Genomic DNA, 72,089 nt, shown 5'->3' with positions numbered 1-72,089 from the left:
ATTGGTTGGCTCCATTCTGGAGGATCTCATATTCTGCTTCCATGTGTTGGACCCTATATGAAACTTTTACACAATTGACTAGTAATTATGGCCATATGTAGCCCTTTCACTCACCAGGGGAGCCCCTCCCCAGAATTTCTTGCTGCCTTGTTTCTGTCTAAATGATGCCCATAGAGTCTTGAGGTTTCTTCTCTCTATTATAATTCATAAGATACTTATAATATTAATTGAAGACATGTATTATTAGTTGTATTAAATGCCAGCAGCATTCTAAAATATTCCAACTTATTGGAATACTCCAAAATGGCATGACGCTTGTTCAGTATGAAAAGCAGGCTATGTAAAATATAACTGAAATGGAAACAGAGTATTCCCCCAGATCACATTTTCTCTCAGCGAGATTAAATCAGCCAAGGCAATAAGGAGCTTACAAAGTCACTAAAGAGCCATAATAATTTCCCTCTTTCACTGCCAGGTCAAGGAAAGGCAATCCATGTTTCCAATCAGTTTTGAATTGAACTCAAATTGTAAGTTTTATTTCCCTTTAATCCGCATGTGAGTTCATGTTAATGGTAAGAGAAATCACAGGGCTGCAAACATGGGGCAGAGTTAATTAAATTCTGAAATTTGTTTGAAAGACACTCTGACTTTAACCTTTCACATAAACCCCTGCATAGCTGCTGGGAGGGCAGCATGAACTATGGCATGGCCGCATCAAGGGCCACGACCATCAGCAAAACACCATGGCCCTCTACTATTTGTTTATGTTTCCTTTCAGTAAGATATCCCCCGGAAAAGAAAAATCCACGTGGAACTGGAAACTGCATATCATTCAAAGGAAGGTGACAGGCTTTGTAGCCAGTTTTGAGCTAGTGTCTTCAATTTTGAGGTGCAATCTAGATTTCAGCAGTATCAAACTTCACTATTGAATCAAGTTCTCAGTCTTCTGGGCAATTTTCACAGGTGGAGGAATTGCTTGTGTTTCAGGGAGTGTCTTGTTTGTTGGCTTGCTTCGCACATCTCTTTAAGTTTGGCTACTGGATGCACAGGCATAAATGTTCATTTGGGGCTCCATCTAGCCATACATTTTCAAAATGCACCCTAGACCTTAAGGGGTAGACCATACATGAATTAATAATAATAAAAAATAATAATAATAATACCCCACCCATCTGGCTGGGTTTCCACTCTAGGCGGCTCCCAACAGAATATTAAAAACACGATAAAACATCAGACATTAAAAACTTCCCTAAACAGAGCTGCCTTCAGATGTCTTCTGAAGTCAGGTAGTTGTTTATTTCCTTGGTATCTGATGGGCGGGCGCCTTTACTGAGGAGGCCCTCTGCCTGGTTCCCTGTAACCTCACTTCTCACAGTGAGGGAACCACCAGAAGGCTCTCGGAGCTGGACCTCAGTGTCTGGGCTGAACGATGGGGGTGGAGACGCTCTTTCAACAATGACAGGTTGTAGTAGTAGTAGTTGTTGTTGTTAATATTTGTATACTGTCCTTAATCCATAGATTTCAGGGCAGTTCACAACCTAAAATTACAATATAAAAAACACAAAAGACATAGTAAGAATAAGAACAAAAACAAACCAATAATCCCCCCTCCCACAACATATTTTAAAGGGCATTGGATGTCAATCAGCCAGAGATCTGGTTGAAGAGGAACGTTTTTGCCTAGCACTTCAACAGTTATTGTTATTGGCTGTCGAGATTGTAATTAATATGCTTTATCCTAGATGCTATATTTTTAAATTGTGTAGGTATGTTGATCTGGGAGTACTGATGGAATAAAAAATGGATAACACATATTTCAAACTAATAAATAACCTAGCAGCCACTTTTGGAATAATCCAGTGTTGTCTTCAAACAGTGTTGTCTTCAGTCATTTGTGCAAGTTTCAATACATTATTATTGGTTTTGGATGTGAATCCGCACCTTGCTACTTCAGTATATCAGCCTAAGAAAAAGCCTTCAGCTAACTCTCTAAAATCGAGCTATGTCCACAATCATGTCCTGAAAGGATTCGGTTCATGGCACTTTAGAACACAAAACTGTTCATGTATCCCATTCTCGATCCTGCTGTAACCAAGAACCTCAGCCCCACTGACCAATTTATATGTGAATCATTAACTAGATCCCTTCTGAGCTATGCAGCACCCCTTCAGTAGGTTCAAGTGAGCTGCACTCGTCTAACCTCTACTGATTCATGTCTGCAGCTAACTCATTAGAGCTAAAGAAGCAGGACTGACAAGTCACTAGGTATTTTAACTATTGGTTGCAGTGGAGATGAGGCTCGTTTCAATGAAATATAATCTGACTTGGTAGGCAATAAGACTATAAGGTTCATAGTTGCTGGCAGTAAATCTTGTACAAATGAGTACCTCATGAATGTGGATCATTGGTTCTTTATACAGGCTGCATTAACTTTTCACAAGCCAGCAAAGTCTTGTCTCCGCAATGCTTCTGATCCCAAGAGTAGCAGGGAGTGTTGCACTTGTGGAAGCTGGAAAAGGTAGCAACAGTGCACACACAAACACACACACACACACACCCCCACACACTCTCGGACAACTTCATCTATCCACACACACACATATCACTCAGGAGACCAGAGTTTGTGAGTAATTTCACTGTTTAGGATTAGAATTATTCTTCCTCTCTGCTATTTAAATAATGTGTTGGGCAGGGAGGGGAGTAGAGGTGGGTTTCCAAATTGGGTTGAAATAACCATGGTTTAATACAAATGCTTATTATTTGTTTGTTTGTACCCCACCCATCTGACTGAGTTGCCCCAGGCACTCTGGGGGGCTTCCAACACATAAAAACATAAATAAAACATCAAACATCCAAAACTTCCCGACATGGGGCTGCCTTCAGGTGTCTTCTAATAGTTGTGTAGCTATTTATCTCCTTGACATCTGATAGGAGGGTGATCCACAGGGAGGGCACCACTGCTGAGAAGGCCCTTTGGCCTGGTTCTCTGTAGCTTCACTGTTCGCAGTGAGGGAACCGCCAGAAGGCATCTCAATGCATCCCCCCCAGTGGGACGTGCCCCAGCCATTCTGTTGTCTGGGGCCCACTCCCAGACAGACCTGTCCCTCCCCCCTTAAAACAAAACAACTTAACTTCAGGGTTAATGCCAGGATTTCAGAGGTAGGGGGTCTCTTCCAGCCTTATGTAGGGATGCCAGGGTCATTGAACCTGAACCCTTCTCATGCATAGTATGTGTTGCTATACCATTAAGCCATGGCCCATTCTCCATGGTGTGGATCAGGATTGGACCCACATGTGAAAGAAAAGGGATGGCACAAGCCCACAGGACACCCCACAATCTGCAAATAATGATTAGCAGATCAGGGAGGATGGGGTTACTGTGCTGGCAGTTCTGCCAATGTGCTTTATCAAACTGGAACACTCAGCACAGATCTCAGCCCCAGGTGTGAGTTACATTCCCACACCAGGAGTTGCGACTTTGCCCAATTGCAGCTCTTTCCTTCTGAATCCCTCTCTCCACCTAAACCTCCCGGCTGAAAGCAAATGAAATAAGTAAATCCAGATACAATGTGTGTACTGCATGTTAAAATAGAGCAGGACATCTTTACACTTTTGTACTCTTCATCTAGCGGCCGTAACTTACCTTCCTTTAATACCTTCCTCTTCGTTCCCTTGCAGCAGTCATTAAAAACAAGCAATACTTTCCAGGAACATTGGAAACAGACATGAAGGACTTTAAGCATTTCCCCCCTTCCTTATTCCTTCCTTTGAAGGATGCCTATCTGGTTCACATTAATAACTTATGTATCATGGTTGTAGCTTCGGCCATTATACTCTCCAAATATTGGAGTAAATAACTCGGTTATATATTGCCAGAGGAGGATTCCTATTGAATTAGCACCTTTTTTCATAAGGCACAGGGGGGCCTGCGGCAGCTTAAGAATGTCATGTTTGGGCATGAGATTTAGAGCCTCTTAAGCCCTAGGTTCCTGTAAGTCGGGGGAAGCCAATGTGGTACCCTCTAGATGTTGCCAGACCACAACTCCCATCACCTCTGCCCATTGGCTGTGTTGGCTGGGACTGATGTCCCCTGCTCTGCACCAAGTTACCTCCCTTGCTCTAACCAAGGGTGGTGAATCTGTGGCCCTCCAGATATTGATGGGTTCCAGTTTCCACGTCATGTAACAACAATTGAAGAACCACAAGTTCCTACTCTTGCTGTAAGCAGGTGTGATGTGAAATGCATTCAGTGTGCCTGCTTCTTTCTTTCTTTCTTTCTTTCTTTCTTTCTTTCTTTCTTTCTTTCTTTCTACAAAAGCATTTATACCAAGTATAGGCAAACTTGGCCTCCAGATGTTTTGGGACTACAACTCCCATCATCCCTGACCACTGGTCCTGTTAGCTAGGGATGATGGGAGTTGTAGTCCCAAAACATCTGGAGGGCCGAGTTTGCCTATACCTGAGCTACACCAAGCAGGGGCCAAGTAGAATTCAGACTGTGTGACAGCTAAAGGTTAAAGCTTCTCTTCCTCCATGCTATAGGTCTGCTCTGGGTCCAACCAATCCATACCTCTGTGACTACTATTTACCTAATTCCAGGAATAACCTCAGTTTGGGTCTCAGGTAACAGGCCTGGTGCCTGAAACTTTGGAGAGTTACTACCAATCACAGCAGACAATACTGAGATAGATGAGCCAGAGGTCTGCATGAAGATCAGCTTATCAAAACAACTGAAATTGTTCTTTAGATGTTTTTAGATATCCTACTGCTTGTGCTTTTGCTGCCTCGGATTCCTTTGGGAGGAAGGGTGGAAAATACATTCAATAAATAAACTACATGATTACATCCACGCTGTTAGCGTTTGACACTTGCTTATTCCAGGGGATTAAAAGTGTCTAGCACACAGCTTAATACACATGGGTCTACCTTAACACACAGAGATTTGTCATCCGGTCTTAACACACCAAGCATTGATTAAATTCTAGCACCTACTGGACCCAGGAATTAAGGGTGCCTAGCACTCACAAACTCATAACAGTATAATAAGGAATGTAGCAAACTGTAGGTCAATCTGAGTGCAGCTTTACAATATTTCAGTTTCCTAGTTTTAAATACATCTTATAGCTAAATGAAGCAGTCTTTTGCTCTCAATTCTTCACCATCACCATTTGTTTTGAGTTAAACCTCAAACCAATATATATAACTTTTTTAAAGGTCTCCTATTTAAAAAAAAAAAAATGCCCTCATTTTAGATGAGAAGACTTTTGTGGCAATTACCGTTATGGATAAATAGGCAAATTAGTATATTAAAGTAGCTTTACCTGTATACATGTTTGAACATTAAAGGGAGTAGATCTAGCAAGTCATAAAGCAACCAAGGAGGTGAAAAAGAGAGCTAGGTGGCTGCTATATAACAGAGCCAGGAGGAGACTAGTCCCACCTGTGAGTGATTTTGTAGTTGCTCCAACTTGCAAGTCCAGAGTTTGATCTAACAAAATCTTTGCTGAATTCAGCAGGAACAAACAATAATACAGGTGCTCTCTCTCTCTTTTTCTGAAGAGACAAATTGGCTGCTCATATATCATCATGGTTAGAGGGCCAACTTACAGGCTCCACCATTCATCTTAATGGCAATTTGTAGCACATGGAACTTGATTTCTTACAGGCAGACACTGTGAAGTACAGACGGGCTCTTTTTGTGGGTAACAGTAAAGGATCAATCCATTTACTAATATCTCTCCATTCCAGCACCCATTTAACCTGCCCCATCTTCTTTAACTATGCATGGAAATTGCTGCACTGTAGTCCCGCGGTAAGTATTCCAAAATCCCCTAATATTTCTTACCATGGCAGGTATTTTAAAGACTAAATTAGGCACCCCCCATAATGTATGACAGCCATCACCTTTGTTGGTTAATGATGAAAGTATTTCCACATGGCTGGCAGAATCTGCTTATATGCACTCAAGTGCCTTGTCTATACATTCCCACATGGCACCGATGTTAAGTTATCCTCCTCATTAATTGGTTTTGCAGGCAGTTGCATTTTCGTTTCACAACTGCAGCCCTCAATGAAAACGATGGCACCTTTTGCTGTTTTTACTTTTATTTACACAATAATTTCTACCCAATCTTTCAGGGCAAAAATAACTCCTTTTGTGTTTTGTAACACTAGATCTGTGGCTATTGGAGGCCCATGGAAATTCAGATCTTCCACTCAGCTGGAATCCAAGCAGTACTTGAAGCCAGAAACAGTCCTCTGAAGACCTCCAACAAAATGGTAGCCTTAAAAGAGTTTTACTTCTTTTGATGATTCCTGAAAGAAATTCAAAGTATAGCCTTCAGAAGAATATAATGTATAGGTGCACATTTTTCTTTTGAAAGAACCTGTTCTATATCAGTAGTAGATAGGTAGCCGTGTTGGTCTGCCATAGTCAAAATAAAAAATTCCTTCCAGTAGCACCTTAAAGACCAACTAAGTTAGTTCTAGTTGGTCTTTAAGGTGCTACTGGAAGGAATTTTTTTATTTTGACTATGGCAGACCAACACGGCTACCTATCTACTACTGGAACCATGGAAGGCACCACATTGAGCCGCATGAAATGGAAGTCCATCAACCAGAACTAACTTAGTTGGTCTTTAAGGTGCTACTGTTCTATATCAGAATGCCTAGAGTCATTTTTTTTTCATTGAGTCACTCAACCAACCTCTGGAGCAGGAGTGGCTAACCTGTGGCTCGCCAGAAGTTGTTAAACTTCAACTCCCATCAGCCCCAGCCAGCAGAGCCCAGGGATGATGAGAGTTGTAGTTTAGCAACAACTAGTGCGGCACAGGCTAGTCGACCTTGCACTAGAACCTTTCCTGGGCTATGTATCACTTTAGTTTGCAGTTGTGGATGTTGCATGCGTGAACATTTTGAGACAGCTACACTGGGTTGCCCATTAACCATAAGGTGTAATACAGGAAGATTACATCCTAGTAAAATATAGCAGCAGGGAAGCTGAGAAAGGGTCTATTTTGGAAGACACAGCAAGTTTCTTTGCCCACTTCCCTCCTAAAACCTTAAGAATTCCGTGATTATTTCATTAGGAATATTTATACAAGGAATGGGGAACATGGCACCCAAAAATGTTTTAGGACTCCAGTTGTCACCAGACTTAGCTAGCGCAAATAATCGAAAGGTATGATGGACATTGCAGTCCGGCAATATCCAGAAGACAGGAGTGCTGCATTGACAATCATTCTCCCAACAGGGCATCCATGCGGCCCTGAATTCACCGCTGCCCTATCCAAGTAAGAAGTAGTGAGGCCTGTGTTAGGACACCATGATTTCCACACACACACCACTATTGATGCAGGAGGCTCTGGGCAGCAAAGCCTCTCTTCCAGTCCTTCAATCAACATGCAGCAATTTTCCACTGTATTTGTGTATGTGTTAAAATATGTCAAACAGGACAGTGTGTCTAACTTCTTCCTTGTAATGTCTTGAAACAACAGCAATTTATCCCATTTTATCATGACCATAGTATTCTGTAGCATTTGCATTTCCTATATGGCTCACGGCTGTCACGATCCCTTGTTTGATGCACAGTTTCCCTCAACCTCGTGCCCTCCAGATGTTGTTGCACTCCAGTTCCCATCAGCTCCAGCTAGCAGAGCTCAACAGTCAGGGCTGAAGGTAGTGATGGGTTCGGCAACATCTGCCGGGTATGATTTGTTCTGTTATCTTCCTTCTTGCCATTGAATTGACACTGATTTGAGCACCTTAAAAAGAGGAAGATGTTGAGTACGTTGTCATTCTCTTGGCTTGTTTCTTTAGGATCTCTGAGTGAAGAGAGAATTTAATATTGAGTCAAAGCACAGAAGCACCAGACTTTAGCAGAGAAACCCCCAACCCCAAGAGAATCCAATCCATCACTTGTTGACTGAGTTCAATGAGTGAGACAATGCAATAAAATGAGCTTTTCACCTTTTTCGTTGAGACTTTTGCCACAGAACAATGAAATGATCCATTTCCTCTACTCACTGCTCAGCCCTGCAGAACGTCTCTCATCCCTGCTTAGAAACAACTCAAATAGCTGCCAGAATGGCAGTTTGTGATACTAAGCAACAAGCAATCATTTAGATTCCCACCCCCAAGGAAAAAAAAAAAGAAACCTTGTGTCCCCTCTCTAGAGGAATTATTTCTTGGATAACCAGAAACACCTGGGTACAAGGAATTTCCTGCTGCAATTCAGCCTTAATTTCCTCAGATAGTAAAAACCAAAGGCTCACAAAGGTGAAAGAAAGCAGCAATCAATCAAATAAATCGCCACTGCACCACGGCAGTGATAGTACCTTCTAAATTAAATTTTAATTCCCACCTGATGGCTCACTATAAGTTACTTTTATTCAAACCATTCATCTGACCCACCTTTGTGTTTCAGACAATTTGTTGGAGTCCCATAATTATTAACACCATTCCCAGGTTCCCAGGCCACCATTTCTGTACTTGTGATCAAAAATGAAATGAGAACCAAAGGCTCCCTATATTTCAGCTGGCTGTACGGCTACCAAGAGGCTCTCTGGGTTGATTTGGCATCAAGGCTGCCAGCCATAATGTTCTCATCATCGGCATTAACGGAAACAATGGGGTACAAGAAAGAGGTCTCTATCACACTTGAGAATGTGGTGCAGGATTCACTAAAAGCCCAGGGCCAGCTGGTTCTGTTTTGAACTGCTCCAATCTGGGGTTTTTAAATCAAGACAATTGCTCCCACCTTTGTCATCCCTAGCACCAGGGCAGATATTGACCCAGGTCGCAACAAAAGATCAGGCACTAATTCCAGATTCTCTACACCAGGGTGACTGCTGGGTAAAGAACAGAACTGATCAGTTTGGCGGGGACACCAAAGGCCAACTAATGTCCAGTCCACCCATAATGCTAAACCAAATCATGTAATCAGCAGGATGCAGATGATGCCCAGTCTTATGTCTCTTGATCATCAAATATAGGCGAGGTGGTGGCTCCCCTGCAACCAGTGTTTATGTGTGCTTATGGACTGGATGTGGGTGAGCAAACTGAATCTCAGCCAAGACAAGAAGGAGGCCAATGGCTCAACCACCTGGATGAATGATGTTTAGATGATAAGGATGAGTAGTATTAGTACAGACAGCCCTTCCTTCCAAAGGAGCCCAGGGCAGCAAACAATGTGATAAAGCAATAAAAAAAATTGAAGCGATTCCAGTACACATGCAGACTGGGAAAGATGGGGGTCACATTCATTGGTCCAGTGCTAAATGCCGATGCTCAGGAGCGCTTCATGGGACTCCGCATAGCCATGACCTAAAAAATGCAGACAGCTGTGGGGATCTCTTATATACAGTCATACCTCGGATTGAATATGCTTCAGGTTGAGCATTTCCAGGTTACGCTCCGCGGTGACCCGGAAGTAACGGAACGCATTACTTCTGGGTTTTGTGGCTCGCGCATGCACAGGCACTCAAAATGACGTCACACGCATGCACGGAAGCGGCGAATCATGACCCACACATGTGCAGATGCGCAGACGCAGGTTGCGTTCGCTTCTGGATGTGAACGGGGCTCCGGAACGGATCCCGTTCGCATCCAGAGGTACCACTGTACACACAAACACACCAACTAGCAGCAGTGCATAGAAATCTGCCCAGTTTATTAGGATCAGCTGACATTTTCTGACATAAGGGCATAAGAAGAGCCTTCAGGGCCATCTATTCTAGCACTCTGTTCTCACAGGGGCTAACCAGATGCCCATGGGAATCCCACAAGCAGAATCTGAGACTTTGTCCATGCTCATCTGTCACATAAAATAGTATAACTTGAAAGCCTCGTTATCACATTTACTTACTAGACCTTGTTTTATCCTCCCAACGAGTGTGTGAGGTGGCTTAGGCTTAGAGAAGGTGGCTGATTCTGTGAATGTAAGGGCTACATTGCGATTTGTGCCTCGGTCTCCCCACTCGTAGTTATTTTTACACCACACTGGTTCTCATATTTATTACATACAATCTGGAAATCTACATAATAGGGCCTTTCCCCCTAATTACTGTGTTCCCAAGGAAACAAGTAGGTATCTTCAACAGAGAGAATCTTACTGAATATGCTTTAAGAAAGACTCTGAACTCAAAGAATATCTGGTTGGAAGGTCAAGTAAAATGGGCTGGAAATAATTAGTGCCGTTTTAAAGGTCAAGAGACCTTGTTTTCTTTATTCAAACTTTCCTTTATGCCTATTTACTCTAATTAGGATGGAGAGAGCTTTGCGAGAGAGAAAAAGAATTCTCCATGTGGAGTTTTATCAACTGTCCATTTGGAGTACATTAACTTGACTTCTAAATTGGTACTTGGTGAGAAATATTTCTCTCTCATTCATCTAAACAAATGTCAAAGCCTTCGTGAGTTGCCAAGCAACAAAAGAATACTTGCTGCTGGTTCTTCCTTAGCATTAGCAGAGAAACAAAAGGTTGTAATCGCTCTGTGTCACTCTCTTCACTAATAATTTGGTTAATTATCTCCAAGGAAATTCCTAACCCGAGAACTACTGTAATTGCTTTAACTTCCACCTGCAGGGCTCATGTCGCAGCCTCCTTTTGAAAAGGTGATGAATAAATCAGCCCATATTTCACACTCGGCATTGTCTGGTCATGAAAGCAGAAATATTTTAGGCTCTTCATTCATGCACAGATCAGTACGCTAGGCGAGTCATCGTGCGATGCTTCTTCGAGCCGTGAATGAATTCTGAAGAAACTCTGTGGGGTGCTAGCAAAAATTATGAATAGTCAGATAAACTGTCAGTGCAATCCTATTCATGACTATAGACATAAGTCCCATTGAGTCCCGTGGATGCTACCCTCAGGTATAGTGGAGGTAGGAGAGCCCAGAGGGAGAGGAGGAGGGGAAAACCATGGAAATGGAGGAACTGGGGGTGGGAGGCGGGACAGGGTACGTTTTTGCAAACAATCAGTTCAGACAGGGGGGAAACCAATATGTGCCTCTGCAGGCAGCCCACAGAGTTGGGGTGATGTGGGGAAGAGCAACAGGATTTTCTGGGCCCAGTATAGCTCCTTAAGGACCCCAGAAATTCCTACTGTCTTGTATCCAAACAACTCATTCATGATTGATGGCTATGACTTCATTCACTGTCTAAAAGTGCTAGAAGTGGGAAGCAGGCAGACTGGCTCATCTCGCAGAAACTACATTCGCATATTTTGCTTCATAACTTTCTTCCAAGGAGAGATATAGGCTTACTTAAAAAAATTAATAATCAGAGTCTGGCATTCCTGCTGGCAGTGTTTTTTTCCTGGGGATACTCAAGGATACGCAGTACCAGCACCCCCCAAATATTAAATGTGTGGCACCTACTGTAACAAGTTCATGGTAAGTACCGGTACCTCTTTTTTCTTTTTTAAAGAACTGCCTGCTGGCTGTAGACCTAGTACAACAATACCTTTTGGGGGAGAGGAACAACACTGCCCACCACTGACTTCCCCTTCCTTTCTGGAAGGAATATGGCCATGGACAGAAGATTGGTTTCTCACCCCTGCTGTGTAAGATTGCAGTCTGAAATAATATGGAAGGCGTAGGTTCCAATCCGCCACATTATTCTGTACAAACATAAGCGAACTAGAATTTTCACAAGCAATGCCTTTCTGGTCACCCGATAAGTGCAAAGTGTCCATTTGTCAAATCTCATTATACTCATCCTAAATTAATGAGCCTACAAGAACTAAAGGTACCCCCCATTATGTTCCCCCAAGAATGGCAATGTATTTCCTAGATTGTTTTCCTTTTCCTGGCTTTCTCTCCCTTGTACACAATCCAGGATGCCACCCAGGTTTGCCTTCAATTTAGCAGCATCCTGCACCAAACAATGGCATTATAGGATGCACCTACTGAAATCCCCTCTTCCAGAATAATTAAAGGAGCAAGAACCTTGTCCTCTTTTGTGCCGGGCCACCCTATTGTGAAGCCACCTGTCTTGACTCTAGAAAATGTACTTGGTGCAATATTGACTGTTACCAATGTATGTTATTGATGGCCTCCTTTCCTTTGCCTGACTACGCTTCCAAGGAATGCCTGCATCACTGGTAGAATGTTTTATTATCCGCTCACAGATAGGTAGCCATGTTGGTCTGCCATAGTCAAAATTAAAAAAAAAATCCTTCCAGTAGCACCTTAAAGAACTAACTTAGTTGGTCTTTAAGGTGCTACTGGAAGGATTTTTTTTTATTTTTATTATCCGCTGTTTATTATCATACTGGCTCGTTTAGGAGTGTTCAAGTTGCTGAAATGACTTGATTAAGTATCAGGTCATTCTAACATCCACTAGGTGGTGCAGGAAATCAAGACATTGAATTTACCAACTTCCAAAGCACAACTATATGTAGCCCTGCTTTTCCTTAGGATTGTAGAATCATAGAAGATGACCCTGAGGATCATCGTCCAACCCCGTGAAATGCAGGAATATGCAGCTGTCCCATAAGGGGATCGAACCTGCCACCTTGGTATCGTCAGTACCACGCTCTAATCAATTACCACTACCAATGCATTATGTTAAAAATAAATTCTACTCAAGATAATCAGAAATGACCCATGACATGTAAGAGAAAAGTATTTTCTTTAGATAAGGAAAGCATACTAAATGTTGTGTTGTTTTAGTGATGGTCCTTGGGGTGGGGGGACCCCAGTAATACCAGTTTGGTAGCATCTCCACACTGCCATTTGCAGATTTTGTTTCAACAGCATGATTAGATGATACATCATTTACGAAGGAATGATTTCATATTATTTAAATGCAATATGGTAGAATTATGTGTTTTCATGGAAGCTGCAAGCAAATGAACTACAGGTGACAAAAAAATCAACATATTTTTGCAACCTGATAGAAGACATCTTTTTGCAACCTGATACCCCGCAGTATTCACATCACTGCAGTTCACGCAGGTTTTGGAAAAACAATTCTGAAGTTCACACACACAGAATGTAAGCTGCAACTTTTACACTGATGTAAAAAACATGTCACTTGTGTAATGAAGTTGCACGTGTGTTCATTACAAAGCTTTTTGAGTTATATGGCAACCCTGGGCCACAATTTCAAGGCAAAAAATGATCTGGTTTGGCATGTTACTGTTTCTTTTCAACTAGGCAACACCATATTTTTAATTGACATTTTAGAAACATACCAGGAATCCTATACTATCTTATCTGGGAGTATGTCCTATTGAAGTCAGTGGGGTTTACTTCTGAGTTAAACATGTAGAGGATTACACTGTAAACAACTTGAAATAAGGGGAACTTGACAAAAATAAAATTATCCAATGAATGTACAGTACTGTATGTTTAAGTCTCCACAAGTGCCATCTCCTGGTGGAAACATTTAACTGCACAATTTCCACCCCAATAAAGTCTCATTCTCAACGAAATGCAGGCTCCCTTGTACGTCAAAGGATTTAGAGATATTGATTTATTTTGAAAATGTATATTATGCCCTTCCACTTAACTGTGAGGACAACCAGTTCTGGGTCACAGCTTGTCTCTCTTCCATCCCACATCTATTATGACATTCATAGGTTGAGCATCTGGAGCTGGGTAGTTTGCATGTGTAGTCCTTTATGGGTACTGGAACCATACATGATTGAGGTTCCAGCTCTCATTAAAGGCTATGCATATGGAGGTGCTTTGGAGATGGGCGATTGCTCAGTGTTGGAGCAGAAGGTCCCCAGCATCTTAATGTAGGGTTCGGAATGTCCTTAGTAGTCTGAAAAGTGATAAGACAGTGTAGACAATACTGAGCTTGATGGACCAGTATAAGACTCAGTATAAGACAGTTTTTGATGTTCCTCTGTTCCTCGCTGCAGATAGCGATGCTCAATGCACAGATGTTGGAGGTGGGTGCTAGAGGAGTCATGTGATGACTAACAGCCCTGTCCCTGTTTTTCAGCCATCTCCTACATCAATCAAAGCTCTGAATCCATAGGCTAAAAGGTAGGAAAAGCCTGGCTGGCTCATATCAGAGAAATTGCTAAGAAAGTTACTTGCAAGTTTTGCTTCACAACTTTCTAGGAGGGCTAGAAACTTGCTTTAAAAAAAGAAAAAGAAAGCTCAGAGTCTGGTGCCCTTGGTGTCTGTATGCACCCCCTGTTCCCACCTGTTGGTGAGCCCAGTCTAGTACAAGCTCCTTGTCCTTACCTTTAAAGCTCTCCAAGATCTTAAGCTGCTTTTTTTGTTATATACTGCCAATGGCCTTCTTGCACTATAAGGAATTCCTGTCTGGGGTGGGATCTCTCCTAAGGAACAAGGTCTTCCTGATTCTTTCTTACACATTCCTAGGTTCTTACTCTCAGGCCCAGCATAGACCCTTAGATCTGATTTCCTGGCTCTTGCCTCTGCCATGACAAGATAGAAAGTCTATGACTTGTACCACCTCAAACTGGAACTTGATGGAAGACTCGCTGCACATAGAAATTCTGCATGTTAAGGAAAGGGTCAGGCTAAAAACCTTTCTCCCTGACATCCACTTTTCTTTTTATAAGGTGATTTTTTCTATATGGAGGAGCAACCATGCAATGTGAACTGGTACCAACCAAACACAGGTTCATTGAGTCAGTTAGAACTCTGATTTTGATGCGAATGAAGAAGGAAGTTCCACTCAACGCGGTCAATAGCTGAGTATAAAGGACCAAAGCTACAAGCCAATATGATTTTAACAATTTAAAAAACCATGCAGTACTTTCTCCATTATTGTTCCCGGAGGCATGATGGACAGAAAATAACTGTACCATTTGAAAATTGGTTACTTTCAAAGAATTTGATACCTGTGTGGTGTGCCAGTGTGGTGTAGTGGTAAGAGTGTAGTGGTTAAGAGCGGTAGACTCGTAATCTGGTGAACCGGGTTCACGTTTCCGCTCCTCCACATGCAGCTGCTGGGTGACCTTGGGCCAGTCACACTTCTCTGAAGTCTCTCAGCCCCACTCACCTCGCAGAGTGTTTGTTGTGGGGGAGGAAGGGAAAGGAGAATGTTAGCCGCTTTGAGACTCCTTAAAAGGGAGTGAAAAGCGGGATATCAAATCCAAACTCTTCTTCTTCTTCTTCTGTCTCCTAAAAATCACCCACTAAAACAGTTAAGTCATAGTTTAGCAATGCTACTTGGTGGCAGGAATCATGCTACATTTCCCCTTCCAGGGAAGCACCTTTGTACACAGGATTACAATTCACACAGTGATCCATGTATAGAAACTGGTTTTCATGCGTGGATCATCTCTGATGGATTAGGGTGCAACACTACAGCAGAATTCTATTTTTGAGCAGGGAAGCGGAACCTCTTGACAGGTTTTGCCTCTTGAAAACTGCCACAGTGACACATTCCTGTGATAGAATGAGGTCTGTGAAATAGGCTTTAAGAGGTTACATTTATATGGCTTCGCTTGCATTAGAACACTAACCTCCAGTTTGTTTTGCGATTCCCCCCAATTAAATATACATAATTTCACACATTCCAAAGGTGTGGGTAGCCAGATGGTTTGGATAAAGGATTTTGTTATCCTTACAAGGTTCCAGTGACAGAGAGTAAAGATCCTAGACACATGCTCAAACTTTATTATCAAGTATTTTGATTAGAATCAGTTTTTCCATTCTTTGTAAAGAAACTTTCCAATTAAGGGTCTCGGCTACATTGAAGTTTGTGATTCACTTGATCACAGACTAAAAACACATCACCAGGATATTCAGAAATCACTGGGAACATTACCCCCAAACTGAGGAAGTCAACAATAGTCTAATATATGGCTGAAAAAATCCAAGATCTCTAGGTCATTGAAACAATAGTAGCCTAGTGGTCTAGGGGAGGAAACCACAATATTGTACAGACATTGACTGACTATATTTGTGCCTGGAAAAAAATACTGCATGATTCAACTTTTGCAACACAATAATCTTACAATGGGGAAATGCTAGTATGCCTGCATGTTTTTTATATATATTGGTAAGTATAGGAGCAGCAGATGGAGTCCAGATGTGTTCCTAAGGCACAGGGTCTTCTCAAATGCCCACTGGGTCAGCAAAGCTCTTACTACATTCAGTGTGAATCTGTGTCTAATAAATGCAATTTGGAGAGCAATCACTGTAACAAACAAGATCACAGCTCTGTACTATATTAATTCCATACTTCTTTCTCTTTCCAAAGAGAAATCTGACACTAAATTAAAATCAAGAACTGGCAAGGCAATCAGCAGAGGTAGATTTAGGGGAGCGCAACTGGTCTGCCCACACTGGGCGCTGAGCCGAGAGAGCGCTGCAACAGTGATGTAGAATGGAATGCAAAAATGCAGACTGGGAAGCCAAAGAGAGACCAAGAGATGTTCGATTTCTACTTGAATCCAAGGCTGCGGCTATGAGCGAAATAAGACCCTTTTGGGGTGATGATACTGCAAACCCCTCCATCATAGGCAAAGGGTGTAAATACAGTGGTACCTTGGATCTCGAACAGCTTGGCTCCCGAACAAATAGCTCCCGAATGCCGCAAACCCAGAAGTGAGTGTGCTAGTTTGCGAACGTTTTTTGGAAGCCGAACGTCCAACACGGCTTCCAATTGAGTGCAGGAAGCTCCTGCAGTCAATCAGAAGCCGTGCATTGGTTTTCGAATGGTTATTAATTCGAACCCCGGGTAAGCGTCTGGAACCCCTGGAATCTTGCACTGAACTGTGGTGGCTTACAACAATAAGTAAGACACTACAGACGGTTAATGCATGCCTAAACATAGATCTGAATGGGATTGGCACAGCCTGTGAAGATCCCTGCCTGCTGTTGCTCACTTTCTTTCAAACAGAGACATGAGGCAATGGCAGTCTGTTCCAGAGATTTATGTGGAACAGGAGTTTGTTTGTTTGTTTGTTTGTTTGTTTGTTTGTTTTGTTTTTTTAAAAAAATATTTTGGAGTTCTGGACATTTTTAGTTAAATTTTAAATGCCAAGTTTCTTTAAATTACAATAATTTACTATGAAAATACATGTTTTGTTGCATTTATTGATTTATTTACTTAGTTAAATGTGTGTTTAATTATTCACCATGAACATTAAAGAAGCCATTTTGCGTGATTTTCAAGTGTCCTCAAGTTCATCTCCATCCACGCCTACACCAGAATATTTCTCTAAAAAAGCTCTGAGTCAATCCATTATTTTTCAGTAACAGCTTGCATTTCTGGTGTTCTATTTTTGATTAGTAGCATTTGTGCCTGCAGGATGATGGGTTAATTACTAAGTTGAACACAATCCCCTTCTGTTTTCAATGGTACCATCCACTGTGATCATTTCAGTTTTCTGAAGAATTATATTACCATCCACTTTGTAGATCTGCTATTGCTTTAATTCTCTATAACAAAGCGATTGCAAATTTGTGACCTTAAGCTTATCCCCTGTTTTTAATTGCACATCCCTGTACAAAACATACAAAGGTTTACAGCAATACGCTTTCTCTCCCTCAAATGAATCACAACAAACTTCTCATGACTACAAAAAAAAATTACTATCAGGTTGTTCTGTCTAATGTCACATGAACAGTAGGCTGCTTATGCAATGGAGCTTTCCCACCTTCTTCTCCTGCCTTCATCCACCCACCCTGCACTTCTGAAAGAGTCCCCCTGAAGAGGAGGAGAACTTCAGGAAAGGCCTGCAATGTGATGCAGGGAGATGCTGCAGAATGGGTGGGGTATTGCAAAGAACTGGGTGCAGGATGCAAAATCAAGCAGAGCTGGTAGAAGAAGCAATTATGGTATGTTATGCCAGCTTTAAGGAGTCCTGGGCTGCTTACACTAAGGTTAGTCAGTTTTAATAAATCACTGATCCTTAACAGCCCAACCTCACCTCACACTAACCTACAAAGTCCACTTTGCAGAAGCATTGGAAGCTACCTCTGGTCCAAACTGAATACTGCGGGATTTAATTTGAATTGTAGGATGTACTGAATAATGTACTCACAGCAAAACAACAGGAAGCTATTGTGGGATGATCAGAAGCTATTGTGGGATGATGGTTTCAGATATGATTGGCTGAAAAGGAGAATTTCTATAAGCACTTCTACACCAAGTGCTTCCTGTGTTAATCTGGAGAGTCAATCAGTTTGTCCTTACTAGGGGCAGACTATTGACCAAATTCAAAGTGCTAATTTTGACCTATAAAGTCCATGTGGCTCAGACCCCAATACCCCAAGGATTGCCTATCCCCATATAAACTGACCAGGATTCTGCAATCATCATCTGAAGCCCATCTTCATGTGCTCCCTCCATGCAAGGTCTGGAAGGTGGCAACACAAAGCTGGGCCTTTTCAGTGGTGGCTTCCTGCTTGTGAAACATTCTTCCCAGGGAGGCTCCCCCAGTGCCATTGTTGCATAGCTTTAGGTACCAGGCAAAAGCATTCCTTTTCAACAGCCCTTTGGCTTTTAATTATCTGTATTTTTTGTGTGGGTGTCTTATTTTAATCTAGTTTTTTTTTTAAAAAAGAATTGTCCTTTAATATTTTTTTTTAAGTATATACTGAATGTGCTTGTTTTCTTTCTTAAAATATTGCTATTCGCTTTTATTACATTTTTATCCCACCTTTCCTCCAAGGACATAGGCGCCGACTCCATGGGGCCTGAGGGGGCCCGAGCCCCCTCAAAAAATCGTTTGGGGGGGCTCTGCCCCCCAATAATTGAAGAAAATTATTAGGCACCTTGCCAAAAACCGCGCAGGGGACTCCGGCGCGCGCCTCCCAAAGTGACCGGGAGCTCCTGAGAAGGGGCGGGCAGGTCGGTCAGTCAGAGGAAGACCCCCAGCGGCGGGACTTTAGAAAGGAATGGAGCCGCGGGGCTGAGGAACGGCGTATTCGTCGCCGGCGAGGGACCGGGGTGAGGGGAGAATGGAGGGGACGGGAGTTCCCGCCGCCGGAGCGGGGCTTTTTTCCTGGGTTCGGCTAAGGTGACGTTGGTAGGAGGGGGTGGCCGCCTCCCGGCGCGAAGCCTGGGGAGGGCAGGCCGGTTCTTGCATGCAAAAGCACCACTGCCATCCTGCCACCAGTATGGACCCCGGTATGGGCCCCCCAATATTTTTTATAAGTCGGCGCCCCTGTCCAAGGAGCTCTGGGTGAAGAACACAATTCTCCCTCTCATTTGATCCTCACAACAACCCTGTGAAGTAGGTTAGTCTGAGAGTGGGTGACTGGCCCAAGGTTACCCTGTGAGCTTCATGGCTGACTGAGAATTTGAACTCTGCTCTCCCTGGTCCTAGTCCAACACTCTAACCACTACACCACACCGGCTCTTGGATGAGTCCAACATTTGGAGGTCCTTATTCCTGCTCTGATAGTGCAGAAAGAAGCTGCCCTGCTATGCAGTGACAGTGTTTTCAATTGCTGAGCTGGCCAGAGATTGCAGGCAAGTGAGCAGTATGCCCCATTTCCTTACCTACCCTACTGGGAGACTGCAGGTAACGAGCAATTGAGGGGGAAAGCTGTGGCAGCTTTTGCACTCTCTCTGGGAAGGATGTTGGGGGTTTTTACCTGGAATTACCTGAGGTGGTAGTGTCCAGTACAGCATAGAGGGAGAGGGCAGGCCATGGCTGTTCCTTGCCATAGTCAGTCGTTTTCTCACTTCCTGGTAAGCAAGCATGAACAGTGCCAAGGATTAGCTGGGTCCTACTCTCACCAACGCCCAGTGGGAGATGGGAGGTGAGCAAGCAAAAGCGGCTATTCTTGGCCATAAACTGAAGTTAGGGGCGTCCAGGATTGTTGGTAGTTGTGAGTTCCAACAGGATCCCTGCAAAGTGAGGGAACTGGCATGTAAAGGGCGAAATATTATTTAAGTGCAAAGTGATGCACATTGGCTAATGGGATTGGAACTGACCAGGAAAAAAGACTTTTAGTTCTAGCGATAAAGGTCTTGACTTGGTGTCTGAAAGCTGGATTCCATGTTAGGGATTATTAGGACATGGAATGAAAATAAAAATGTGAATAATGCTGTTACAAAAATCTATAGTGTGATCACATTTGGAATACTGTGTAGTTCTGGTTGCCTCATCTCAGAAAGGATATTGTAGAGCTGGGGAAGGTTCAGAAAAGAGCAACCAAAACCACCAAGGCGCTGGAGCAACTGTCTTGTGAGCAAAGGTTTGGGGCTTTTATGTTTAGAAAAAAAGGCGAGTAAGCAGGGCATTTTAGGCGTATAAAATTAGAAGTTTTTCTCTCATGCCCATGATACTTGAACGTGGGGTGTCATCTGAATATTGGAAGATCCAGGGCGGACAAAAGAATTTCTCACAAACATGAAATTTGCTACCACAGGACGTAGCAGTGGCCACCAACATGGATACCTTGAGAAGATTAGACAAATTCACAGAGGCTGGCTAGCCACGATGGCTGTGTACTTTGCGTCAGAAGTGCTTATTACGCCCATGCTTGCAGGCTTTCTATAGCCACTATGAGAACAGGGTGTTGCACTAGATGGGCCTTGGGCCTAACCCAGCAAGTGTTTTATTATGGGTCCCAGCAGGGAAAACTATATTAAGTGATGTTTCTTGCGCACTTTGTTGGACCAGCGAGTGGCGACCCCGCTGCCTCTCTCCGGACAGGCGGGGAGCGAGGCGCAGGTGCTATTCCTGCACAGAGGGGAGGGCTGCGCGCACGTCTAGTTATCCGAAGGGGGAGGACTAAGCCGGGTCTAGACACCGGCCCTGATCCGCTGCTCTTCAGCGACCGCCTCTTAGGGACTAGCGCCTTGGGGCTCTCCCGAGGCGCCGCCGCAGCCGAGGGCGCCCACTGCGGGGAGTCGAAGCGGCGGAGGAAGAGAACGGCCGGATTCGCAGTGTCCCTCCCAACTCCACGCCATTGGCTTCTCCCTGCGAGGATGGGGCGGGGGTCTCAGGGGCGCGACTGCGGAGCAAGGCCCCGCCTGTGTCCTCCTCAGCTGGCGGCAGCGGCACCGCAGGAGGAGGAGGAGGCGCCGACGGCTCTCCTGCCGCGCTCCTTCCCTCACGCCGCGCGCCCCTCGGCGTGGCAGGCGGCAGGCCTGGGCGCCGATTTAAAGGAGGGGATGTGACGAGCGCTGCGCTGTGCATTGTGGGACTTCATGCACATTACAGTCGGCTTGTTCCAGTTTACACGGCGGCTGAGCGAAGTGGGGAGGGAGAGGCGCAGGGAGACATATTGCTGCTGCCGCCGCCGCTATTGCTGGGAGCTGCGCTGTAAGTGATTGACTGACGCCCCCTTCCTTTGCCAGGGACCCTGTCCTGCGCGAAACCTGCGCTCGTTGTTTGAGCACAATGCGATTTCCCTGCCAGCCGCTTGCCCTGTTCGCTTTGGAGAGGTGGGGTTGGGATCGAGCGGATCGTCCCCCTGTCTCCCTTTCTCTCTGTGTCGTATTGCAACACTTGCAGCAGCTGGAGGTGGTCCTTTGGGGCAGACACCTGCCTTGGGTGCGGGCGTATCTTGCAATCCTGTGAAGCTCCCGACAGGTTCCAGGAGGGCGTTACTGCTGGTGGTGTTATTGTTGTTTCTGGTATTGTTATTAACCGAGGCTCCTGTGATTCCATGATTCTTTGCAATCTGGGGGGACGTAGGCGAAAAGGGATTTCCTCCGATCCGAATCCGGAGCGGAACCGAGGGGGTTAAAGGAGAGCGGAGAGACTTCCCTGCGCCCTTAAGGAAATCAGGAAATAAAACTCTCCTCTGCGCGGTGTCGTGGGGGCTTTCTTGCTCCGATTTCATTCTGGGCTAGGGAATCCGGATTTCGGGAGTCGATTGTGGCCCTCTGATTCCAAGAATACGCGATCGTTTGCACAAGGGTGTTAGATCATGCGAGGCTGGACTCCTGCCCCAGCCACCCACCCACCTCCTTTTCTTTCCCCTCAATTTTTCTCCTTCCTCCTCCTCCTCGGGTCATTGAGCACGAGAAGATAATGCACAGAGACTGCAAGCTGAATAACTAGGAAGCTGCAGAGGACATATTTGGTACGTTTCACTTTCACATGACATGTCCTAAAGTTGCTTGTTTGCAAATGGGGAAGGGCTAAACCCAAAGACGCACACACACCCCAAAAGAGAAAGGCTGCTTAGAACAAAGTGGGAGAAAATAGTGGAAGGGGCACTGCGCAGGGTATTTTATCCAGAGCCTGTGACTGTTGTGCCTGCTGCAATGTGACCTGGTCCTGGAAGTGTGGCATGGGAGTGGTTGCTCCCTGCAGCAGAGGGCTGCCAGAAACATGGGTGATCAATCCACCCAGTTCAGTGTTGCCTACACTGACTGACAGCAGCTATCCAGGGTTCCATGCACAAGGCTTTTCACAATCTCCCTAGAGATGCTGGGGATTGAACCCGGGAACATTTGCCGGCCAAGCAGGTGCTCTACCACTGAACTACAGCCGCCTCCCATAGGTATTTTAAAGAGCAGAATACATGACGAAAAAAAGAACAAACCCAATGCACTTTGAGATACAACCTGCTTAAACTGACCTGATCCTGTGGACTTCATTCTGTTGCAAGGCCCTTGTTGCATACTCTTATTCGAGGACTGTTTTTGAGTAAATGTATGACGATGCAGGTTTGCAAGCTGTACCACTTCTCTTGTGTGCTAGCATTTAATTTGTGGATCTCACTGTGTTTCTTTCCCTGCAATGCAAATAAATATTTAAACTTTACTAGCTGGGTGGCATACGCTGCCATTTGACGCTTGTGGATGTGGGGGCCAAATTATGACCTTGGCTTATATCGGAAATGACTCCGTCTATCCCCTTGTCTATAGAGCTTTGAGTTTCAGAGCATATTCAAATTGTGTTGTCTGTCATGATTTCACATTTTCCTCATCTGACCCAAGTGTTCATGCTTGGATTATGCAATTGTCACTTAGCAACAGGTGTGTAGGGATTGCTCCAGTTCATGTGCTTTCCCCCTCTTGTTTCTCTGGGACTGAAAAAAAAAATAAACCAAAAGGCAAATCTGTAATTAGAGAAAGAACACCTGAGTGTAAAGGAGGAGATATATTTAAGCAAATACTATATTCAACTGCAGGTGTCTTGTATCCATATGTTGTTTATGGGGCTAGTCATCGCTGAAGTAAAACAATACATGAATTAATTCAACTCAAGGATTCAGGTAATTTACATGTGACATATTTGCTTTTTGCATTGCTTTTGACATATTTTGCTAAGATTTCAGTTTGTTTTCTTGTTCTGAACTTAGCTGGATAGGGGAAGTAAAGGGAAACATAGCAATGCTCTCAGTTTCTATATTATCTGTAAAGATTGAATATGCCACTCTGTGTTTGGCTTAATACACATGTGGGCTAATTCTACTCCAGATTTACACCAGTGTTACTGAGAACATAATTTGAACCAGTGACATTAAACACTGAAAAATGTAGCTCAGGGGTTCGTAACTTGAGCACAAAATGATGCATGCACTATTGATTAGAAAATATATCAAACATTTATGGAGTCATAAGACTATAGTGTGCACTTTGGGAACTCTTCCAATGTCATAAAATAAATTCTGTTGCACAAAAGAGAGTTCTTGGAAATAAAAGGAGCACTCCATTATAGTAAGTAAAGAGGATGTAGACTTCTGCGGAACTATAAAAAAACATGAGTGCTTCTAACCTTAATAACAACATTATGGGAATTTTTTCCAAGTTGCATAATAACTTCTGATTACAATTTATTTTATTTTTTTTTTGGGGGGGGGGGAGAAACTTGGGCAGGCGTGGGTGTCCTCCAGATATTGTTGGACTACAACTCCCATCATTTGGTCCATGAGCAAATGGGAAAGTCCAGGTACCCTAACTCTTTTCTTTAACTGAGGGGCAGAGAACCTGGCCTCTCGGGGGGCCAAATCTGATAGCTGAGCAGGATGCCCACCTGTCAATTGCATGATGTCACAGTGACATTAGCAAAGATCCCAGTGTGGTGTTTTGAAGTGCCATTCATCAGCAGACTCGAAGCCACTGCCTATCAGCTGATAGGCAGTGACTTCATGCTTGCTTTCTGCAGGGATGGGTTGTGCAGTTGAATTCCCCTCAGTTCCCCACAGGGAACTTAGTCATGTCAGGTGTGATGCTGGTAGGTGTTGTTTCATGGAACTGGCATCATGGGGCAAATTGGGGCCCTGGTTGAGGCAGATTTGGCATGCAGGCCAGAGGTTGCCCAGCCTGACTTTAATTGAACATGCTTTGGTTCTAGAATACAGATCTGTGTAGCACAAAGCTACCCTCCTCAGGCTATTTGCAGCCAAAGTACAGTTGTAATGGCAAGTTCATATCCCTCCAGACTGGGACAGCAAACAGAGGAAGCACAGAGACTGGGCGCAGTGGGGTAGGATAGGAGAGAGCAGCTACATTATGCATGTTCAGGTTGAATAGCCTTCCCATATGAAGAGGGTGGATACAGATCAGGTTCTCCACTCCTTGGTCAAATAGAAGAGTAAAGGGTACTTGCCAATTTGCTCCTGAACCAAAAAGCACAGAAATTTTAAGTCAAGCTTCCTGCTGTAATTTACATGCCATGGAAGCAGGAAATTAATGTACACCCTCCTTGTATATTGTGCGTCTTTGCACAGTGTATAAGCAAGCATGCAAATATTAACTTTGAACCAAAATGAACTTTTATCTGGCTCTGTAATAAATGAGGAGCTGTTGCAAAGCACTGACAGTATAGATTCAAAAAATGGCAGATTCAAGGTCAGCTGTAGGACTGCTCACAAGAAAACCTCTCCAGTATTAAGTAAATGCAGGAAGAGGAAGAAAGGCAGCCTCTTTTAGTCCTGCCCCTGATGCTGCTACACCCAGTGGCCCGTGCCCCTTTGGCACCTGCATGTGCAGCATATACCCGAAAGGGGTCCTTTGCACTTGGACAGATGCTATATGTGAGGCCGCCAGTGGGTGTGTTGTGAGTCAGGCTAGTGAGGCAGTCCCTCTTGCACTTCACACGTTTACTGAACATGTGGGAGCTTTTCCTTTGAACAGCCCCTTTGGGCTAAAATTGTAGCCACAAACAGGAGAAATTTGCCTGCTGAGGGAGCGAATGGTCATCTACTGCATCTCAGCCATTTTGTACTGATTATTTTCTATGCTGAGTTTTCCATGCCAAGTTGGGAGAAATCTTCTTGATTTTAATAGATAGAATGTCCAGGGTTTGTTCCCTTAACTATCCCATATCCTTCATGTGCAGCCTCCATAAAATAGCACTGTGGTGTAAGCCAAAACTGGCAGAAGGAGAAAAAGAGCAGTATCCAAAGTTTGCCTACTACAGTCCCGGCTAGCCAGGCCAGGCCTTTTCGAAGCTGTGTTTAACTATAGTGCAGGGCCAGTGTTGCTATCCCTGTTCTGTCCCTGCCTTCGGGAAGTTCAGGGAATGGAGAGGTGGGTAAGTGCCAACAGGAGCATAGGGGGCTATGGAACACAGTATGAGAGAGGCAATTTTTATTGTGCATATTTATTTCGGCAAGCTATACAGTCATACCTTGGGATAAATACACTTCAGGTTGAGCGCTTTCGGTTTGCGCTCCACAGCAACCCGGAAGTAACGGAGCGCGTTACTTCTGGGTTTCGCCGCTCGCGCATGCGCAGAGGTTCAAAATGATGTCACGTGCATGCTCGGAAGCGGCAAAACATGACCCGCAGATGCGCTGTCACGTCTTACGTTCTGTTCAGGATGCGAACGGGCCTCCAGAACGGATCCCGTTCGCATCCCGAGGTACCACTGTTTAGCTCTTAATTACAACCGTCTCTCAGTGGTATACAAGTAACTCAGCAATACAACAAAGATAAAAATAAGTTAAAATGCTTTCTGGAATGATGATGATGGTGATGATGATTTCTTCAGTTGGTGTCAGAAGTTCTAAAGGAAGGGATCGTGCTGGACCTCAGCTGCAATGGAGTTCTACAAAATTGGGCCCATGTTACTGAACACATCTCCTGGTGGATACGAGCTATGTCTCTCAGCCATGAGGGAAAACTAACAGTGACTCCCCCCAAGACCCTAGTGATCAGGTAGTCCTCAAGGTATCCTGGACCCAAGTTGCAATGGCCTTGCATTAAGACAAGAACCTTGAACCTGGCCTTGTGGTAGCGGCCGGTGTGGTGAGGCAGAGCTGCCCCCCCCCAACACCAGTGTTGCTGCAGCTTACCTAGTTGGTGCTGAGTTGGTACAGCTGGTGAGGTCAGGACTGCATAGATGCACAGGCAGCACTTCCACCGATGTGTCTGCACAGCCTTGACTTCTGTCACTTCCACACCCCACTGCTGTCCAGGTAAGCTGCAGCAACCTCGGTGTCGAGATGATGGCTTCCTAGCTCTGCCCTCATACACCAGTCGCTATTGCCCTTATCATGTTTGTGAAGATAAAATGGGATAATCTCATATCTCCCACTATGGGCCGCTTGAAGGAAGAGTGGGGCAAATCAGCTTTAATGTGCGAGGCTGAAATAATAGTATTTGATGGTTGCAAACAAAACATTGTCTGCTGGCAGTGAAGAGAAGGTGATGGAAAAGGAAACAGACCAAATGCCTCTCTGGTTCATCTTGGCATTTATCCAGTCCCGGGAGATCATTATCTAGTGTGAATGCCCCATTGATGCCATTATACATATCTCGCGAAATCTGTCATCTGTGTATGAAGGCAATTACTGTCCATATGCATGCTTACCTTGGACCAGGCAAGCCTCTGCCTCAAACCTATTAGGATGAATGTTAATTGCTCCGCTGAAATCAACTCGGCATCTGATTGCCTATTAATAGCCTGCCATTACCTTGACCCTCTTACAGTTCGGCATTTGCTTGACCCTCTTGCCAAGTGTTAGTCAGATGCTAGCCTAGCCAGTGTGAAATGAGTGGCCCAGAAGGACATGCAGCCACAGCAGCCTTCCGTAAGCAGTGAGGTTTGGTGGCCAGAGATTGGATGAGTAAGAGTGTGTTCCTCCCCAATCAATCCAGAAAGTGACAACAAGCCTTCTGAGCATGCTACAGGAATTTTGGGGGAAGGGACGTAGCTGAGCGGTAGAACATCTGCTTTGCATGTGTTAAGGTACCAGCTTCTGTCCTTGGCATCTCCAGGTGGGGCTGTGAGAGACCCTTGTCTGAATCCCTGGAGATCCATTGCCCGTCAGTGTGGATGGGGCTGAGCTAGATGGACCAACAGTCTGATTGCTGCTGCTTCTGTTCCTATCTTAACTACATAGCAGTCTGATACTCTGTTTGTGAAGACTGTGACTTCAACAGCTGTAGCAGAATCCCAAATGAAGCAATGAAAACCAGGGCTCCTCTGCTTGGGTGCTTCCAACCTTTCAGCTTCCACCACCTTCCATTCCTCTTGTGGTTTGCTTTGCTAAGGCCCACTGGAAGCCCCCTTCTCTTCACTCCATCTTTGCCAAATTGCAGGCACCAGAATACCTACACCAGTGGCTGCTGCTGAGCCGGCAGAAAAGGCAGAGCAGGCCAAGAGTTGCTTTGTGCTGGTCCTGGGGGCCCCTCTGTGCCGAACGCTCTTGCCTGTGTATAGAGCTGGGTTGTTCATCCAGATTTAAAAAGATGGAGAAATAAAAATACAGAGATGCATTCGAATCCCTCCAATAGGCAGTAATTCTGTGATTGTTGATTAATCTGCTTATGAAAATTGCCTGTATACCTTGCTCCGTACATAAAGCATGTTCATTTTCTTACCGGAGGTGCCTAGTTATTGTTTAACACTAATTGGAGCTATTTGTAGCTCTGTGGGGTGGGGATGGGGGGGGAGGAAACCCTTCCAATTTGCAGAAGATCTGTTAAGCTGCACGGAAGCTGTATCTCACACGCCGTATTATTTCTTCAAGAGGAAGTCATGCACAATTAAATGAAGAGTAGGCGAAGCAATTGGGAGATGCAGCCATACGCGCTGCGTGGAAGATTTATTGTGATTAGTTGTATGCTGAGGACCAACTTGATGTCACTCTCCGATGTTGAAATTTGTGTTTCCATCCATTCTGTTGTTTCAAAAGGTTAATAGTGAAAGCTCCAGTAAACCTCCTCCACACCTTATGGTCCCAGTAAAAAAAAAGGGCCCTAGCTAGGTAGTAGAGCACATGCATGGCATGTAGAAGATTCTATATGCAATCCTTGAAATATGTAGCCAAAGGGATCAGGTAGCAGCTGAAGGGTAAGACCTTGGCCTGAGACCCTGGAGAGCTGTTGCATGTCAGTGACAACAAGGCTAGATGGACAGATGATCTGATCGGGTCTGAAGCAGGTTTCTGTGCTCTTAAGAGATTTGAGAGACAAGAAAACTCAGTGTTTTTCAGGTTCATGATACAGGCTGTTAATGCCAGGAGTTTTGTCAGATTGTCACTTGATAGTTATCATCACAAAAAGGAATTCCCCTGGGTTGCTTTGAATTCCATAGCATCCTCTCCTTGTTAGAGGAGCTCTCTCATCAGGGATTACTCTGTTGATAGAAGTTATAGGCTCTCTGGTTGTAGGCCATTTCTATTTCATCTCTCTGAAAAACGAGAAGGTATGTTCACTCTCCCTTGTTCCTGCCAGTAGCTTCTCTGACAAAGAACCGTGCTAGCTTTTCAAGAAGTGGAAGACTGCGAAGGGTAGAAGCGCTCAAGAAAATTGTCTAACTCCCCTCCCTCTTTTAGTTTGGAAGAAATACGATCAGTTCTGGCAGATGCTAGAAGGGCATTAGATGGTTTGAACCTTGGTTACATAGCCATTATTCAGATGGAATGCTGAACCATGGTTTGGTGGTATGAAGACAGGTCTTGGGCTATGGGAAAGTGAGATGAAAAAAGGGTGTTGACATAGTCGCTCTTGGTTTTGCACTTTGTTGCAGCTCTGGTTGAAGTACCCAGTGCCACTATTGAGGGTGTGCTATGGAATCAATTTCATCCCGTGCAATCAACTGACGTGGACAAGGTGTTGGTGGCAATATGTCCAACCACATGCTCCTTTGACCCCGTCCTTCCTGGCTCATTAAATTAGCAGAGGAGGACTGCTATTTGTGAGAGGAAGGTCCCTGCAGCTTAAAAAATACATGTGACTACATCTACCAGAGGGGACGCGGGTGGCGCTGTGGGTAAAAGCCTCAGCGCCTAGGGCTTGCCGATCGAAAGGTCGGCGGTTCGAATCCCCGCGGCGGGGTGCGCTCCCGTTGCTCGGTCCCAGCGCCTGCCAACCTAGCAGTTCGAAAGCACCTCCGGGTGCAAGTAGATAAATAGGGACCGCTTACTGGCGGGAAGGTAAACGGCGTTTCCGTGTGCTGTGCTGGCTCGCCAGATGCGGCTTTGTCACGCTGGCCACGTGACCCGGAAGTGTCTCTGGACAGCGCTGGCCCCCGGCCTCTTAAGTGAGATGGGCACACAACCCTGGAGTCTGTCAAGACTGGCTCGTATGGGCAGGGGTACCTTTACCTTTACCTTTACATCTACCAGAAGGGCCAACTGGAATAAACAATACATGCCACATAAATCACTAAGTCCTGTAACTGGAAACCATGGCTTTCCACTACCTGAACAAGTGTGCACAAACTTTGGGTTCAAACAGTCTCTTTTTCTCTCCCCTCCTGCTCTTCTGTGATCATGCAGAGATCAAAAGCACCCTTTCTATTATCAATATCACATTCAAACTCTGGGAACTGTGGTTTGTTTAAACTGTGGTTTAGTAAGAACAATGCAGGATCTGTTTTATCTGTTCATTCTAAGCATCTACTATGCACAGTAACTCTGAGCATGGGTGTCTGAGTTTGCCAGTCATCATCTTCCCTCCCCACTTCTTTTTCCATTTGTGTTGTGACTTTTTGACTGTACACCTATGGACAGGGATTGTATTATAATAATTAATTTTTAATCTATCATACGTAAGCCACTGTGGTAGCCTTTTTAACTGAAGACGGGGGTAAAATGCTTTAAATGCTTTGAATCATGGAGTGAATAACAAATAACATTATAACAATAATATTAGTAATAAAAAGATAACACTTTGTGACATCTCTGTTTGTAACTGTTTGTAACAATGTGGCTTATTCCACTGACTGGCAAATGTTTCATTTTTTTTAATTTTTAATTTATAAAGGACCTTTTTCTTTTTTAATCGCATTGAAAACTCCAGATTGAAATTCCAGGGTAAAATATTATTAGCTAATTGGCCATTTGTGTTCCATTAACTGGACATGAAGTGTCTGAGAATGCTCTGCTCTCCAGGGTTTTTGTGGTTTATACATATTTTTAAGGGCCATCTTAGAAGCCATAATTAGCCAGATGGTTAATAGAGACTTGCTAGTTATAGGCCTACGAAGATCCATATGGAGGAAAAGTGTGTTTTGCTGGGTTGTTTTTCTAAGTTAAGGAATGGAAAAGTGGAAAGTAGGGAAAGCTTTCTATATCTTTACTTCATTTTTCTTCACAACGTTTTCCTTAAAAGTACCTTGAACACATGTGGTAATAAGCTGTGGTTGCATTCCTAGACACACCTGCAGGTAAGCCATGTTGAACTCTGCGGCAGGCTTTTAAGAAGATATGCCTAGAACTGTGGTGTATGATGAGTAACCCTAAAAACTGCGGGTATGGAAGTTTGAACAGAGGCAAACCTGTGTTTAGCCACAATCCTATCAGTTGCCTTGGGCCGACATGATATGTCCAATGGTAGACTTCCGTATGGGTTGCCTTTTACAAGATACACATTTCTCTTTGTTTCATCTCCTTGTTTGGGAAGTCTAGGAATCGAGGTTAACAAGAGTGTGGGAGGATGGAATCAATAGATGCTGGAATTTATATCCTTAGTCGACAAAAGACTCCTGGTCTGAAATTTAGACAGGTTTTATGTAATATAGCTGAAAGTGTATTTAAAAGCCTTCATGACACGTTAGCACAGGTCAGAAATCGCATAGTAGCAAAAGTTGCAAAATGTCAAAAGTAAGGCTTGCTTCGCTTCATTTGGAAGTCAGTCCATTGGAGGTGCCCGGTGCATATATTGATAGGTTTGTGTTGCAGGGGGAAGTAGGGAGGGAGAGGGAGAACGCAATGGAGCAAGGTGGGGACAAATAGCTAATGGAGCGAACAAGCAGAAAGAATTCAGAACCTAGACATGATGATTTAATAATCGCAAGGAGGTGAAGGGGGAATTGGTTTGAGAAAGGGGGGGTGATACTGTGAAAAAGCACCCCTTTGTGCCAAGCCAGCTTTGGGTCACGAGGAGGTTTTCCTATGGCTAATACACACCGTTGGGGTTTCCTTTGGCTTATAAAACATTGTTTATAAAACTGTCTATCTCCATAGGGGTGAAGGAAAAAGCCACTACAGGCTTCACTTACAGGAAATCAAAGGTTTAGGAATTTGGACTAGTTTTCTAAACCACCAGCTCCCAGAAGAGCAACGGTTTCTGAGCTTGTAAACCGCCCCTCTCTGCGGAGCTTTTTAACATTTTAATTTAATGCCTACATACCCTTGCAAAAACACAACTTGAGAATGACAGACACTCGGCAGAACGATCAGCAACATGTTTGTGTATGGTAGTAAATTAGCATGAGATTGCTGGCCATCATTCTCCGGTGTCAAGTCCAATTATGCTGGTGGAAGGAAGTTGTCAGATTGGAGTTTGTGAAACTCCTGCAGGGGAATGGAATGAAAACGACTGTGATTGGTAGGCAGATAAATTCCACAATTTCAAATCCCAGGCAATTAATTGCAATCCTTTCCTTTTTCCAAAGAGAGAAACAAACACAACAATACTTTTGTATGCAAGCATTCTTGACTCCACTTGAGACCTTAAGCCTTACCTGGCATTTTATTTTTATCATCATCATCATCATCATCATCACCTTCTAAACCACCACTTCAAGGCTATTTACACATAAAATAACTAAAATCAGTTAAAAACATAAAAAACAACAGATTCACTTAAAACAAGATTAAAACCCTAACAAGTGGGCACTCACGGTAAAGACCCAATTCATCCAGGGAAAGCTTGTCAGAACCAAAACATCTTCAGTTGCTTCCAGAAAATGCAGACAGCGGGTGCCTGTCGTATCTCAACAGGGATGCTATTCCATAGAACGGGGGCCATCACATTGAAAGTCCTGCTCCCAGTTACTGCAGAGCAGGCTTCTGAGATATTTGGAATGTGCAGGAGAAACTGTCCCAATGACTGCAGTGATCTACTGACTATATAAGGGATAATGTGTTCTCCCAAGTAACCTGGTCTCAAGGTCTCCTACCAACACCAACGCCCAGTGGCAAACTGGCAGCCAGGCCAAATCCCACAAGCAAGGTGTTATATGCTGGAGGTAGTTTGCCAGTCTTCTTTCAAGAACATGAAATGATAATAAGGACGAGATGCCTTTGAGCATGTGCAAAGTGTCTTTCTGTCACAACCACTAGTCCAGCACATATGGGACTCGTTGCTACAGCAGACAATATGATCTTTGCAGGGTGGTTACTTTTCTCAGAATGTTCAGTTTGGACACACTTGTCAATGCAGCAGACAAGATAACCCACTCATTACCAGAAAGGCAAAATCTGGGAACAATTCTGTTTGCATCATCAGTCTGTTAAAAAATAACATTATTGTCCAAGCAGCTCTCCTAACCCGGGTGATGACTGGGAATAGCGCCGGCACAGTGTCAGGACTCAAGGCATGTTTTATAAATATTATTGGAGTTTATTTTTGTATGGTCATTGGTGTTTTTACAATGACTTCATTTTTGTATTTGCTACTGTATCTAGTACTGTAAAATTACCATTTGCTTTTTTAAAAAAAGAGTAGAAAGTTTAACACCTTGAGCAATATAAAGTCATCTGTTCAGAGCATTTAAATTTTTTTATTTTTTTTACAAAAATGAAATTTGTTTTGTCAGATATAATGGAGAGATGAAATGCTAAAAAATACCTTCTATTCAATCAGCAAGCATCCATATTCACTCCTCCCCCAGCCTTCATAACTGTTTTTTAAATTTTTTATTTCTTTTTTTATTTTTTTTTATTTTTTTATTTTATTTTTTTATTTCTTTTTATTTAAATTTTTCTTTTCTCTCATTACAAATATACTTATACATAACATCTCTCCCTCCCCCCCTTTTGGACTTCCCTCAACTTCCATTTCTGATTTATTAACCTCATTAGTATATAACTGTTAATTGTAAACAGAAATGTTTTGTTTTTTTAAAAAAGCCTGTGTTTATATTGTTTTCTAACAAACAAACAAATTGTTCTACCACTGCTGGATCAATGAGCTTTCCGTCTGTAGAGGGACCCCACTGGATACAACCATAAAAAATGAATGCTGGGATTCTCGTGGTCCTGGATTTTGCACCCAGTGCCAGAGTCCTCTGACACACAGTCTGATCAGCCTTGCCCACAGAAATCTCTTTGAATTTTATGTGTTAGAAGCACAGATAAGGCACTAAAAGCCCTACCTCTCAACATAGCACTGCAGCTTTCCATGTGATGTATAACAGCGTTGCGACTCAGTGCCGTTGAAAGCCTGTGGGCCCGATTTTAAGAGACCGCTGAGGTATCGTTCGCCATTTGAAAGCAACTGTCTCAGGCTTGATTTGTAACCTTACCCTTTCCCCCTTTTTTTTCTAGTTTCTAGATTGTTGACCCAGACCCACGTAAAAGAAAATGTCCAGCAGGGGTGGGAAGAAAAAGTCGACGAAGACCTCTCGCTCGGCAAAAGCCGGGGTCATATTCCCCGTCGGACGAATGCTCCGTTATATTAAGAAAGGTCATCCGAAGTACAGGATTGGGGTCGGTGCTCCAGTCTATATGGCAGCTGTACTTGAATACCTGACTGGTAAGTTTTGCCTCGACAAGAGCCGAGGCAGTTCAGTGGAATCAGTTGCAAATGCGAGAGAGCATTTGCGGAAGATAAATCAGCGAGTTGAGGCACTTTTTATCTGCAGCAACATTAACCTCGTAATGAATGTAAATCCAAAATACTGATCTTGCATCTCAGTTCAGATTTCTGTGTCTTGGAAGCATTGCACTATAACTTTCGCAGCTGTAAACCCAACATTGCATTTATCATGGGTTCCTGGTAAGATTAGTTGGCTTTTGGTTGAGCCTTCCGTGATGCTAAATTGGACGCATATAGTAGGGAGGGCAAATGGTAGCCGTTCGGAGGGCATGTTGGCGTCATGTCAGAAGAGGCAAAAGACCTGCAGTCCCCTTGTTCCTCTGGCATGCCCCAGGAATGGGGTGCAAGCAAAAACAGCCCTGGAGCTGACATGGGTATTTCACTTGCATTGTAATCTACAAGAGGGAAACTTTTTAAAAACAGCAACCGTATGAACCTGGTATAACCCCCCCCCCCCCATTTTTAACTGTTCTGTAAAATGCACAAAATAATGCACACCAGACAAGAGTTTCAAAAAGCATGGGGGAAATGTAGAGAATACTTCACAGTGCCCTAAAATACATACCTAAAATACATTGTTTCGATTAATGTCTGCAGGAGACTTGGTGGATATTTAAGTTATAATTAGAAAAATCTTTATAATTATTCATAAAGGAACCAGTTTATAAGAAGTAAATAAGGAAGCCAGATACAGGATGAAGGAAGTCTTTTATTTGGTTGTTTGTATTGTTGTATGTTATGCTCATTGTATGTTCACGTTTATTGAGGGTGGATCTCTGTATTTGGGGGGGTTATGTTATGTTGTAAATAAAATTTCCAATAAAAATTAATAATAAAAATAATAATAATGTGTTTTGCCACTAGCAAGCTTCATTAGCTTGAAGCCATTCATTAGAGCAGAGCTAGGGGACCTTCAGCCAAAGGACCCCGTTCCCTTTATTAATAACGGTTTAAAACAACCTACAACCACAACAATAAGGTACCGCATGCCAGTGATGGCTGGGACCAGAGGCAAAAAGTGAACAAAGCAACGAATGTGATTTCCCCCTTTGTGCGGTAGGCTAGTGTCTGTGCACAGCCCTCTCTGTCCTCTGCCCGGGCAAGCAAGAAGTGTTAGCAGAATTCAAGGACGTATTTCAGCCCTACTCAAGTAGGATATGCAGAAGGGGTGATAAGGGGAGAGGGGATGTATCTGGGGTGAGTCTCGGGGGCCAGAAAGAGGGACATGGAGGGCAGGGTTTGGCTTCCAGGCCCGAGGTTCCTCATCCCTGTACATCTCTTGTGGCACCCCCACTGTAGAATTCCCTCCCACTGGAAACCTGGATAGCGACCAGCCTGATGGGCTTCTGCCACCAAGCGAAAACATCTCTCCTCCTGTGCCTTTGGAGGAAATTAGTTAATGCTTTCAAAAAGGAGGGGGGGTTTGTTTGTGTTTGGGGGGTGGTTCCTGTGCTACTGCATTTTATTAATGATTGGTTTAAATATTTTATTGTATTGTTTTATATTGGAAACCGCCCTGAGGTCTTGATATGTGCAAGGAAGGGCAGTCTAGAAATTTTGTAAACAAGCAAATAAAGAATTGGGCAATGGGTTGGTTTGCTGCTGAGCCGTCAGTCAAAACAGCTGCAGGAGCAGCTTTTTTGAAATGGGGCCAATAATGCAATTAGAACTTGATGCCTTCACTCTCCATATACTACAGCAGGGCCTCCTTTTGCCGGGGCTGCTATACATGGCGTGCTCTTATTGAACAAAGAGAGGTCTAAGAGTCTGTTTGAACGTTAGAGCCACCACGTGAAGGCTGCTAAGGAACATTTCTCTGGTGCGGGCAAGAGATGCCATGCACCCAATGGAGGCGCACCGATAATTGGCGAGCAGTTTTCAGATGTTAGACCCACTCTCTGAAGTGCTTCCATGCAGAACCGAGGATCTTTAAGAATTACAATTAGCCCTCAGGTGTAGTGTTAATAGAGGGGGGAAGCAATAGCTTTAAGGACTTGGTGTTATGTACAAGCAGTGGCACCATTGTAAAAAGAGGATGGTAGAGAACAGGCTAAAGAGATGGCAGTGATTTCAGCAAGATGAAGTATCCAGACCTAAGTTCTCAGGGTGGGCTGGTATTCGGTAAGAGATTAAATCTGATGGTCCTTCATCTTTGTGGCTTATTTGAGCAATTTAAGTAAGTTTAAGGATAGGGATGCAGGTGGCGCTGTGGCTTAAACCACAGAGCCTAGGATTTGCCGATCAGAAGGTTGGCGGTTCAAATCCCCGCAATGGGGTGAGCTCCCGTTGCTCAGTCCCTGCTCCTGCCAACCTAGCAGTTCGAAAGCACGTCAAAGTGCAAGTAGATAAATAGGGGGGAAGGTAAACGGTGTTTCCGTGTGCTGCTCTGGTTTGCCAGAAGCGGCTTAGTCATGCTGGTCACATGACCCAGAAGCTGTATGCCTGCTCCCTCGGCCAATAAAGCGAGATGAGCGCCGCAGCCCCAGAGCCGGCCACGACTGGACCTAATGGTCAGGGGTCCCTTTACCTTTACCTTTAAGGATATAATAAAAATGTCCTGAACTATCTATCTATCTATCTATCTAAATAGTTTTCCAGAGTGAAATAAGGGCTAAGCAAGCTGACTGACTTTACATGCACAATCTTAGAATCATAGATTTGTCTCTATTACATTTGTCCCAATTGAATTCATTTTGTTAGTTTGGGCCCAGTTCTCCAATCAGCCCTCCCAGTTTGGTGCTGTCTGCAAATTTGATGAGCGTTCCCTCAATTCATCAGTCGAAGTCGTTTATAAACTTTAGAAATCCACCTGTGTAGCCCCCCCCCCCCCCAGTACTTAGGCGATTCACTACTTGAAGGAAGTTACTTGTGAGAGGAGTAATGGATTTCTTGAACAACGACAGTATGGTTTAAACAGGTTGCTAAGCTTGTCTGTATTGACCTGTATTTGTCCATCTAGCTCAGTATCACCTACTCTTCTATTACTGTAACCACTATGTAACTCAGATGATATACATATATATTTAGATTCTAAACTTCATGCCTTTTATAAAATAGCCTGCACTGAGTGTTTTTTAATACATAAAAAACCCCAAGCTAAACTAGCAACTGAGCTGTATTACAAGTAATGTTAATGAGCAGGACATGGTACCAATTTTAGAGAGAGAGAGATTTGCACACTTCTGTGAGCTGAAGAACCTTGAGCGAGGGAAGAATACAATAGAGCATGAAGACTTTTTTGTGGAGGGTGGGAACCCTGGGAATTTGTAAACATGACTTACAATCCCAGCTCGATTATCCCCAAGGAAGATATTATAAAGAAAGCTGAAAAGAAAATGATTCTCTGCCTTTAATTACTTCCATTCCAAGGAACTGAGATTATTGTGGGTTTTAAAAATGATATATATTTTTTACTATTTATGTTTTCTGTCTGACACTTTCCCCCCCTAAAAAGCAAAACTCAGAAAAAGGACATTTGCATTTTCTGTTTCCCCTGGTGGCTGCATTCATTTAAAATACATCGTGATAAAAAGTTAATATGTTTATTCCAAACCAGAATAAGATATTTTGCCCATCTCCCCTTTATTTAAAAGACGATGCCAATCCAAGCTCCATTAAAGTGACTGTGAGGATTAGGCTGCCAAAGTTATTGCTCACGACCTTATAATAAAGGTTACTGTCTGCAATCCTCCAATTTTCTGTCTTACAGCTCCCACTTTCATCACGTACCATGTATGGTTTTAACTTCATATCCTTTCCTTTTTCCTAATTTTGTGTGGTTTGAGCCTAGATTTCTGTTGTATGTTGTGAGTTGTGCTGACTGCTGAAAAAGTAAGGGATTGTTGGCATCGCTGAAGATCACACAGTATCCCATGGGACTTTTCTGAACTGACCCTCGCTTTTTGCCTGATAGGGAGCAGCTACGGAACATAAAAAAAGAAGCGACCTTTGTCTCCAAGGGTGCTCTCAGAGAGCTCCTTTGTCGTTGTTGGTGAGATTGTGGCAGAGTTGAGAGAAGAGGTAGAGAGGACAGAGTGATCTGTAGTGGAAGGCGAAATGGCAATAAGAACACTGCCAGATTCAAGGAAAATATAATATCAGAAGCCAAAGGGCGACATTCAACTAAGTTGTAGCATGTGCAGAACAAGGTTCGCTAGTGGATTGGGACTCTCCCCCCCCCCTCCATGCTTTCCTTTCCATGTGCGTCCTGCATGTATGCTAAATCTGTTTTGGAGGAGAGGGGGGAAACTCTTATTCATTAAAAGGAAGCATAGGTTCCCGTGGTGCCTTAAAAGTCTTAATTGCTTCTTTGTGGCATAAGCTTCTTTCATCCTGTCCACACTTCAGTCTGTGTCTCACTCAGACATATTTTGCTGTGCGGTTTCATAGCTGTAACCCATATCACTGGCCATTATAATATAATTTCCCCTTCTTGCTAGCCCTTGAGAAGTTCAAAAGGTGACAGCCCGTGAGAGGGCCTTTTCTGTGGTGGCTCCTCACCTCAGAAACTTCCTCCCCTGGAAGATCCATGTCACTCTTTCACTGCTTGCACTTAGGAGGGCAGTTAAAACATCTGTTTCTAATCATTTGTCTTTGAGCCCTACTGTGAATGTGAGTGTTTTTTGTTGCTTGTTTATAAGTTTGTACCGTTGAACTGCTTTTTATAAATGCTGCTCTGATCTCCTAAGGGAGAGAGGGTTGGATATAAGTTATTTTAAATAAATAATTAAATACATTTTCCTAATCCGAAGGGGGAAACACCCTGCAGACACTTAGCAGAGTCTCCTGTCTTGCAGCTACACCAGAGGCTGTACTAAATAAGAACTAAATAAGACCCAGTGTTTTTGTCTTGATAGCTTCCTAACCAAAGGGACCGCAAGGATCTCTTAGGACTTCCACAAATCTTTTGTACTAAACATCTGGAGCAGTTTTCCCTGTTGTTTGTTATTAAAACAGACAAAGGCATTGTAGAAAAATAAGGCATTGTGTCATCTAATAAACAGTTTTCTCCTATCTTCACTTTTCATCTGACCTCTCCAGAGAGGATCCTTTTATTACTTTTCAGTCATGTAACGTAAGTCTCTTGTCAGCTCTTTTTAGGCTGAACAAGTCACCATTTTCCCAAGCACATTTCAAAAACATTGTTTTCTGGCATTTCGATACAAGACATAATATCCAAGATAACCCTGAAACTAGCACTAACAAACTCAAATGTGGGGACTGGTTGAGGCTGGGACAACTTGTGCTGTTTAAACCCAGCTGAAGCAAGGTCTGGATTATCAAGTCAAGTACAGTCAACCATAGTTTAACACATGTAGGGTATTCTGTGGTAATATTGTGAATTTTTGAACTTGTCCATGGAGTAATACCTGCAGGAAAGGTCCAAACCCAGTGCCCCACCAACTGTGGGAACATGGGTGAGGGTCTTCTCAGTGGTGGCACCACTCAGACTCTGGAATTCTTAGCACATTTGTTATTGGCCTTGTAATAAATTGCAAAGACCTTCCTGTTCCAGAGGCTTTTGGCCTACTAGGTTAGTCATTTATTTTCTTGCGCTGCAGTGTTTTATTATCTTGCGGTTCTGAATTTGGTTTATGCTGACCGCAGTTTTGAATCTTCTTTTTCTGTTTAATTAGATTTGTTTAATCTGAATGCACTACATTTTCTATCTTTTTTCAGTCTGCCTAGTTTATCTATCTATTTGTCTGTCTGTCTGTCTGTCTGTCTGTCTGTCTATCCATCTATCTTAATGCAGAAAAAGAACTAGAAAGCTTATGGGCAAAATTTAAATAGTAGACAGAAATGAAGCTTGTGGGAATTTCTGTCAATAGACTGCTCTACATAAAAAAATAATTCCACAGCAAATTAGGAAAGAGTGAAGTTTATAAAACAGCAGGTGATATACAATAACACCCCACTCCTAAAAAAAGGTGCTGTGATTTACATTGTTCCACAGTTCGAAAAAGTCAGGTAGGGCGAAAACTTGAAATGTCTGCTTTCTCCATTAACATTTTTCCACCACTGTATTTTATTGCCAATCCATTCATTTTGTAAAATTTAAAACATGCACTTTTTTTTTTAGAGTTCCAGACCATAACTCTCTCTTGGGTGTTCTGGTGACTTTTATGCTTTGTTCTCGTGCTTTATGACATCACCAGATTCCCTGAGTGGAGTTTCAGATACTCCAGCAAGTCATTTGCTTGCTATTTAATCATGATTCATTTTCTGTGTGGAAACCTGTCCCAAGCCATTGAGTGCCTGAAAAATAAGAACGTATCCAGTTAGTGCAGTTAACCAGTTATCCCAAGTGCTTGCCATGTTTTCTGTCAGAATTCATTATGTGGAAGTGCCATTCCACTCTTCTTTCTTTTCAGAAGGAAGGTAATAATTTAAAGGCAAACGACAGTCATGTTTGTTTCTTAAAATATATATATTTTAGTGCACACTGCTTTTTTTAAAAGGACAGCGGCTGTAGCCACAGTGATCTGCCATAAAAATAGTTTGATTCATAGAATGTGATTTCAAAGTTTGGAGTGTTATTTATAGGCTGCACGGTAAGGAAAGGAAGCAAAAGGTTTCTTAAACAATGAAGAATCCATTACAGTGACAGCATTCTTTGGAACATTTGACATATTTCCTGCATATCATTACACATTGATTTGTGTGTATGTGTAGCCTACCCTAAATTGAAAAATCAGGTTAAGCAAGACTGAAAAACAACAAAAAAGATATAGAGACAGATCAATACATTTAGACTGTGTGGTACAATACTGTAGTTTATCTTTGACCTTATCCCTGGAAATAGAAATTCAGTGAAAGAAAAAGACCTTGTGATTAAGGCTGAAATTCTGCTGAATACCTGGGAGCAAGTCCCCTTAAGTTCAGTAGGTCTTACTTCAGAGTCGGCATGTATAAATTTGCACTGTAAATTATACTACTTTTAAAACAGAATTTACTCCTTTGCTAACAACACAGGTTTTTAAGACTGTGACATAAATATGGACCTAATATGGGCAAAAGTCCCCCTCCCTCTTGATGTAAATAAGAAATCCGTCATATTAACCATGTTGGGGTTTGTTTGCTTGCTTGCTTGCTTGTTTTTACAATCAAGCAGTATATAAATTTTATGAAATAAATCAAGGAGCTGTGGTTGGGATGCATATAGCTTCTCAACTACTTCTGTGAAATCAAAGAGCCTTGGATGGTCAAGAGTCACACTTCAGCATCTCCAGGTAGGCATGGGAAGGCCCTTTGCCTGAAACCAGTCAATGGCAACAGTACTGAGCCAGGTGGCCCAATGGCCTGTCACTTCCTGTGCTCTTATCCTAGTCTTGGCTAGTGTTAGCGATGCCAGCAAAGAACCACTTAGGACTTTTGCATCAGTTGGTGGTGTTGTTTAGTTGTGTCCGACTCTTCGTGACCCCATCGGCCAGAGCACGCCATTGCCTCTACAGTTTGGTTAAACTCATGCTGGTAGCTTCAAGAACACTGTCCAACCATCTCCTCCTCTGTCGTCCCCTTCTCCTTGTGCCCTCCATCTTTCCCAACATCAGGGTCTTTTCCAGGGAGTCTTCTCTTCTCATGAGGTGGCCAAAGTATTGGAGCCTCAGCTTCAGGATCTGTCCTTCCAGTGAGCACTCAGGGCTGATCTCCTTAAGAATGGATCGGTTTGATCTTCTTGCAGTCCATGGGACTCTCAAGAGTCTCCTCCAGCAGCATAATTCAAAAGCATCAATTCAGCCTTCTTTATGGTCCAGCATCAGTTGAGCACTTGGAAATTCAGAATTGGTAGTCCTTCCTGTAGCATTGTTGACAGATTCAGTGGTGTAAATGTTTGAGATAGAGATTAACTTCCCTCACAGTACATAACAAATGATGTGACCGATCAGAACCGATTTGGCCTCCACAGATTAAAACACGTGTCTCTTAGAGTTGGCATTAGGTTGGGGGACGGTGTGTGCCGTACATAAATGTTGTCTTCACGTGTTAATGTGCACAAGATACAGTGGTACCTCGGGTTAAGTACTTAATTCGTTCTGGAGGTCCATTCTTAACCTGAAACTGTTCTTAACCTGAAGCACCACTTTAGCTAATGGGGCCTCGCACCACCGCTGCGTGATTTCTGTTCTCATCCTGAAGCAAAGTTCTTAACCCGAGGTAATATTTCTGGGTTAGCGGAGTCTGTAACCTGAAGCGTATGTAACCTGAAGCGTATGTAACTTGAGGTACCACTGTACATTTTAATAAGCAAACAGCACTCCCTGGAAACTTTTTCAGCTGCTCCAGCACAAAGAAAGGAGAGCCATCTGCAACACTGTATTCTTAAATGCCAGGTTATCCTTTTAGTTTGTCTCTCTTTGTATTCATATGCAAGGGGTGGGTGGGTGGGTGGCATGGTGGGCATCCAGTTTGTGTAAATGCAGGTTTATAACAAATGTCCCTAAAAATCAGAGCCTAATCCAAGGCGCTGGACTTGTCCTGAGTTGTAAACCAGTCGAGCCAAACCATACACGCTGCATTAACGCAAGCAACATCTGGCAGTGCTTAGACTAATCATGTTTAAATGCATTTAAAAGTAGGGGGAGAAGCATGTGTAAACTGTTAAGAGTAACAGTGAAGTGTAAACTGGTAGGCAAAGGAAACACCATTTTATATATACACACACATATGCAGAGAGCAAGTGAACACAGGATGCTCGGTATGAAAATATCAAGATGGCTTGGGCTTCCTGTTAGCAGGCACCAAAAGCAGATTGCACTTCCATTTGAATTCAGTTTCTGCTCAGCTCTTGTAGCTTGTGTTCTTTAGATTACTTAGGGAGGCTACGGTCCTAAGCTGACCTATTAAGAGAGAAAGCCCCATTGAATGCAGTGTATGATTTACTTCAGAGCAAGCATGGCTATAGCATTGCAGTGATTCACTTGGTGCTCCAAGCATCTGATAGGAGCACAGCTTGAGACTCCTATAAAAAAAGTGGGGTGATTTGCGGATTGAGTATGAATGATGAGGAAGAACAGTGCTGACTTTGAGACACCCCCCCCAAAAAAAGGTCTAGTTGTTAAACAGCTTTGATAGTTCCATGTAAATTACATTGCATATATACAAAACCTTCAGTTATTTGACGTAGTTGGGGAGTTAACTGGATAAACAGGTTTACCAACATATGAATATCCTGAAACTGAACTGAACTTCTTCAAATATCTGTAATTGTAATTTAAGGCTGGTATTTATTTGTTTTTATGAGGAGTGTGCATAGGGAAAAGAAATGTTAAGTGGTCCTCTTTCAAGGATATTAAGGAAGATTGTAAGGAATGTACAAGAAAATGAACGTAGGGAAGTCTAACTATCATAGCTGATTGAGTCTGATTGGCTTAAGATTTTTCAGAATAATAGAATGTTCTGGATTCAGTAAATCATTGATGGAACAATGTGTGGTTTTTTTTCAAAATAAAATAAAATAGATGAAATCCTTCTCCTGGAGTCAGAATGGCATTGCCTGGGATTTCTAAATGGGATTATACCAATGTCCCTCCTTTGGTTTCCAGAGATGCTTCTCAGATTTCTTTTGGATCAAGGTTTCAGTTTCACACATTTTTCAGAAACCCCTCTTCTCATGTTGAAAGTTTTTTTTTGTTGTTGAAAATGCTGGCTGTTGCTCAACATATCATCTGTTAGTTGTTAGCAACTAAATTCTGAGCGTTATGACTTCATTTCACTGAAGTGGAGAAAGGCAAAAGGTTTTGAAATAGGAGAAATGGTTTTCCTCAAGACATGAAATCTTTACCCCAAAAGAGGAAATAAAATTAAGCTAATCAGCATTTGGACGAAGTTAGAGTTCAGAGCTGTCAGGTATATTCACATTTGCATAGCAAAAATCCAGGTCTTGAACACCTGACAACTACATGGACTTTTTCCCTTGTCCAAAATGCTGGGGATGGGGAAGCTATCAAGCAAATTTGGAATCTTACGTCTTCTTTTTACACACAACAGATGAGAGGGATATGACATTTGCTCCAAATCAGTTTTGATGATATTAAAACCTGCGTAATAGTTCCTGAAGGGTCACGGGTGGCATTGTGGGTTAAACCAGAACCTAGGACTTGCCGATCAGGAGGTCAGCAGTTCGAATCCCCGTGACGGGGTAGCTCCCGTTGTTCAATCCCAGCTTCTGCCAACCTAGTAGTTCGAAAGCATGTCAAAGTGCAGGTAGATAAATAGGTACCACTCCGGCGGGAAGGTAAACGGCGTTTCTGTGTGCTGCTCTGGTTCACCAGAAGCGGCTTAGTCATGCTGGCAACATGACCCGGAAGCTGTCTGTGGACAAACGCCAGCTCCCTTGGCCAATAAAGCGAGATGAGCGCCACAACTCCAGAGTCGGTCCCTTTACCTTTAATAGTTCCTCAAGAATTTTCACATTGGGCGCTTAATAGTTTTAAGTGTTTTCTGTGAAGCTGATCAGTTATGTTCATATCTATGCTAGGTAAAAATGGTTTAAAGCAGGAGAGGCCAATTTGCAGCAGCTTCAGCCAGCATGGCCAATGAGTAGAGACAGGGGAGGTCTAACAGCATTTAGAGGGGAACCACATTGGCTCTTCTGTTTTAAAGCATCCGTAAAGAGGCCCTGCTAGATTGTGTTTATTTGCTTCCAAAAAAAAAAAAAAGGTTTTCTTGTTTATTGTTGTGGATGAGGGATCTCACTGGAAATCCTTTGTGCACATTAAAAGTTCCTCCGTGAATGCTGCAGTTCAACTTTTGTTTAATTACAGAAAAAGGGCATTTATTGGGCAGGGCTTTTTAAAATCAGAACGCCAGGCGGAACTCCTCGAGCTAGCTGTGAAAGTGCTACTCAAGGACCCTTAAAATGGAGCGTGTGCGTGACCACACAATCCTGTGCACACCTACTGAGACGTAAGCCCCATTGAGCTCAATGAGTTTTGCTCCAAGATAAATGCAGAACAGCAGGCTGAGTGCGCGGAACATAATGCTTCTCCCTCTGTGCTCCTCATTTTACTTCTTTCTGTTCTTCACAAGCTTCTACCCTTCCTCTTAAACCACACTTTCTTCCCGAGTCTGAAAAGGAAGTGGGGTGCGTAGACTTCCCTGAAGGGCCATTAGGAAACAGTGCTTTCAAAATTGCTTCCTGCACATGGAGAAAAACTTCATTCTTTTCAAAAACAGGTGCCCCCTGAAAGAGACCGATAAAGGACAAATAAAATATTCCTTTCAGATATTGAAGAGCAACACTTAACAGAGACTCTCTGGTTACGATATAACTTCTCTGTATACAGTGGTACCTCGGGTTAAATACTTAATTTGTTCCGGAGGTCCGTTCTTAACCTGAAACTGTTCTTAACCTGAAGCACCACTTTAGCTAATGGGGCCACCGCCGCCGCCAGACCACGATTTCTGTTCTCATCCTGAAGCAAAGTTCTTAACCCGAGGTACTATTTCTGGGTTAGCGGAGTCTGTAACCTGAAGCGTATGTAACCTGAGGTACCACTGTAGTTGTATCAGATGTCAAGAGTAAAAAAGGCAAATTTGTTACTAGTGCATAATAAATAAATTTGTCCCCACTTGGAGGAGATCCACTGAAATTGACATACAGTCGTACCTTGGAAGTCAAACGGAATCCATTCCAGAAGTCCGTTTGACTTTCAAAATGTTTCAGAAACTGAGGCACAGCTTCCAATTGGCTACAGGAAGCTCCTGCAGCCAACAGAAGCCCCGGAAGTCACGACGGACGTTTGGGTTCCAAAGAACGTTTGCAAACCGGAAACAATCATGTCCAGGTTTGCATTTGGGAGCCAAAACATTCAACCTGCAAGGCATTCAAATTCCAAGGAACGACTCTACTTGACTAATTTGGGGTCATTGATTTCAATGAGTAGTATGTGAGAGGAATTGATAATAATAAAATACACTCTATATATATTGCGGGGCCTGCTTGAAGCAGAAGGCAGAGGGAAGATGAGGTGCTCATCACTTTAGCTGTCCCAAATGTATGTTGTCAGGATAAGATCAATCTGCCTTCCCAAAGCTGGTGGAGTTGCTTTTCCATTTCTGTTCTGCAGCCTCATAGTTCCCTCAGGGCCTCACTCTGTCTCATCAGTGCTTCTTGCTGCACACTGTGGATTTGGCTTGCTGGCAAGGGATGCCATATTAACCAATATTCCATGCCTGGATATTCCATCTCTGACCTGTACACATAGTTTATTATATTATAGCTCTGTCCTCCAGAGGAGGGGGGCATGATGAATCCTGAGTAAGAACTTCTGAGTTTAGCTTCAGTTTTTCTGTATATGAGAGGAATAGGATTGGATGCTCAGGAATAAGTTATTTACCCCTCCAGTGACCTTGCTGTGCTCAAGATGAACTTGGAGAGAAGTTTCCTTCCAAGGAAGAAATGTACTGTAATATTACTAGACGATTGGCACCATGAGAGTTTTTCCTCTGGGGTTAACAGCTCCATGACTGGGGTATTAGATATTGAAACTCCACCCATTTGCTGTTGTCCCAGTAAAAACCCAGGCCCTCAGCACCTGATCTTGGGGTGTACATGGTCCGTCCTCCCTCCATTTTCTCCTTGCAGCAACGCTGTAAGGTACAGTGGTACCTCAGGTTAAGTACTTAATTCATTCCGGAGGTCCTTACTTAACCTGAAACTGTTCTTAACCTGAAGCACCACTTTAGCTAATGGGGCCTCCTGCTGCTGCCGCGCCGCTGGAGCCCGATTTCTGTTCTCATCCTGAAGCAAAGTTCTTAACCTGAAGCACTATTTCTGGGTTGGCAGAGTCTGTAACCTGAAGCGTATGTAACCTGAAGCGTATGTAACCTGAAGCGTATGTAACCTGAGGTACCGCTGTACATTAGGCTGAGAGACAGTGACTGCTCCAAGGTCTCCCCCACTGAAATCCTTACAGCAACGCTGAATAATTATTATTCCTTCCCTCCCCAAGAGGGTGCTTGATGACTCACAGTTAAATGTTTGAACTGCCTCTCTTGAAAAATATTGTGTTTGAGTTGGCGCAAGCCAATGAACTGAAAGACTGATTTGCTGCTCACCATTTGCATAGGCAAGTTGTCACTTGAAGCTACAGCCAGTGAATGATGGGCGTGCATCAATTCTCAAACTAGTACACAAGACCTCATCAGCACATGCTGACCTAGCAGGGTACTCCCAAGTACTCCCAAGCCCTAAGATCTGCCCTGTTGTTAATATGCTATCAAACATAAAGGATTGTGTTTTCGTTCCTCCTTGACCTTGGAGACCACTTGGCTTACGGTAGCAGAGTCCTATTGGACGCAGGTGAGAAAAGGAGCAGAAGTGGGTTCCTTGGGGTATTACAGCATCTGTACCACTGCAGGTGTTTAGCTCCTATAATACATGGCCTTAGGGCTGATTCATGTGTTACAATTCCAGGCAGGAGGTGATAATAGCAAAACAATTTCGCTGCCTTGTCTGGAATTATGACAAGTGACTTGACCCTGAATATTCAACGCGCAGGGATGCTGTGAGCATTAATAGCGCCTTATAGAAATGACATTCAATATTGAATTAACTTTCCAGGCTTTTAAATTAAAAGTTGGTCTGTCATAAAAAAAAATTTAGCCACACATGTGTGGAATCGTGTTAAGTCATCAACCTAGAGAAACAAAATACTCTCTCAGTACCACATCTTTTAGAAATATGACACTGAACAATTCTTAATATCATTGATAAAAATACATCTGTTGCTGTAGTCAAAGGTTTTCCAGTAAGTGTCATAACAGGCTTATCACAGGAATATTATAAAGGGCAGCTTAGCTAGTATATGTACTGAAGCTAATCCTTTATATCATGCAAACTATAGTTTAATGGTTTTCTTTTTTTTCACTAGAAATTATTGCCTTCCCTACATATTCCCCAAAGCGGGTGCATGTTACACATGTAATCTGTTTTTATCTGTTAAAGAATAAATGATTAAATAACACTCATGCCACTTGATATTTTTTATGTATGAATGCATGGAAGACTCCTAATAGTTAGGCAAAACGGACTACCCAAGATGTACAGAATATGTATTAAAACATGAAAATATCCATAGTTGTTTCTGTATTTCAGTTAGGTTAAAAAACATTAGTATTTCTGGTTTGAAAATCTGGAACATTGTGCAAAAATGATCTGGACCAAAAGATAGATTAAAAAAAAATACAACACACACCAGACAAATACAGTTATGTATTAGGTCTTTCCTTAGTTCCCAACAAATAATTTCTCTTATATTGGTTTGTTATCTTTTAGTTTTGTCATCAGAATAAATAGGCTGTCATATAGGCTGGCCGATTCCACATCCATGTTTTCCACATCCATCCAATGCATTCTCAGGAAATCGTTTGTTAGGTGAGCGTTTGCATAATGAGTTGACAATTTTAATTGATTCCTACTGGGAAATTTCTAATGCATTTTGACCCCAAAATGATGACAAAACCCAGGGAAACCCTCTGAAATCTTGCAAAGGCAAAGAAGAAGTGCTGTCTTGATCCTGTTGTGAGACAGGTTAAGTTTTGTACATAAATTCCTATGGTCTTTTTATAAATCCGGAGGATTAATAACAGAGCCAGGGTTGCGTATCTATGATTACAATCTACTATCGGGCAAATAATACTGTGGTTTGTGACCACGAGGTACTTGGAGAGTCAGGCGGCTGCATACCTTTTGTCAGCTGCTAGAAAATCAACTATATGCTACTTTGTCCCCTTATTCACCAAACAAAGGCCAGGTGTTTTTCTTTTGTTTTGAATTGAGAAAGTCTTCTTTTCCTTGACAGCGGAAATTCTTGAATTGGCTGGAAATGCCGCACGGGACAACAAGAAGGGTCGTGTCACACCTAGACATATCCTGTTGGCTGTAGCAAACGATGAAGAATTAAATCAGGTAAAAAGATTTCCCTTTTGAGTCTTTCCTTTCACTTCTTCACCCAAAGTCGTAATTCAGAATATAAGGAGTAGTTTACATGAATGGGAAATGTATCAGCAACTCTTCAGGTTGAAATTGTCACACAATCTCCCTGCTGTTGAGTTTTTCATCTGTGCCTTTCCCTTGCCTTTGGCGCCTGGTTTCTCCCAGTTTCAAAGCCATTCAGCATTGCCTGTTTGTTCCGTTTCCATTTAAGCTGTTGAAAGGCGTCACCATAGCCAGTGGCGGTGTATTACCAAATATTCACCCAGAATTGTTGGCGAAGAAACGGGGTTCGAAAGGAAAACTGGAAGCGATCATCACTCCGCCGCCGGCGAAAAAGGCAAAATCCCCATCACAGAAGAAAACCACAACAAAGAAAACGGGCGGCAAGAAAGGAGCAAGAAAGTCTAAGGTATGCTTCCATTTCTTCTACAGCCCAGTTCTACGTTTGTTTACCTGGAAGCAAACCTCCTTGTGCTTCATGAGACAAAGTTAGTGCTTGTGTATAACATGGATTATTTCTAGCTGTCTGGATGACACTTGATCCGACCCTAGCTAGTCGCAGAAGCAGCCTGCCAGGTGAGGTGGAGTTGCTGTGGCAGGTGGGTTACTGTTGCTTACTGGGTGGGAGGGAGAGGCGGTGGAGAGGTTGGCATCATGCAAATGTGCTGGTGGAGCCAACCCTATGTGCCTACTGACCTATTTGCCCCATGCTGACCTCCCCTGCACCTCTTCTCTCCCTCTCTCTTTCCTGGTAAGCAGCCACAACCCACCTGATAGAGTAGCGCTATCTCCCCTCCTGGCAAGCCACTTCTGCCTTATAAATGTTACAGGCGACATGCTATAGAGAGCAGTGGGCCATATACCGCTTGGTCATTCTGTGGAGGTGAAGGTGAGCACATTATAGATTCTAGAACATTTAGTTTCCTAATGTACCCTTTCTAACAGGGATGGGGAACCTCTGGCTGCAGGCTGCATTTGGTCCGCCAAGCTGTTTCCTCCAAGCCATGCCTACCTGCCCCACACCTGACGTCTTATGCAATATCAGGGGCAGGGCAGGTAGAGATGTGGTTGGATTGGTTTCTCATGTAGCCGAACACTGCAGAAGTCTGGCTTGAACTCCCTTCGCTTCAGCTGATGGGTGAGGAGGTCAGCCCTGCTTCGTTCAGGTATGCGAGCAAGTTTCCCACAGAGAACTTGCTGGTGCACCCAAACCCTGCAGAAAGCAGCATTGATCTTCACACACGTCAGCACAGGGAGTTCAATCTGCTTCGTTGCTCTCTCCCTCCTCCCCCGCAACCCAACAGGCCAATGTTGACTGGTGAGCAGGACAATCCACTTGTCAGTCAGCTGACATCATTATGACATCAGGTGACTGAGAGGTGGGTAGTTCCACCGGCCTGCCAGAGTTGACCTACAGGGCAGCAGCATATAAAGATCTGGCCCACTGGGCCCAAAAGGTTATCCACTCCTGCTTTATACCATGATTACAAAAGCAGAATTCTTCAACAGCTTTACATGGAAACAGAAGATGTTGTCTTCTTGAGCTATCTAGCTTCACTGGCAGTGGCTCACCACTCTTTCAGATAGGAATCTTTTCCCAGCCCTGCCTGGGACTGAACCTGCGACCTTCTTCACGCAAAGGAAATTTACGCAAATAAAAATATCCTTTGTTGCTTATACTTTTGGGGAAGAAACAAACACAATATGGGTTTGCCTTTGGTGACATTACACCTTTAGAGGAATCCAATCAAGAGTATTGTTTTAGCTATACGAGAGTCACTCAGCTGAGATGTGTCGGAGACAGATTCCCACTCGCATTGCTATATGGATGGTAAAACGCATTCCGTATACTAAAGCGTATGGATTACCAACACAGTGAGAAGTTTTATTTGTATCTAAAATTTGTGAATACATCTAGCATGTGTCTAGTCTAGCAGTGGGGGCTTTGCAAACTTGTCCCCTCTGTGGAGTAGCTGCTATAGAGTAGTATGCATGCACTTCATGAGCATATGATTAGTTGTGCTGCGTTGGCCTGTTTAATTGTGGATTTTACTAACTGATTGCTTGGTTGATTTTGACTGAGAAGAAACAGGGAGAAGTCAGCAAATCAGCAAGTGCTGACAGCACAACAGAAGGCACCCCGACAGATGGCTTCACCGTCCTTTCTACAAAAAGTCTATTCCTTGGGCAGAAGGTAGGTTTGTGCAATATGTTCACAGTTTTTAATAGTACATAGCTAAATAGATATACAGGATTGCTTGTCCAGTGCTTGTCCTGCCCAGAGCAGACCCACTGAAGCTAGTAAGCTGGCACACTTAGGCTTATCAATTTAATTGGGTTTACTCTGTGTAGAAGTTAGTTGGGTGCAACGCACAGTATTACTTAGGAGCGACTTCCTTGCCTCTTCAATGGCTTGGCAGACACCCAACTTCCCCATTCTCCCCCACCTGCTGTGATTAACACATCTGGCCAACTATCCTCTTGGAAACAATGGAATCTTTTATATATATTTTTGAAGATTGCACTCATTATTTCTACAGTACACATAGCACCAAGTGGTATGGGGCGAGGGAGAGAAAAGGGACGGAAAGTCCAAAAAAGATTGCTGTCTAAATATAAAACAAACAGGAGAATATAAATATAAAACAAAATAAATATAAAATATCTAAATATAATAATATAAAACAAAATAATAATATAAAACAAAATAAATATAAAATATCTGTCTAAATATAAAACAAACAGGAGAAGGAGAAGGAGAAATGAAGGTAGGAATGGATGACTATGGGCAAATGCAGCTGCACGTAATTTAAAATGTAGTTAGATTCAGGGGTTAAGCCAAAGGCCTCACAGAAAATATGGGGTTTCAGTAGCAATATGAAAGGGGAGGAAGAAGTGGTAACACATAAAAGTTCAGGGAGCCATGCTAGGGAGGCAGGAAGGGGAAATGGGTGGAGTCATAAATATTCCCACTCGTGCAATGAGGCTTCCCTGCTCCTTCCCAAAATCTGCTCTGGAGGATCAGGAAAACCCCCAGAAGAGTGTGTGAGGAGAAGGGAAGGGAGGGCTATCAGGCAAGATGGAAATCTATTCACCTTAGCACTACATTGAATCCCCTCCATGGTGCCCAGCAAGAAAGCTCTGAGTGGTTGGTAGTAGTAGAGGGGAAGGAGTTGAGGACAGGGGAGGAAAGGTGTAATGGGAAAGAAAAGGAGAAATGTATTGTGGACAGATGCTATAGAGAGCTTTAAAAGGGGCATCGTGGAATCAGCAAAGTAAAGAATTCTGGTGGTGGAGTTTTGGATAGATGTGAAAAGACTGACTAGCGAAGGAGAGGGAGGAATAAATAAACAAAGCTATGTGCCTAGCTAAAAAGGTTAATTGTGATAATGACTGATGCCGACATCCCTGGATGCAGGTGGTCACCAGAGGAGCACACTTAGCCTCCTAGTTGAAGGCAACAGCATGCTCTGTGATTTAAAAAGCATCTGCACATCACAGCGTACTTGTTTTAGCAAACTTGTGCTGAAAATGAAATGGCTTTGCTATATAGTCATCTATGTCTATAAGGCCCTGTTGATACGGCCCCAGTAAATTAAATTTTGGAGAAAAATGCCAGGTGGCATTGCACTAATTAATTCAGTAAATACGTTTGCGGTCTTTCATTCCAACATGCCTTACAATTTAGCTGGCATGCAATATGTGTTTTCCAAGCATAGTTGCCAGTTAATGATAATTTGGAGATTTTTGCAGGGTTGGAGGCATTTGCAGTGAGATTGCTTAACCCTTCTTCCATCTGCTGAGTCTCCTGCAAGCATCCTCCAAAGTATTTCACACACATTCGAGCTAACTCCTAATACTGGAAATGCCCATCCAGAGGAGAGAAAAAAATTGGATAGTGATTGAAAGGAAAAATCAGTGGTGCGAGAAGGGTTAAGCAGCTCTCCTTCCCAGCCTCCTCCACAAAGGCCTGTCCCTCCTGCGTTAAAAGTTAAGAGGCAAATGCAGAATTGGAAACTCTGCAATTGCCTTGTAATATCGTGTAGATCCGTTCTTATTGCATGAACCAAAACACTCTGGAAAGGTTTCAGAAACTTGATTGTATGCCTGTGTTACAGTGAGAAAATGCTTTAAAGTGGGGTGTTACATGTTCAGTTACATAAATCACAAAATGATATGTTCCTTTTGCTGTCTTACCAGGGGTGCGCTTTCTTCTAGCTAATTATTATTTCATATTGAATAATAGTCCCTTTCCCCAGTGAAGAAAGTAGCTTGGAAGGCATGTTTATATGTGCATCTAACCTCCAAAGTCATGTTTTTCATTTGGAAATGGAGAAGGTTTAGGGATTTGCACTGAGAAATGCTAACCTTTTGTATTTGTTGATATTTTGTATGTCTATTACCTGCGTGTTTTTTTGTTCTACTGAAGAAAATATTATTTTAGTATTTTGTCAAGCTTCATCCGCCACACATTAAAAACTACATTTAGTTCTAATTCTGGTTACAACAAGGCTGGTTTATGAACATATTAAGAAATTGAGTCCCTGGGGAATTCTCACAAGTTAGCAACACGAAGTATCTTTATTCAGTGTCTGATTTTTGCTCTCTCTCTCTGCCAACACCAGTTGTGCCAATGCAAGGCTCAAACAGTAGAGTATGAGAAAACATAGAAATTATTATAAGTGCATGAAGTAATTCCCATAGATTCTGTTTAAAAACAGGCCTCAGCATAATTCATTCCAATTCAGAATAAATACATATCTTACATTCGAAAACTGCAGGAATAACTATTGCACACACATCTCTGACTCCCAAGCCTGTATTCTGATTCTCCATCTGCACCACTCCCTTCATTTCAGTTGACTCCTTACTTCCACTTGGAAGGCTGGGCTGCTCCCCACAGCATGTCAATGCTTTTTGGCACTTCGTATTTTGTTTGCATTTGAAAAACGGCTATTTTATTTTTCTCACTTCCCATTGACAAAAAAATAAATTGGAATAAGTAGTAATACAAGAGGGGACTTTGACAGGTGGGTGGCCCTCCCCACCTGTCAATCATGTGACTCACAATGGCTTTGTGTCAAATTTGGCCCGCAAGGCAGTTCCTGATATGGATCTGGCCCATGGAGCCAAAAGGGTTCCCTGTTCCAAAGAATGTAAGGTACAAATCATGTTGGGGTTTTTAAAAGTACAAAATTGGGAGCCTATGCCACATAAACATTCCCATTTGAAGATTTAATCCTGGGAAGATTTTTTTTAAAAGGCTTCACCTGAAAGAATATTCTGAAAATACCATCAAGAAGGCACCAGGAAAGACTCTTGTAGGGAGGACATTCCATAACTGGGGGGTGCCACCACTGACAAGGCCCTCTCCCTAGCAGCCACCCACCTCACTTTACTTGGTGGGGGCTTCCCTACCAAACTGACTCATGTGAAAGCTCTTATACTTGGTTTCCTGCAGCATCCTGCGAAGTAGAAAGGGGACATTGTCTTATTTTGGTTACCCATTTATAGAAAGTTTACCGTGCCCATTGCACACTAGGTTCATTGGGGCTTGATTCCCAAATAAGAGAGCACTGCAGCCTTAAGGTATATCCTTATTGAAATTACACACACATGCAAAACCATCCCTTCTCTTCCCTACCCACCATATGCAACAGTGAACCAAAATGTCCGTTGGTTGCACGTCATTGTAAGCAGATCAGATACATGTCGTCTAAAATTTCTGGTCACTTCCTGTAGTTGCAGTAGCAGGTGGTGGGGTGGGATGCCACTGCTCAGGTTGGTTGCTGCTACTTATTTGGGGGCAGAGGGGGAGAGGCGAAACCAGGGTGGTGCAAACACGCCAGCAGAGAGAATCCAGCAGTCCTGCCAGCGGGTTTGCACCACATCAACCTCTCTGCTGCTTTACCCCTCTAACTCCCGGTAGGCAGTCGTGACATGGCCAGTCAGAGTTGAAGTCAGCGCTAGTGCCCCAACATCCACTACTGCCTCCTAGGAAGCCAGCAGAGGTGCTAGCTAGGGACCGGACATCCCAGCCTCTTGCCAGCTCATCCCCATCAGGCATCAAAGCTTGGCAAGTTAAAACTCTGACCTGACACAAGTGCTTCCTTCCCATGCACAGAGTCATGTCCGAGTCTTGAGTTTGAAGCATATTTCATTTTGTTTGTTTACCAGTTAACCTGCCATTTATTTCTGCACCTTTGTTTTGCAGTGATGCTACCCCCACCTGCGTTGCAAGTCTTACTTTTCTACAGCTTCTCTGTGATTTCCCAACTGTCCTGTCGTTATTTCCCACCTCATGCTTTTCTTTTCAGCTGAACCTTATTCACAGTGAAATCAGTAATTTAGCCGGCTTCGAAGTGGAGGCCATTATCAATCCCACCAATGCTGACATTGACCTTAAAGATGATCTAGGTAAATGGGGAATGGGCTGCCATAACTAACAGTCACATGGAAATTATGGAATGCTCACACTACTCTCATGTAATAAATGCAAGATTTTGAAAGCCTCAAAATACATAAAAGGGTGGATTATTATATGTGACTATTACCTCATTAACTTATTGTTCCATAATAATCGAATGTGACTGTTGGTTCTTTTGGGGATGTTTCGTATATGGATTCTTTGAGAGCTAAAACGGTTAAATATCCGTCATCAAAATAAGTAGTTTCTCCATTCTGATGATTCTTTTCATTGAAGTAGGTAGGGATAGAAACTGATAGAGAGAGATAATGACCAATATGCTCCCCTGCTCCCTTCCCTGCTTTTAATTCAATCAGCTTCTTGTTCTATTATAAACAAAGATTATTTTAATCATACATTGTCGACACTACCTGTATTTTTAAAAAACGCTTTGCTCACAAAGAAAGTTGTCTTGTCGTTCAAAGGACATACATTTAATAATAATAATCTCATGGTTTTGTGGAGTAGCTCAATCTTCCCTAACCGGGTGTAGGTGTTTTAAACTACAACTCCCAACAAGCAGAGACATGTAATCCAGAACATCTGCAGGATACTACGTTGGGGAAGGGTGCAATAGCTTATGTTTACCTTAATTGCTTTTAGGTCAGTATACAACACTTTGTCCTTTTTTTAAAAAAAAAAACCCAGACAGTTAACAACACATAAATACTAATACTTTTTTTAAAAAAAATTAAAAGCCAATAAATACAGCACAGACTACATTTAAAAACGAGTTGATGTCAATGACCAGTAAAGGCCTGTGTGAATAAACATATCTCCAGGAAACACTGCAGAGTTGGCACGTGCCTTATTTTGCTGTGTGCAGTGGAGATTACTGTTTTTAATGATTCCACAAGTTTTTAATAGTTTCTTAATGAAACAGTGAATTTGATTTTGACAACCTGATGATTTTTCTCAATGCTAGTATGTGCATCAGTAGACAGAGGGCACAAGAAAGTTTTACTTAGACCAGTCTTCACCTAAAATATTTTGTGGTTTTTCCTTATCTTTGAAATTTAAACAAATTATCAAAGTGAAAGTGATGAACTGTTTATAAAATAGTAATGAATAAACTTTATCATAACTTCAAATAACGTGGTCTTAGGCTGTAAATTAACACACACACACGTTTCTAATTTCAGGCAAGTTTTACAACAGGCACCATCCAACCAAAGTTAAGCACTTTCATAACACAATCCTATACATGTCTACTCGGAAGTAATTCCCATTGAATTCAGTGGGGCTTACGCCCAGGTAAGTCTATATAGGATTGCAGCCTTAGTCCCATTGGGGGACTTTGGGAAAATTCAGCAACTCAATATTTTCAAGAGACCCACATAAGTCGACTGGATCATGGCTTACCCCCAATATGTCTAGGTAGTTGTGTACAGAAAAATGAAAATAATCATCAAACTGGAGAAGCTAGTTGTTTTGTTGGGCTGGATTATCCAGGTATTGGATGTTGTTACCACATTCCGTAAGATTCCAGTTTCACAGGTTTCGGCAAGGTCAAGAAGGTTGTAGCTGCTGTTGACACATGCTGAAACGCTTGCCTTGTCCTTGTCCTGTCGGTCAGCTGCTAAAGTGGATGTATTTGATACTTCTCTGTGTCCTCCTTACATTCCGCCCTTTTCTTCGCATACACCTGTACAAAGATTTTTTGGGTTTGGTTGTTATTGTTAATGGCACACATTTTGAAGCCCAAAGGTAGGATAACGAGGAAATGTAGATCCTGTTTTGGGTCTTTGACCAACATGGTTGATGCACATTTGTTTACCTGTTGTAGTTGCAAGTTGTTCAGGCTGACATTGCCACGATCGACAGTGATGCTGTCGTTCACCCGACAAACTCTGACCGGTGGTGAAGTAGGTAATGGAGAGTTCGGTGCTGCAGAGTTTGTATGTGTATGCATGAACCAATCAGCAGCAACAAGCTTGCCCCTGTGGATCGGCATTCTTTTCTCACTTCCAGCAGTCCTGCCCTGTACTGAGTAAAGTCAGGGCCAAATTGGTTAAATGCAAGATGCCTGTCCAATCAAGACCTGGACCATCACTTCGCCTCACTGGCTTTGTTTTCCTGTGCAAAGCACATTGAGGTTAATATTATGGAAGAGGGAGGAAATAGGCTCTCACTAATAACAGAATTGAGGGACGCGGGTGGCGCTGTGGGTTAAACCACAGAGCCTAGGACTTGCCGATCAGAAGATTAGCGGTTCGAATCCCCACAACGGGGTGAGCTGCCGTTGCTCGGTCCCTGCCCCTGCCAACCTAGCAGTTCGAAAGCATGCCAGTGCAAGTAGATAAATAGCGGGAAGGTAAACGGCGTTTCAGTGCACTGCTCTGGTTCGCCAGAAGCGGCTTAGTCATGCTGGCCACATGACCCAGAAACTGTACGCTGGCTCCCTCGGCCAATAAAGCGAGATGAGCGCCGCAACCCCAGAGTCGGCCACGACTGGACCTAATGGTCAGGGGTCCCTTTACCTTTTTAATAACAGAATTGGAGATCTTTAAGACACATTCATCACAACTACCCATAATTATTGGGGGGGGGTGTGTACAGTTCCACTGGTGTAGTCAATTTAAAGCATTCTTGAAGGCCCATTTAACTCAATACATTTCCCACATGCTTTTTAAAACAGGTATGTAGAGGGGGTCCACAAAATACTCAAAAGATTTTTGTTTCTTGTCTCATTAGGTAGATGTCTGATTTTTCAGAAGGTACAAAAAGTACACCTTTACACATTTTTTTTAGGAAGCCATCCTCACTTAACTGGCAAGCTTGCAGCTTTAGAAACCCTGCAATTTTTCATTAGCCTGCCGGGGCCTAGTTCTGATATTTCTCTTCCCACACGCTCCAAAGGCCATGTGACATGTGATCCTAACTGGCTTACACAAAATTGCACATGGAACAGCATAGGCAAAAATGCATCCTAAATAATAGGTTGTAGCTCGGCTAAGTTAGTAACGCCTATTCCCACTGAAATCAATGCAAATAGTTAGTTATTATTTCATTGGGATCCAAATGAGACTTAGTTAGTCTAGCCAAGCCCTTCTTTTCTAAGAACTGCAAGTTTGTGTTAACCTAGCTTGCCGTACATCAGGAAAATTCCTGACATGTCCTGGTTTTCAGGTGTAAAAATGGCGTCAGGGGGAATTTTGTAATGGAAAACCCAAGTGTATGGAAACGTGATGGAAAAAGCAGCAGAAGCAGCCCAAAAACCTGAAAATCGCTATTTTGGGGTTAGGTGGCCTTCTTAAAAAAAAAGAGAAAAAGTTCAACAATTTTTGGTGGTTTCCTAAAAAAAAAAAAAAAACAACAACAACTCAACTTTGCGGGTGTCAGGAATTTTGGTTTTTGAAATATGACAACCTATAATGCCTTCATGTCAAGTCTCTAGTTGTGGGTGGGAAACCTGGGTTGTTTCATTCAGTAGCACACAATCTTCTAATTCCCTTTGACTGCTGGAAGGAAGAACAGAAGTGCACACATGCTTAGCTTCAAATGATTAACTCTTATCCATAAAGGCCTTCTAACCACATTATATTTTGGGGGAATATCGCAACAATTTTGCAGACTTGAATTTCTGCATAGCCTGTAGTCACCATTTTGCCAATGCCTGCTTTGTCAGCATGAAATAATGACTTTATTCTGTGGAAGTAACACATATATTTATGCCTGTGATGAGCGAGGAACCATTTAGCTGCAAGGTGCGAAGCTAATGTAGTGTAAAGAGTTAATACACTATTCCCATTTCTTAAGTGCAACTAACCAGCAGTGGTACAATACAGGTAGGACATGCCTCTCCAGTTTAAATGTTCCTTGTCCATTTTTAAGTAACACCATAAACAAAAATGTTTATCAGGGTTAGCAGATCTGAATAAATCATTAAAAAGCAGCCAATTTCCAATTATTTATTATAATACTTTCAACCAGTGCTTTCCCCCCGCTAGAAAAACAGGCGCTCGTACTCACCTTGACGTTGTCCCAGTAAGTGCCACACTTTTTAAGCCCCCCCCCAAAAGAGATTCCAGTACTGTGTATCCCCTGAAAAAGCACTGCTTTTAACCACTGTGGCAGTGCCATTTGACTTTTACATCTCTAATGCTAATACATATAATTGATATACGTATGCACACAGCCAAAGGTACAAGCAATTTAATGGAAGAACAAATATCTGTTCTCCTGAATGCTATTAATCAGTGTTTAAACAACCCATAGATGGAGCTCAATAAATGCAATATTCAATAATCAAACCCAAACTTGACAAAAACCATTTAATGAAACTTAGATTAGAGCCTTCTTATAAGGCAAAACCATTCAAAATAAGGTCGTACTTTACTAGAATTCTCTAGCTGCCCATTTGAGGGTAATTCAAGGTGAAGTGAACATATATATTCCTAGTAATCACTTTGCACTTGGGGAAGAGCTGCACAGAATCAATGTCTACTGGGCAGTCATTTCTGGCCAATTTAGTATTCTTTTTACAGGAATATATCCCAACATGCTTGCTAAAGGGATGTTGTTCATCCCTTCTGCTTGCCTTGCAATTGTATATTTTTCAAATTCTCTGTTGGTTACCATTCCTATAAACATTTCCATTAAGTTTGTGCTAGGAGGTTCCTTTATACTATGTTAAACCATTGGTCCATCAAGCTCAGTATAATCTACCGTGACTGGCAGTGGAGTCCAGGGTTTCAGACACAAATGTTTCCCAGCCCTACTTGGAGGTGCCAGGGATTGAACCTGGCACCCTTTGCTTGTTGTGAGCTACAGGTGTCATCTTCAGTAGCTGCAGAAGTTGTCTGCATCTTGCCCATGTGAACATATTTAAAAGAATTACTTGGAATTTCACCCTTTCCTTCCTCCAAAGAATTTAGTTCTGCTGCTGCTGTCCAGGCACTAACCAAGCCGAGGTCACCTGAAGTTTAAAAATGCCCTCAGAATATTCTTTGGACCATTCATGATTACAACAATGAATACATTAAGGGACACGGGTGGCGCTGTGGGTTAAACCAAAGAGCCTAGGACTTGCCGATCAGAAGGTCGGCGGTTCGAATCCCCGCAATGGGGTGAGCTCCCGTTGCTCGGTCCCTGCTCCTGCCAACCTACCAGTTCGAAAGCACGTCAGAGTGCAAGTAGGTAAATAGGTACCGCTCCGGCAGGAAGGTAAACGGCATTTCCGTGCGCTGCTCTGGTTCGCCAGAAGCGGCTTAGTCATGCTGGCCACATGACCCGGAAGCTGTACGCCGGCTCCCTCGGCCAATAAAGCGAGATGAGCGCCACAACCCCGGAGTCGTCCACGACTGGACCTAATGGTCAGGGGTCCCTTTACCTTTAATTATCTCTTAAGAGAATACCATAAACCTCTGAGCTGAAACTCGTTCCATATTCTTTACAAAGTAGAATAAAATGAATTAATACCTTATTAGAAGTCTGCTAAGATTAGTCTGTGTTGTCAAGCAAAACACAACACATCTTCAGTAGCGTATGCAGAACTCTTCTTTTGAGGCACAATCCCAAATCCGAACGTATTTCACTGAGCATACAATATGTGCGCTTCCATCAGAAACTGCAGTCCCCTTGTCTGTATGACTAAAGTTAATTCATTTCACAAAGTATGGCAGCATTGTGGCTTTTAATACTAACAGCCCAATCCTATGCATGTTTACTTGGGTGTAAGCCTTGCAGAGTTCAGTAGTGTGTGTAGGGTTGCAGCCTTCATACCACAGCCTGTGACCCTGAGCACATGAAAGTTCCACTGAAAGAAGCATTTTACTTCCCAAGTAAATATGTTTACAATTAGGCTGCAGGAATCAATTTGCCAAGCATCTTTCTCAATCCAGAACCCAGTGTCATTGTTTCCTTGCCTTGCTACTTGTACGACCTTTAAGCAAAATGCACTGTGGTTTGGGTGCTTATAATTAGGGAAAAAACATATTTTTTTTGAGCTACTTTATATTTCTTCTGTGTTAAAGTAAAAGCTGCAAAATAAGATCTAAACCATTTAGTGGCGGACTGCCTATGTGCAAACCTCAGGCTGTAATTGAAATTGTGCAACTCCCTTCCTACACAAGAGCAGCTTTTGTCAAGCTTCTTTAGCTGCAGTTAAGCGATTCAGCAGAGGGATATGTTCCCTAGAGAATCTCCTTATTACTGAGGCTCTTCCTCTTGGTTAAAGGTGGTTCAACAAGCTGGGCAGTTGTCAAGTAAAGCAGCCCGCTGCACTCACAAGACTGTTTCACTCCCGGGGGCCATCTGTTGGGGTCAGGGATGAAGATGAGGTGAGTTTCAAGTTCTTCTTATGGCAAACTTGTCTTTAAAGCAATCTGTGACAGAAAGGGGATCTCGCCCTCTAAGGGAAAAAGTTGGTGCATCGATCGAGTGGCACTGAATGAGCATGTTCTCTGGAACGTTGTCTGTTGCCTGGTGCAGACGAAGGCGCTAGGGATGTCACCGCCCTGCTGGCCGACATTGAGAATTGCATCAGAAAATACTTTCAGACAGGAAGAAAATGTGTGGGAGGGTGATCTTTTAAAAAAAAAAAAAAGAGAAAGTGAGGGAGAGAATAGTTATTCTGGACTCGTCCCCAAAGGTTTAGATCTTACTTTGCAGTCCCCAAAATCTTTTTGCTCGGAGAAATGATGCCATGTAATTGCCTGAAGTGATGAATGCTCCCTCTTGGATGCGGAACAGTCACAACTCTATCCTTGTGCAGGGAGCACTTTGGAGAAGAAAGGCGGAAAAGAATTCCTGGAGGCCGTGGTCGAACTTCGCAAAAAGAACGGGCCATTGGACACAGCTGGAGGTGCAGTTTAAATCCCTGAGAGATTGGGGTGGGGGGAACGTGAGTGAAATGTCTCTCTCTATGTGTGTATCATAGACTCCCAGTTGGCCTTTGCAGAAATTAATTATGGAAGAGTTGGGTTAAACCACAGAGCCTAGGACTTGCTGATCAAGAAGGTCAGCGGTTCGAATCCCCATGACGCGGCGAGCTCCCGTTGCTCAGTCCCTGCTCCTGCCAACCTAGCAGTTCGAAAGCACATCAAAGTGCAAGTAGATAAATAGGTACCGCTCCGGCGGGAAGGTAAATGGCGTTTCCGTGCGCTGCTCTGGTTTGCCAGAAGCAGCTTAGTCATGCTGGCCACATGACCCGGAAGCTGTCTGCAGACAAATGCTGGCTCCCTCGGCCTATAGAGCAAGATGAGCACCGCAACCCCAGAGTCGGTCACAACAGGACCTAATGGTCAGGGGACCCTTTACCTATACCTGTGTGCATAGTTTTAACCAATCCATAGTATGTGCATTTATTCAGGATTTTATGCTCGCATGTGGGAATCAGGGTTTAAAGATATTAGAAACACATGGGCACTTAGACATTGTCTAGAACAGCTTTTTCCAAACTGGTGTTTTGGACAGTAACTCCTACTGGTCCCATCCAACATTGGATGGGGCTGATGGGAGTTGTAGGCCCAAACCTTGGGAGGGCACCAGATTGAGGGAGGCTGATTATCAGCAATTGAACCTACAGAGGATGTTGTGTTGTGCCCAAATTTAAAGTTGGGGGAGGTAATTATGTGTTTCACAACCAGTGTGCTCAGATGGGAGATGACCATGGAGAACTGCCATTCACGTAGTTCCATTCAGTCCACTGGAATTTAAGGGTTAAAGTAGTAACTATATACATACTTCACTAGTTCAGTCACATTTGCATTTTTCAAAACATTGAGAAGATTGAAGTAAGCCATACTTACTTTTTTTCCCCAACCAGCTGTCGTCAGTGCAGGCCATGGGTTGCCTGCTAAGTTTGTGATCCATTGCAATAGCCCCAGTTGGGGTGCAGACAAATGCGAGGAGCTATTGGAGAAGACAGTGAAGAACTGCTTGGCTCTGGCAGATGAGAAGAAGCTGAAGTCAATTGCGTTTCCTTCTATTGGAAGTGGCAGGTAAGGCTGGCCTATCAAACAAAACTCTATCAGATTTGGGGTGGTTTTGTTTTGCCTTGGGCTTTATGCACCTTTGTGTTCTGCCATCCTCTTAATCTAGCCAGGCCAAAACATTTAAGATGGGTGCAAAGCAGGGACTGTGAGAGATGTGGGTGTGGCTGGGGAGGGCGTGTGGCTTGAGAATCCTGAGTCCAGATAGATTCCATGAGGGAAAATACTTGTTGGACCATCTCTGCTACTGGTGACTTCTTCCAGAGTTCAAGGCAGGTGGCAGGTATGTTTTGCTGCGTGCTCCTTGTTAAAAAGTAATGTGTGAATGATAGATGTCAACTTTCCACAACATGCTGACCTCTGGATCTTTTGGGATACCTCTCTCGTCACCCCTGGCCACTATCTGTGCTGGTTGGGGATAGTAGAAGTGGCAATAAAAAATAACTAGCTTGGGGGAAAGCTGGTTTTTCAGGAGAGTGCTTCTTTCCCTTCCCTCCAGTCTCCCTCCCAGTAAGCAGCAGTGGAAGAAAGCTAGTTTTGCATTCATCCACTCCAGAACTGTGAAAGCATTTTCCAAACACTCTGTTCCTGCCCACTTTCAAGACTGGCTGGTCCGTCTTGGAAGTGCAGGCTGAAAGAGCTTTTTCACTTTAGGCAGGAGCCAAAATAACAATATTGAAAGTAGATGGCAAATATTACACAAAACACATTTGAAGAGGTACTGCAATCTGAAAAATGGCATACTGTTTGCTTGATGGGTGGTGCCAACACTAGCGTTTTTTCAAGGAAATAGGCTACTTTTCAAAGGTTGGCTCATCTTAGCGTAGGATGTTGTCTTATACTGAGTCAGACCATTAGCCCATTAGCTCAGCAATGCAGCTGTTTAGGGTTTCAGTCGGGACATGCCAAACCCTACCTAGAGATGCCAAGGTTTGAACCAGGGATCTACATAGAAAGCAGATGCTCTCCCATTGAATTACGGCCCTTCCTGTCATTGGCTCCTTCACAGAGCTGTTTTGACCAAATTCTATCAAGTGCAGAGGGGCATGAAGGTCTTGACTTTAAAACAATAGGAAAAGGAGACAATGTTTAGTAGAACTACATTGTGTGTGATGGAAGAGAAGTTTAATATTTAAATGAGAGAGGTCACTTTCAATGACAAGTGCATTCCTTCAAAGCATGGCATGCCCACCTTGCTATTTCAGTTTACAAGTTTTAGGAAGTAACAAACCTATTTTTAAACAGGAACAGTTTCTAAGGCTAGCATTTTCTCTCTGAGCCAGCACAGGTTCTGGGACAGGCATCTGTCAAGCAGACACTCCTCATTAAACCTTCATAAACAGCCCCATTCATGTTTATGACTGAAAAATGGGTTTACATGGGCATGAGATAGATCGATATTCCCTTTTCAACAGGATAGTGGGAGGATTAGAGCATTTATAGCAGTCAGTCTGCCAGATGCTGTAATATACTAGAGCTAACTTATCTAGACCAAATGTGTAAGAGATCTCTGGAAAAAATAGTTGTAAAGTTCTGTATACCAGAACTAAAAAATAATTACTATGGGTAGTTCAGATTTCAACATCAGACCTTCTTTTAGTTCAAAATTTCAGCATTAAATAATATCTGGTTTCCATTTTAGTGTCTGTCTTCCCCAAACCACCACCCCAAAACCCTGCAATACCCTATCCCAATCATACATTGACACAGCTATGGCTGTTCGCCCATAACCACATACACACATCTCTGTACAAATGAGAAGCAGCTCTGTAAAACTGTAACATGAGCCTGCCTTATTGAGATACCCCTATTAGGACGACCAAGAATTCATTTTTCTCCTAGTATATGCAAATACAGGTGGAAATGGTTCAGAGGTAATCTAACAAAGCTTGAGTTAAAATTAACATCGCATCTGCATAAACAATATATACCGTATATACTTCTGCAAGTTTCTGTGGGGCACACTGGATGCAGTGCCATTTGTGCAGCTTGCAATTGCATGAGTGGCTTATTAGAAGCAGTATATCTGAAGGAGCGTCTCCACCCCCATCGTTCTACCCGGACACTGAGGTCCAGCACCGAGGGCCTTCTGGCAGTTCCCTCACTGCAAGAAGCCAAGTTACAGGGAACCAGGCAGAGGGCCTTCTCGGTAGTGGCGCCCTCCCTGTGGAACGCCCTCCCACCAAATGTCAAAGAGAACAACAACTACCAGATACAGATAGGTAGCCGTGTTGGTCTGCCATAGTCAAAATAAAAAAAATTCCTTCCAGTAGCACCTTAAAGACCAACTAAGTTAGTTCTTGGTATGAGCTTTCGTGTGCATGCACACTTCTTCAGATACACTGAAACAGAAGTTGCCAGATCCTTCTATCAGACTTTTAGAAGACATCTGAAGGCAGCCCTGTTTCAGGAAGCTTTTAATGTTTGATGTATTACAGTATTAGGACCCTGGCACCACGATGTGAGCTTTAACCCTTTGCTTTCCCTCCTCCCACTGTGGTCCTGATCAATACACCAATGTAAATATTAAGCATGCCAATGGGGAGGAATCCAGAGATGTCAATGATTTAAAAAACAAACCAATCTGCCACACCAGGGATCTGATCCCTGTTGGGGCATCTTGCACCTCAAAATGCCCATTTTTTGTCTTTGCTAATTGTATGAATAGCATCTCATCTAGTTTGGCACTCAGTGAATCTTAACCCATAAAAGACCCATGTCTTTTATCCATCAGACTTTCCCCTGGAACTTGCAATCTAGGCATCCTGCTATAGAAGCCTGGTTACAATTTGGTAATATATATGGCAAATAAGTGTTCTTTGGAAAGTATGGTGTTGCAAATGGCAAGCTTATTGAGGTAACGTTATCTTTTTCTTTCTCCCTATTTTCTCCTAATAGGAATGGTTTCCCAAAACAGACTGCTGCCCAGCTGATCCTGAAAGCCATTTCCAGCTATTTTGTGTCAACAATGTCTTCTTCAATCAAGACCGTCTATTTTGTGCTCTTTGACAGTGAGAGTATAGGGATTTATGTGCAAGAAATGGCCAAGTTAGATGCCAACTAAGTCGTGAAAGCAAAGAGTCCCTGCCTCCTTGCCCCTCCCCCTCCAATTCTTTATTCCTCATTGTGAGACAGAGCGACCCTTATTTTAAATTTTGCTCATCTAGGGGAATAGAGGTAGGGCTTTTTTGACTTTCTAAAATGTTTTTATGTTGGCACTGATAGTTGGCATTACTGCTGTTGATGCACTGTATTCCAGGCATTGTCTGAATTTAGTGTAATCTAGGAGATTTTATAGTTTTATTTTAATGAAGTAAAGATTGATGCAGAAGTTGTTAGCAGTACATAGTCTGTTAATTGTGGAAGAAACCGGCAGACCCTATTTTGTAACTGTGTTGTGGTGCTTTTATCAAGTGGCGTTCCTTTCTCGTTTTTTTAAAAGAAGAAGAAAAGATGCTACACATCTTATTTGTGTTTACGTCTTGTCCCGATGATGGATCTGATGAGAAAAGAACCCTGTTGCCCTTAATTATAATTGCAATTTGGGATTTGTGTGAATTGATTTAGTAAAATGTTTAAAATGTTCTCGTTGGTGTGTTCTGAGTTAATGGGTTGCAAGCCTCTGACAAATTTGCACCAACAGCTGTCGGATGTGAACTTGAATGAACAAACAATGCACTTGTCTTTCAATATAAATAATTACTAATCAAGTACTAATTGATTTAGCTCTTATTATGTAAATGTGCAAAAACATCCACAGGGTTATTCTGCATTAGTTTTCAATATTCTATGGCCCTTGTTCCAAGAGGATTCACTTCCTTTTGGGCTGTGAGACATTTTCATTTCAGATCTGGCTTCCATGTTTGCCTTGCTGCATCCTTGACCTCAGTTACACATACAGAAAGCTTTGCTGGAGCCACCCAGGCAGCTAGCCGGTGGCAAATTGGTTTTTGCACACCCAAAATTTAGCAAAAAGTGTGGTACAATGTTGGGCATTTTGGAAAACTTCAAGAACATCCACAGAATGTAATTTAAGAGTTAAGAACATAAAAAAAATCCCTGATGGGCCTAAAGGGGTTCGTGTAATCATGAGATGGAGAACGTGTAGCCCTCCACAAGTTGTTGGACTTCCTGACCACTGGACACCCTGGCTGGTGCTGATGGGAGTTGGAGTCCCACAACATCTGGAGGGCCACAGGTTACCCATCCCTGACTAGCCCAACATCCTGCCTCAGTCAATGGCCAGCCAGATGCTACTAGGAAACCTACAACAGAGCTGTTGAACTGGTTGTAGGGAACAGGTAAGCATGAAATAACTGACCTGCAGGATCAAACCAAATGCCCTTAATCTAGTCCAGCATTCACCCTCCATTTCCAGCGGCAGCCAGTTACATCACAGAAACTCTCAAGCAAGGCACAAGCAAGGCTCTGTTGTCCCGCCCCACCCCCGGCACCTGGTAATCAGAGTCGTAAAGAATAAAAATATGATGTGAAGCTGCATCCTGGTTTCTGTTTTTTTAACTTGTTATCTGACACTTACTGGAAACTATTTGTGAGGCTCGCATGTATTGCTTCTAATTCCAGAAGATATATTATCAGCTCAATTGCTGCTTTTTAAAAAAATTGCCTGGTTTGGAAACTCAGAGCAGTAGAAATCATTTCACAGTGTTTTATCCAGTTGGTGTTCCTCCAGTGATGGAAGCAGAAGAGGGAGTGAGACCATTTCTTTTTATTCCGATTCTACTCTGGAGCCTGCCCTCCAGTCCCCACCCAGACTCCAAATCTGCTCTCCCAATTTTCCAGAGTGGATTAGGAGACACAGGGAAGAGAGGAATAGAAGTAAGTGGATGCACACCAATAGGATATCTCCCATGAACCGTAACGTAAGAACCCTTGAGAAACAAACTTTCTTTCAGAGTGTCTCAGATTCATCCTATTACTTCCTGCAAAGTTCTTCCTTGATGGATTTTAGCTTTGGTCATAGCATTACTGAACAGAAAGATTGCATTAAAACAAAAAGTGTGGCTGAAGATTTTATTAATGAATACTTCCTTGAAACAGATCCCAAACTCCAACTGACTTTGCTCCATCAATACTTGCATTATTAAACATTAGCTGAAAGTTAGTGTAAAAAGTAAAAAAAGGATTTTTCTAGGCTTGCATACATTCCTGAAAGTGCATTTTGTATAAATGCCACTAGATGTCAGTAAAGGGATTGCAAGAACCTGGAGAATTGCTTTGGAACTTTCCTTGTAAAACACCCAAGTTTAGTTTGTCAGCACTTTTCAAAGTGCCATGGTATCTGTGATCTCCCTAACACAAATGGAGAATTAGATGCCCTATGTTATTTGCAAGGAAAATGCTGTGGGTGTGAGAATTTGAAACTACACCATGATATTGGATGTCAGGATTGTGAAATGACTGCATGCCATCTTGCATCATTTTTAGGCGGCAAATGGAAAGCAAATGTTCTCATCCAGCACAGTGTTCTGCAAGTGGAATTCAAATAGTGGGTAGAACATATAGTTTACATTATCTCTCATGCTGAAAAAGGTAATTGACAAATATATGCCATTCTATTTTTTTATAGTGGGATAGGAACATGGCATTTGTCCCTGAAGCTAAGCGTTGTCTGCAATGATAGGCAATGGCTCTCCAGGGTTTCAGACCTTGTGCATGCAAAGCAGATGCTCTACTACTGAGCTACTCTCCTTTGGTGTACCTGGGGCTGTTCTTTAGACATTAAACACTTTAAGTTGGCCTGTGGACCATGTCTAGAGTCTTCTTTGGCGATCACTCGTAGCCGAGTAAGATTGTCTTCCGTAAACACAGTTTTAACAGTAAGTCCGTAAGTGACTGTTGAGGCCAGTTCTGGATCCACACGTCCTTCCACAGTGGGGACGTAGGTTTCCAGGCGGGAGTTGATCATGGTGAGGGCTTGCCAAGCGTGCCTTCCTCTTAGCACGTTTCTCCCTTGCATCCTGAATTCGGGTGTCTTCAAAGCCCATGACATCTTTGGTAAAGGCTGTTCTCCAATTGGAGTGCTCACAGGCAAGTGTTTCCCAATTGTTGGTGTTTATACTACATTTTAAAAGATTTGCCTTGAGAGAGTCTTTGAACCTCTTTTGTTGACCACCAGCATTACACTTTCCATTTTAAAGTTCGGATTCAGAATTGAGTAGTTGCTTTGGAAGACGATAATGAGGCATCCGAACAACAAGACCAGTCCAACGAAGTTGATGTTAAAGAATCTTTGCTTTGACACTGGTGATCTTTGCTTCTTCCAGTACACTGGCACTAGTTCACCTGTCTTCCCAAATGATGTGTAATTTTTTTTGGAGGCACCATTGATGGAATCATGTCAAGAGTATTCACATGCTAGGACACTGTTTCTGCTTATTTCCATCCAAAACACAAGTACCCATGTGTTCTCTCTCTCTCTCTCTCTCTCTCTCTCTCACACACACACACACACACACACACACACACACAGAGAGAGAGAGAGAGAGAGAGAGAGAGAGAGAGAGAGAGAGGTATGTAGTACATTTGTTCTGAGTTTATTCACAGCCTGAGATTCCAGGGTTTCTTCGCCCCAGTCTTCAGCAGCAAATGACAGCCAGGACTGTCCAACCCAAGTCAACCAGTGAGATTTTGCCAGCAGAGATTTTGAAGCCTCTCCTCTTTCCAGGCCAGACCATCCTGAACTGCAAATGACACCCACCTGTACAGAAGATGCCCCAGCGCCTCTTGTGGGTTCTGTGGCACTTACTTGAATTGGGGCTCACATACTGCTCTCACCATTCCCAGCCAGAGATGGATTATTTATTGAATTTATACTTACACCCTACTATTGCAGTCACAACCTTCAGGGCAGCTAGCCTCACAATCTGCAAATTTGTTTCCTCTGTCTATATGAAATAACCTCTATCCTGCTCTTCCTACATAGGGCAATCACAGCAGTGCCCAGTAAAACAGGAAAACAATATACTGTGAAACGATACAAAATAACTGACGCTAAAGCAGCCAAAATATCTAGGAGGACTTGCAAACATTCCTGAAATGGTACATTGTGACTGCATCTAATATTCAAACTCCCTTTCAAACAGGCTTACACCGATCCTAGCCCAACTGCACTTGGCTGCCAATTAGTTTCTAGGCCGAACTCAAAATGCTGGTTTTGGTCTATAAAGCCTTAAACGCCTGAGGAGCGCAATATCTCAAGGACCTCTTCTCACCATGTGAACTGACCCGGACCTTGCAATCATCAATTAAGACCCCGCTTTGGGTGCCCCCTCCATGAGAGGTCTAGAGTGTGGCAATACAAGAACAGGCCTTTTCTGTGGTGGCTCCCTGTTTGTGGAATTCCCTTCCAAGAAGGCTCACCTATCACCTTCATTACATACCGTATTGGCCCAAATATAAGCTGTACCCGAATATAAGCCACACCTTTAAAATTGGAGGGAGGGGTAAGAAAAAATACTCAAATATAAGCCACTCCATTCCTTGCTGCTCCTGGCTGCATACTGGGTGGGGAGCCTCGCTGCGTTGCCAGCAGCCTTTCCCCTTCCTCGCTCTCTCCCTTCCCAGCCTTAGGGGAGAGGACAGGGGACTACGGATGGGGCGGGCGCCACTTTCCCATGCTGCTGGTGCTGTTTGCCCCACGCTCCTGGCTGCATACCGTAAGGTCGAGAATATAAGCCGGACTTTAACTTTTCATGATCAGAATTTGGGGGAAAAGTGAGGCTTATATTCAGGCCAGTACTGTATGTTTTAGCACCATGTAAAATGTTTCTCGTCAACCAAGCATTTGACTGATAACATTCTATGTCCTTTTAAATGTCTGGGGGGGGGGGTACTGGTTTGTTTTGCTTTTGCTTTATTATGTATTTTGTGTTTTCACTTTGGGTGAAGGCTGGTGGTATACTAATTTGATGATGATGATGATGATGAGTCTGAGCAATGATCCAGTAGTTGACAAAGTTCACACACCCACAACTTACACACTCCTTTTACAGGTTGCTTTCTTTGAAGGTAACTTAATTCAAGGCGCTTAGATGTGCCTCTTTTACAGTGAACGGTGTTCCTAGTCCAGCACTACTTAATCAATAATGTTTTCATTTTAAGCCACGAGTAGAATTGCAACTGACCTTTCACACTTGGGGGAATGTTGCGTTTTTTTTCTATGTGTACCCTCTATGTTCCATCCCCACAAGCCTCATTTGGAGGTTTTCAAGCAAAGGTTGGAAGACCATCAGTCATGGATGCTTTAGCTGAGATTCCTACATTGCAGGGGGTTGGACTAGATGACCATTGATCCCATTCCAACTCTAAGATTCTATGCTTCTAAGCCATGGCACAGTTGCTGTGGCTACGGGCATTTGAAGCTCCTCATGATGGAGCTGACCTTGGCCAACTCCATTTATCCATCAACCAACAGACACACCCAATGCCTACATCCATCCATCCATCTGACATCTGTTATCAATGAAAGTTGTGGCCTTATTTCATTCCAAAGCTCTTGTCCTGTCTCTTTTGTATGTGCTGTCACCCCGCCACTATCTCCACTATGACTGGGCCCACAACAAACATTTTGGTGGAGACTTTGTCATTTAGTGGGGAAAGCTTGTTGAAACAAAGAAAACTCTCCAATTGTTCCTGGAAAGTGTAGGTACTTGGCACCTCTTGTATCTTATAATACTGTATAGGTGCCTAGTTGCCGTGGGTTCACTTGTCTGATACATCACCACATCAGAAACCTTGTCCTTTTATAAAGATGGAGGAGAAGCACTAAAGGCATACAGTTGTGGAGATTTTGCTACTCTTCTTGTGGGGAGGGACTATGGGTTAGAACAGGGGTCAGCAAACTTTTTCAACAGGGGGCCGGTCCACTATC

General features: G+C 43.1%; 1 protein-coding gene and 1 long non-coding RNA gene across 3 annotated transcripts; one reads left to right on the top strand and one right to left on the bottom strand.

The window, feature by feature from the left end:
* Positions 1-20,943: 20,943 nt before the first annotated feature.
* MACROH2A1 (macroH2A.1 histone) lies at positions 20,944-66,781 on the top strand. Of its 2 annotated transcripts, none has more exons than XM_083488211.1 (9): positions 20,944-21,223; positions 33,585-33,792; positions 48,663-48,769; positions 49,008-49,205; positions 50,883-50,990; positions 55,114-55,213; positions 61,978-62,067; positions 63,031-63,205; positions 66,095-66,781. In XM_083488211.1, exons 2-9 carry the CDS (start codon positions 33,621-33,623, stop codon positions 66,258-66,260), a joined length of 1,116 nt encoding a protein of 371 aa, XP_083344337.1. In that variant the 5' UTR covers positions 20,944-21,223; positions 33,585-33,620; the 3' UTR covers positions 66,261-66,781. The 2 variants fall into 2 exon arrangements, with proteins under 2 accessions (XP_083344337.1, XP_083344338.1); XM_083488212.1 differs by lacking the exon at positions 20,944-21,223 and adding an exon at positions 21,711-21,989.
* Positions 44,595-50,258, bottom strand: LOC310699783. Its single transcript, XR_014522249.1, has 2 exons — positions 49,809-50,258; positions 44,595-45,040 (listed from the first exon to the last, which is right to left on the bottom strand). It is a non-coding gene; the product is annotated as an uncharacterized lncRNA (long non-coding RNA).
* Positions 66,782-72,089: the final 5,308 nt, after the last annotated feature.

This window comes from Podarcis liolepis (genome assembly GCF_965112155.1).
Source record: "Podarcis liolepis genome assembly, chromosome: 2".
NCBI lineage: Eukaryota > Metazoa > Chordata > Lepidosauria > Squamata > Lacertidae > Podarcis > Podarcis liolepis.
Note: the sequence above shows the minus strand (reverse complement) of the source record. Positions and strands in the feature narration are given on the sequence as shown.

Coding starts and splice junctions, on each gene's coding strand:
- MACROH2A1 (XM_083488211.1), top strand. CDS start 33,621: ATGTCCAGCAGGGGTGGGAAGAAAAAGTCGACGAAGACCTCTCGCTCG. Junction 50,991..55,113: donor GTCTATTCCTTGGGCAGAAG/GTAGGTTTGTGC, acceptor TTTTCTTTTCAG/CTGAACCTTATTCACAGTGA. Junction 62,068..63,030: donor GCCATTGGACACAGCTGGAG/GTGCAGTTTAAA, acceptor TTCCCCAACCAG/CTGTCGTCAGTGCAGGCCAT.